At 35.6% G+C, this 72089-nt stretch overlaps 3 protein-coding genes and 1 long non-coding RNA gene across 13 annotated transcripts; 2 read left to right on the top strand and 2 right to left on the bottom strand.

The window, feature by feature from the left end:
* Nucleotides 1-20857: 20857 nt before the first annotated feature.
* LOC114173350 lies at nt 20858-49837 on the top strand. 2 transcript variants are annotated; one of them, XM_028057675.1, is made up of 8 exons: nt 20858-21045; nt 21159-21440; nt 22619-22762; nt 25016-25085; nt 36048-36304; nt 47907-48023; nt 48546-48597; nt 49252-49837. In XM_028057675.1, exons 3-8 carry the CDS (start codon nt 22676-22678, stop codon nt 49665-49667), a joined length of 999 nt encoding a protein of 332 aa, XP_027913476.1. In that variant the 5' UTR covers nt 20858-21045; nt 21159-21440; nt 22619-22675; the 3' UTR covers nt 49668-49837. The 2 variants fall into 2 exon arrangements, with proteins under 2 accessions (XP_027913476.1, XP_027913477.1); XM_028057676.1 differs by lacking the exon at nt 21159-21440.
* LOC114173351 lies at nt 25092-25716 on the top strand. Its single transcript, XR_003602495.1, has 2 exons — nt 25092-25345; nt 25436-25716. It is a non-coding gene; the product is annotated as an uncharacterized LOC114173351 (long non-coding RNA).
* A 1673-nt stretch (nt 49838-51510) lies between the features above and the next one.
* LOC114173061 (PKS-NRPS hybrid synthetase CHGG_01239-like) lies at nt 51511-58155 on the bottom strand. Of its 9 annotated transcripts, none has more exons than XM_028057270.1 (7): nt 57956-58155; nt 57766-57822; nt 54967-55070; nt 53709-54904; nt 52395-53553; nt 52110-52308; nt 51511-51956 (listed from the first exon to the last, which is right to left on the bottom strand). In XM_028057270.1, exons 3-6 carry the CDS (start codon nt 55027-55029, stop codon nt 52159-52161), a joined length of 2568 nt encoding a protein of 855 aa, XP_027913071.1. In that variant the 5' UTR covers nt 55030-55070; nt 57766-57822; nt 57956-58155; the 3' UTR covers nt 51511-51956; nt 52110-52158. The 9 variants fall into 9 exon arrangements, with proteins under 9 accessions (XP_027913071.1, XP_027913074.1, XP_027913079.1 ...); XM_028057273.1 differs by having other exon boundaries at nt 54967-55064; XM_028057278.1 differs by having other exon boundaries at nt 53709-53956; nt 54062-54904; nt 57766-58154.
* A 4519-nt stretch (nt 58156-62674) lies between these two features.
* Nucleotides 62675-64714, bottom strand: LOC114173079 (pentatricopeptide repeat-containing protein At5g56310). The gene has a single exon (XM_028057299.1). It carries the CDS (start codon nt 64674-64676, stop codon nt 63024-63026), a length of 1653 nt encoding a protein of 550 aa, XP_027913100.1. The 5' UTR covers nt 64677-64714; the 3' UTR covers nt 62675-63023.
* Nucleotides 64715-72089: the final 7375 nt, after the last annotated feature.

Genomic DNA, 72089 nt, shown 5'->3' with positions numbered 1-72089 from the left:
CTTTGCATTGCAATCATATTTAACTCTCATCCTTTCTTCCTCAGTCCATTGAGTCCATGGCTTATCAACCTGCACATTTTCAATCGTACGCTTAGGAGTATATGGTCCATTTATGATTGCATCCCATATCCCTTGATTTATTGACTCAATAAAGATTTTCATCCTAATTTTCCAAAATGGTAATTAATGCCACTAAACATAGGGGGGTTTATGAATTGAGGCACCTTTAGCAAAGGGTAACTTGTTTTCAGCCATTTCAAGTAGTTCAAAACAAATTTAGGACCTTACTTGAGAAAATTTCCAGTACCTAGCTCAAGATACCAATTGTTAGTTTTGAAATGGTTGAAATGCCAAGAAGGGGGTTGAATTGGCTAGTTAAAAATTTAGGCTATCTTTGAAAGCTAAAAACCACCTTTAATTGAATCAATTAGATCACCAAGTTAGGATGCAAACACTACTGAACTATATACTTTCAATCAGTCAAAAACAAAGTTAATCGATTGATTTTACTAAACAGATTCTGTTCTAGTATAATCAACCGATTGAAACAGAAAAACAAAAACAGTTGACTGAAAAATTGGGAAAAATGCAAAAATTCATATTTGAGTTTTAAACCAGAAACAGTGCACAAGAATAATCAAGACAGGTTCTAAATGATTATACAAACATGCTCAATGTTGCAGATATCATGAAAACATGCAAGAACATGAAAAAGATGATTAAAACACAAGTTCTTTAAACTTTAAAATGAATATGCAAGAGAGAAAGGTTAGAGAAGAGATGAGACCACGATATTTTTATATTGGTTCACTCAAACCTGAGCCACATCCAGTTTGTCAAGGCAACCTGAGCTTGACTTTGCACTATTTCAAAAGATTTACAAAGTATCCACATTTACACTTTCAAACTATGCAAAAATCACACAAAAGACTCTTGAATCACACAAGATCCATACCAACACAGCAAGAACCCTCTTGAAGACCTGGAAAACCACCAGGCACACACACAAAGCTTGAGAAAGATCAAACCTCAATGGTAGCACAATCCAGCCTACCACAAACCACTTTCTCCAAGCTTAAACCAAGTCAAAAGCTCCAATAATTGATCCAAGATCAATCTTAAACTGCTGTAAACTGTATGATCACGAAGAAGAGAGTTTCCACGAGTTTTCAGAACAATTTCGCGCTAAAAAATGATTAACAGACCTCTCTTTTGAAAATCACAGCTTTTATAGTCAAATTGTTATGAAATTCAATGGGTTGATTTCCAAATCAATCGGTTGATTTCACTTGACTTAATTGAAATCAATCGATTAAAAAATAAATCAACTGATTGAATTTGTTACAGTTTAAGACTACTGCAGCCAACCTTTTAATCTGTTGAAAAACCATTCAACATATTAAAAGACACATTTTAACTTGTTGAAAAACCATTCAACATGTAAGGCCCCCATTTTTATTTCTGCCCTAAAGTTAGTGGGCTGCCCTTGTAAGTGGGCCTAAGGCCGGCCCAACGTATAATGTCCTTAGGTCTGCCCTAATTCCACACTCACTTTCACTCTTTCAGAAATCAGTTGTCACCCTTCCACTCCGTGAGAGAGAGCTCTGCTAGGGTTTGGAGTCGTCACAACATTTGCAAGCTCGGCCTCGTTCTTCCGTCCCACCTCGCAAAACTGTCCCATGAGCTATTGATCTTCATTGTTCGAGTGTCAAAGCTGTAGCTAAACCAGGTACGGGAAGTTAGGGTTCCAGTTTTTGGATGTTGCTTTGGTCGTTCTTGAATTAGTTACTGATTTTATGAATGAATGCTTCGATTTGATGTGTGAGGATGCCTTGTATGCTTGGTTGGTTCGAAAAACATGGTTGTTGCAGGTGAAACAGTGGCAATACCTGTTAATCTCGCCCAGGCGAGACAATCAGGGATTCGCCCAAACTCCTTTTACGCGAGAGGTCGCCCAGGCGACCCGCTCAACGTTTTGAGCGAGCAGACAACTCGCCCAGGCGAGAGGGGTCTCGCCTAAGCGAGATCCCGCGTTGCTCATGCCCCTGATCTTGTGCCCTCGCCTAGGCGGAGGGGGAACTCGCCTGAGCGAGACTGTCTCGCCTGAGCGAGACCCCTCAGCCTGAGCGAGGTTCTGGGCGAGACAGTGCAATGTGGGATGTTTTTCTTGGTTTTGTATGGATAATGCTGGCTTGGTTTTGAGTATTTGTACTAAAGGCTTGGTATGTGTGAGTATGATAGAGTAATGCAAGTTGTGAATCGTGTATAAAGGGTGGACATGAGTTTTGCATGAGATTGAAATGAAAGGGTTGGTATGAAAGAGGCATGATAACGATATGAATTGGAAGTCCTTGGTACATGAATGGGTTATAACGAGATGAAATGTGTTGGGCCTGGAACATGAAAGGCGTTGGCTTAAAGGTTGGTACAATTAACATATACATGCGTAGTGAATATCAGTTTGGTTGTGCGGTTGTGTTTTGTATGTGTTAGTGCATAATTCCTTGGGGTCTCTAGGTGAGACTTTCAAGGGCGCGCTTCAGTGGTCGGGACGTAATTCCATGGCCCCTGTTAGTGGGTGTCCATGGTGGTGCCCCATCTGTATAACTAGGTAAGGATTCAAGGTAAGGACTGCATCCTGACACTCTAAGGGGCCAGTTAGTCTCACTTAGAGCGGACTGACTCCTGTGGTAGGAGTAGCAGGAGGCCTGAAACTCATTAAGGGCTAACCTTGTGGTGAGGGAGATTTGATTCATCGTAACACTTGTAACACATAGCTCGGAGATGAGCAGCTTAGGGTCGAGCAGGGTTATCCACCACAAGTGCAAGCATCCGCTGAATCCGACTAAGTTATACGAATCCAGATGAGTCGAGTCGAGTCGTAGTGTATTGAATGAGGAGTCATAACATGCTTGGTTGTACATGGATATGGGATGATGATAATGCATTTGACTGTATGATGAATATGTATTGGCTCTAGCTTACCCGTTTGTTTGTATGGTCGTATTGTATGTGGTTGTTCTTCTTGCGATGATCATCAATTCGATTGATGGGAGCAGATGGGCGAAGTTCTCGTGGTCAACAAGGGAATGGTGATTCCGCTGCTTAGCTATCTAGGCTGGAGTTTTCTTCATGTTTTCTTAGGGCTATGGCCCATGTATCTCTTTGTGCATTTCTACTCTACATTCTTTGTTAGACCTGTATTCAGCTTTCCTTTGGCATCGTGGTGTGCCCTAGTTTTGTAGGGGTTGTGTTGAGGACCCCAAGATTACGCTACAATATTATTATTGTGTGACGTTTTCCTTTAATTTCGCTTAATAATTAAATGGGACGTTACACAACAGATTAAAAAACATAACAAAGACCAAATACATCTAATTAATGCTACAAGATCTACAATATAAATTACAAACATCAAATACATTTTCTTAATGATGTAACCATGTGGAGAGCACATGTTCCAGCCTTGATCAACATGGATATCATCAAATCTTTTTTCCTTCATCAATGTAGGCTTCACTCGATTGTAATGGCTTCAAGATAGTTCAAAAGAGCTTCATTAAATCTTCATCAAATCTTGAAGAAGCATACCACCTTGGTTTCTCATGTCAACAACAACAACAACAGTCTATACTTCTATACTATTATATAACGAGATTCTCCATTTTGGTGAACACATTTATTTTTCATTTTTATCCTTTAAAAATTTACCTTTTAAATTAAAATTTTTACTTTATCAATTTTATAACCTGTTTTTAAAATTGATATTTTTTGTTTAACATTTTTATAATTTAACGATTTTTTAAAATTAAAATAAACATTTATAATAAAATTGTAAAATCATTTATATTTATTTGTATATTTACAATAAATAATATTTTTTTATTATCATAAAAGAAAAGTAAAAATTACACATGTATTTTTAATAATAATAATAATAGTAGTAATGATATACTTATATAAATCAATTTATTGTTCAAATATTTAAAATTATGAGACCATAATTGCTGTGAAATAAAATAAATTTATTTTAATTTCAATAAAATACATGAAATACTAAAACGTGACAATGTAGCTAAAATTCCTTTTATATATTTACATATTTTAAAATAGTAAAGAACTTAACTGACGTTGACCCGTGAAAATTTTCAAATAAAATCATATGATACTGATTTTATAATAATAAAAATAATAATAATAATAATAATAATATTATTATTATTATTATATTTAATATATATTTTAATTAAATATATTAGTTTAATATTGTTCTTGTTAAAAATTGTTGTCATTTGGTGGTTTTAAATAAAGAAAGGTTGTTTTCAATGTAGCTTTTTCCTTATCAGTAACAGGTGTTTCTCCTAATATTTTGAAGTACAATTATAAATACGTTAATAACTTGATTATTATTTATTTATTTCTAGGAATCATAATCATACATCACTATTTTATCACTATGCATATTTTTTATTCAAAAACCCTAATAATGTAACCCTAACAATCACTGAAATTCGTTGCAGGTGATTTCCTCTGATAATTTCGTCTTCATTCCCTTCCTCCTTGCATAGTGGTTCATCACAATTTATTTATTTTTAATCTAATTTTAGACATTTTCAAACAATATTCATGATTCGTCTACATTTGAAAAGATATTGTTTCTTTATTCTTTCTTCATTGCAGAAAGAAGATGAAGTTCACCAAGTTATCAGGTTCCTCTAAGAACCACGGTGATTTGTTGGATCCTCACATGGTACCCTTTAATTCCTTTCTCCACATCTTTTTGAATTCTGACTAATTTCTTATGTTTGTGCTTTTATTTTTGCATTTTGTTTTTTGAGATTTTGATATGATTATCCTGATACAATAGTTAGTATTTAAAATTGGCCTTTCGTTCTGGTTTTGAAAAGAAGTTTTTTTTTTTTTTCAAGGTTATGTTTATGACTTTTAAACTTCTTGTTTGCTCTAGGTTAAAGTTGAGACAATATCATAATCAAAATAGAAGTATATAATTGCATAAGTTCTTAACATATAAAATAAACATGACTTAATCAAATATAGGGCTCTTTTTTTTCCAACATGGGTTAGTTTCAGAAGTAAATTACAGAAAAGTGTTAGGGTGAAGTTATGTTGCCTCGACGTCTAAAGTAAAGTCATTAGATATATGACCAGTTTCTTTGTAATTTTCCAAAGGAAAAAGTTCCTTCCTTTTTTAAAGGAAAAAATTACTCTGATACCATTATTCTTAAATAATTACCATTTCACATCAACTTTTCTTAATAAAATTTTATTATTTAAATAAAATATTAATTTATATGAGTGTCAAATAGAAATATTGGTGTCAAACTACCATTTTCCTTTTTCAAAAGAAAAAGTTACTTTGACACCACTATTTCTAAATAATTACCATTTGACACATATTTTTTCTAATAAAATGTTATTATTTAAATAAAATATTAATTTATATGAGTATGAGATGAGAGTATTGGTGTCAAACTCCCACCTTTCTTTTTGAAAAGAAAAAATTACTTTGACACCATTATTTCCAAATAACTATCATTTGGCACAAATTTTTTTTAATAAAATATTAATTTACATAAAATATTAATTTTTATGAGTGTTAAAATGAGAGTATCGTGTCAAACTATCGCCTTCATTTTTCAAAAAAGCAAACATGACTTCAGTTTAATGACTTTTAACCGGAATAACTAAAGTCGTTATAGGAATGTGAACCGTTTCAATTAAAAATCGTAATACTGGAGTCGAATCGTCATGATACATGACGATCTTACCTTTTTGAAAATTTTCAATAACACCTTTTACATATCTAATGATTTCACTTCAGAAATCACTATAAATTACCATGAATCAACACCACTTCACCCATATTTATAATTTAACTGTCAACCAACCATTTTCAAAACTAATCCACATTTAAATAAAAAGCCTCAAATATAGAGTTTAATATGAAATTTTACATTTTAGAACTTTAAAATTCAACTATCATATGTCATTGCACGAAAAACTACATAAAAAAGAAAAAAAAACATTAAATATGAAACAAATCAGACTCGTGTAAAAAATATAACATAAACTCTGACAACAAATAGTGATACACAAACACTTTGACTAAGTTTACACTAGTTATATGGTTAAGTTTTAATAAAAATAATAATAAAAATATTTTTTAAAATTACTATTCAAAATCTATTTTACAGGTTAATTTTTTTTAGATTTTAAAACGTTGGATTTAGTTTATAAATTTTTTATTAATAAATTAAATTTCTTTTCATGGAAATTTTGGTTGAAATTTACTAGGACTATAAGGTTTAATAATAAGAATTTATTTTATTGAAGAAAGATCTGCATAGCTTTTACAGAAAAATTAAATGAAAAGCAACTTTTTAAGTTTTATTTAAAAAGAAAAAGAGAAGATTATTTTCAATTCAAAGTATAGGATTTCGGATTTAGAGTTTTAAAATTTTCACTTGTTTATTTTTATCTGATTATATATATTTTATCTAAATTAAATATTATGCTAATAAATCACTTGAAAAATCTATTATTTGATGATTTTATAAATATTCTATCTATTCAATAAATTAGTCGGAAAATGTATAAAGATCTTATTATACTTTAATTTAAATGATAAACAAATAATTTAAAAAAAAACAAATGTTAATAAAATTTAAAAATATTATATTATGATAAAATAAATATATAGGTGTATATTAATAGTTTATTATTGATATGGTTTAAGCTTTTGAAGAACCTAACATTGCTTTCTTACCGAAATTTTGTTTGTTTTCAGCTGCGAAACAATTTATGCAAACGAAAACATGGCGAGATTCCGTTTGTTGATTTTGGAGACCTTTTAATGGCTTCTGTTCTCATAACCAGTAAAGATATATTTTATGATCGTTTTAGGTTTACACTTATTGTTTGCTCCTACATACACCATCGCATTGATTTTGTTGATTTGCCAACTCCTGCAATTCTTAAGGTCAGACTCCAGCTTATTAATGTCACATGCATTTACTCATTTTCCGTTCTCTCAGTTTTCAGGAAGGAATACAAGTGTCTAGTAATTTCTTTTTGGAAAATTATAAAGTTTTGTTCACAATGACAATACACATCTCATAATATTTCAATAGGTAAAAAAAAGTTTCAAATGACTTGAAAAGAGAAAAAAATGTTTTGTATATATTAAAAAATAAATTTTATCAAATTTTATTAAAAAAATTTGTCAAAATATCATAATCCTTTTTTTATAAAGTTGAATCTCTTTCGTACTTTTTCTCTAGTAAATATATTTTAAAATACAAATATTATTTTATTTATGTTGTCATTCATCAAATAATTTCAATATAGCATGAACTCGTATGAATCAGACATTAAGATCAATTTTTGCCTCTGATATCTTCTTCTTTTGATATACATAATTGTTTCATTTTTACTTAACATTCGCTTTAGACTCACACGTATTCTCACCATGTGAACATATTTGAGGTTCAAACAGTTTTTGTTGGCAGGAATGATAACGATGTTTCAGAATGGGATATTCATTTTAGTAATTTATGTAGTTCATGATTGTTTGCAGCCTGTTGAACTTTGGAGTGGTAAGCAGCTATTTAACATTCTACTGCGAGCACAAGCGAATGTGGGAGCCTGTGTTGATCTTACTGTTGAGGAGGAAACATACACAAAGCTTGATGACAAGAAAAGAGAAGTGAAAACACTGTGTCCGAATGATGCCTTTGTTTACTTTCGTAACAGTGAGTTGATATCTGGTCAAATTGGAAAGGCTACTTTGGGTTAGTTACTGTAAAATTAACTTCCTTCTATTTCCTTTAATATTACTACATGTTTTTGTTTTTTATAACTGCACATAAACTTAGATTCTCAATTGTATATGTTTGGATAAAATTAATACTGAGGTGCAGGAAATAAGGAAGGACTGTTCTCTGTGATACTGAGAGACTGTAAAGAAGATGCAACTGCATCCTGCAAGAATCGTTTGGCTAGATTCAGGTAAAGTGTTTGCTTTATTGGTAGACGAAATATTTGAATTCAAAACCATATTTTTTATTGATTAGTATTTTGCATTTGGATGGTTGGATTTAGGAGCTTCACAAAACATGATGATTTTCAACAACAAAAGATGCTGACTGAAAAGACACATGAAATACGTTCAGACATTTATAGGAAATACGAAGAGCTTGTCTGTGTTGGCCATCAAAGCCTTTCTGATTTCCCTAAAAGTCCAAAACACTCTGATGTATGTTCTGTTCTTAATAACACGTTCAACTCCATCTTCGATCATTGTTGTTACCTTAAGTTGTTTTCTTGTTGATTTAGATTAGCTTTCCTATTTTCTTGGTTTGCTTTTTTTATCATGATCCCGTGATTCATTCATGATTTAATTTACATTTGTTCACTATTAGTGTAATTGAGACCAGCGATTCATGTTTCATATATATCACTTTGTAACATGTCACAACAGATGGGCAAAAGCATCAAGTAACTTTTTTTCAAAATTATTGAAATGAGCATTTTTGAAAAAAAAAAATTATAGAAATGAAAGTTCATGTGAATTATGTACAATTTTATTTTATTTTTAAGTTGATAGTTCTTTATATTCCAAACTAAAATCATGTCAAGATGACACTCAATTTTAGTCATGGCTGATATGAATTTAATTTAAAATGTTCTTAATTAAAATTGTATTATCTTGACAAAAGTTTTACTTTAAAAATGCTTTATTTCGAAATTGTGTCATTCTAACACGATTTGATTTTTCATGGTAAAAATCGTACTACATTGACATGACTCATTGATTTTTGTAACTTCTTTAAAATTGTTCATCTCAGATAATTTTTTTAAAAAAATTGCACCTGAATAGTGCTTTTGCCCGGTATAACATTTAAAATCACTCCTGTATGCATACAACTCTATAATTACAGCAAAGTTGTTCAACCATTTGTTGCAGAAAATGGCTCTAAAGATCATTATGTTGCTTAGTTTTAGAATATGGAAGGTGCTTTAGGCTATGAAGGTGTTAGAACATACTGGTTAGTGCTACATTGGTATAATTGATAGAAGTATTAGGTCATTACGTGAAAATATCAATCTTGTTGAATATCTTAACATTGAATATTGTTGTGCTGATCTTGGTGCAGGCTAAAGGTTTTGTTGTTAACCCCTTTTACCGTGGATTGTCGGTTACTGAGTTTTTCTTCCATTCAATGAGAGCGCGAGAAGAGCTTCTTGATAATATATATAGCAGAAAGGTTCTTATTTTGAATTTGAATAAATTATGCATCATATATTATTCTTAATTTAACAAATTAATTCAATTATATGAACTATTAAGACCAGGTAATATCTCTAGAGTAATTGATGGCATATGAATCAAGGCTACTATTACTTGTTTGTCACTTGGATATGAAACTCAAAAGAAACACTTCACCAAGTCTTCACTAATTTATTTTCATACAAAAGTCATCTAAAATATTTTCTCAACAATAAAATAAAAGTTTCTTAATAAAACATAATATAAGTTTTACATACGGTTTATTAAGAAAAATGTTTTACCTGATTCTCATGCGAAAAAAAATAGGTTTATAATTTATGTTTAAATCAAAATACAATTTTCTTAAATAGTTTAAAAGAATATATATATATATATATATATATATATTTAACCTTTTTTTATTATTTTTTTCTTCTAACTGTGTCTTTTGCAGGTTGAAAAACTGAGGAGAGATGATGGCATGGATCAAGCAGGCTTGGAAGAAAGAAATGGAAAACCACTCAATCACTTTCTATTTTTATGCTTACATTAATTTGTTCTAAACTACTTTATGTTACTAATTTGTGTAAGCACAATGTCTTTTCTCAATTCAACAAGTGATTGCCACTCTAACTATATGCTCAAAATGTTTATGAAATTTTTCTAATTACAAACAATTAACCATTGAAAATATATTTTTAAAACAATAAATTTCATTTAATTATAAAAATGATGAAATTAAATAATGAAAAGACAATGAAAACAAGGTAACAATGAATACTTTCGCGACAATTTTAAATCATCACTAAATGGTTTATACACAACCACGTCTTTAAAACTGCACTATACTAACCTTATAAATTTTATTTAATATGAAATATTTAAAAGTAAAATAAAATAACACGTAGTGATAGTTCAAATAGCAGCCTTAATAGTAAATTGCAATTAATTTTAAAGCTTCAATTTTGTTTTAGAATACAATATAGCATTTCAATAGTTTACTTATGTAATACTAGTATACTATATATATATTAACTTAATATTGGCAAAATAATTATATTCAAATTATATTAATCATTAATATATTTTATTGAAAAATCGTTTAATAGGAAAACAAGTTTAATGCTAGAAGAATGTGAGAAAACATTCTATTAAACCTAAACAAAGTGGAAACTTAAATATCACACAAATTTTGGTAGGGGAAACCCCTTGAGGAGAGAGTGTTCTCCTATTTCTTATTGTTTTCATTTTATTCAATAAAAAACATTGTTTTCTTTCTTATTTCAATTCATGATTTCTAACATAGTTCCAATCAGAAACGTGTTCCTTTGTCATAGACAAAGAAAGAAGCCTAATATATATTAGGCAAATGTTTAGTCTACCACTACCTAATTTGGCTACATGCAGAGAGAGGCATATTCTATTTAACAACAGAGTTGGCGTAGATGTAGAACGGATATATTGTATTTAAAAGAGATGTAGAGAGTCAACTTCTTCATACATTATAAACATAAGTGTGCATAATCAAGATACCAACAGAAATTGGTTCAAACTAGAAAATGTTTTTCACCTGCATAGAAGAAGTCCACCATTGTTACGAACCAAACAAAACTATGATATAAGAGATAGAGAAAAAATGAGGGCAGTGTGAATGGTATGTTATTTGCAATGAAAAGGATCTACCATTGGAAAAAAACCTCCCATTATCCGGAGCATAGCTCCTATAACAGAAAAGCATAACAATTTCCGCATGCCCTCACCCCTTTGGCGCCCAAGCTAAATAACAGAAAATACTCTCTCACATCTAATAATCTCCCCCACTAACTCACGCCACCTCAGCTTCCCACGTTTTGCTTCTTTCTCTTGTGCTCATAAACCTTCCACACCTTAGGTGTCATGGACCCCTCATGGGCCAATGACTCTTTCAGCCCATACCCATGTTGGGCTCCATCAATGTCACTCCCTTCAACAACAGGCTTGTCCTCAAGCCTGATATTCAAAAATTGACTCCTAATCACAATTTCATCCTCCCATGTGGAATCTTCTACAGATTTTCCATCCCAGTGTATCAACCATTGATTTACTCTTTCTCCTTGTTTCATGATGTTGCAGGAAGCTAGAATAGTAAGCAGCTCAATTATTTCGACTCCTTCCCTCTCTAGATCTCTTGGCAATTTTGTTTGAGACTTATAGTCTCCAATAACTTTTTTAAGAAGTGAAACATGGAACATTGGATGTATCTTCGAGGTAGCAGGAAGTTTTAAGCGATAAGCCACCATTCATATACGTTCTAGCACTTCAAAAGGTCCATAATATCGAGCCGACAACTTTGGGCTGATGCGAGCTAATACTGAATGCTGCCTGTGTGGTTTCAACTTCAAGAAAACACATTCTTCAACTTGGGAACAACGTCCCTGCCTATGCCATCACCTACGATTAACATCGTTGCCGTCAACGTGAAAAAAAGAAGTAAAAAGTTGTTTTTGATAAAAACTTCGCAAATCCTCGTTGCATATCATTGTGCCTCCCAGACCAAAGGTACTTTTCTTTTCCGCTGTGCCTCCGAAGTCCACCATCCCTTCGTCCTCTGTACCTGCGAAGTTCTCCGTCCCCTTTGAAAGTCCACCACCACGATGAAGTCCACTGTTCTTGGATAATATTTCACTTAGCTAGCTCAAAACTATTTGATGTGTTTTATTTCTATGCTATTTAAATTTTGATTAAGTATTGAATGTTGTTGTTTGTACTCTAAACTATCAAACAATATTTGGTTAAAGAAATGTAGTATGTGTCTGGCATTGTTGTTGTGATGCAGACCTTTTTATTCACTTAAGCCACATTCAATGATAAAATCATACTGCATATGATATTTCTGCACACACTGACTGAATAATCTGGTGACCCCTGATGTATTATGTGGTGACTTGTCCATAACATTTTGCACAAAAATATCAATTGGGGTTTGGTATATGAGTAGTAAAGTTCTTCCCCACTTACAATGACAAGAATGACTCTTAAAGCATGTGTGCAAGGTGTGTTGAACCTAATTAATATTGGTGTCACATAATTGGTCCACAAAATCCACCACATATAAATTAAGTCTGCACGAAATATATGGTGACCACACAATTCATAAGTGGTGACCTTCCCTGAACGTTTTGCACAACTTATTCACCCCTGCTATGTTGTAAGGATGTCCACAACTAAAACCTTGAGGCTGTTAGGGAATACCTCGATGACAATTATAATAGGTATATATACTCCTAAAACAAAAAAGGTGGGGAATAATTAGCCCACAAGTGCTTGAGCACACACATCATAACATTGACTGAATAATCTGGTAACCCCTGATGTATTATGTGGTGACCTGCCATAACATTTTGCACAAAAATATCAATTGGGGTCTGGTATATGAGTAGTAAAGTTCTTCCCCACTTACAGTGACAAGAATGACCATAAAAGCATGTGTGCAAGGTATGTTGAACCTAATTAATATTGGTGTCACATAATTGGTCCACAAAATCCACCACACATAAATTAAGTCTGCAAGAAATATATGGTGACCACACAATTCATAAGTGGTGACTTTCCTTGAACGTTTTGCACAACTTATTCACCCCTGTTATGTTGTAAAGATCCACAACTAAAACCTTGAGGCTGTTAGGGAATACCTCAATGACAATTATAATAGGTAAATATACTCCTGAAACAAAAAAGGTGGGGAATAATTAGCCCACAAGTGCTTGAGCACAAACATCATAACACTGACTGAATAATCTAGTGACCCCTGATGTATTATGTGGTGACCTGCCATATCATTTTGTACAAAAATATCAATTGGGGTCTGTTGTTTGGGTAGTCACCTTCTTCCCCACTTTGGAGGCACGATAGAGAAGAAATTTGCCTTTGGTCTGGGAGGCACGGTGATATGCGACGAGGATCTGCAAAGTTTTTTTCAAAAATAACTTTTTGCTTCTTTTTTCACGTTGACGGCAACAATGTTTATTGTAGGTGACGCGGCAAGTTGGAAAATGGTAAGTTAACTTCAAATTTTCCTTCAATCACGTCCCAGCCCATTTTCCTAAAGTTAAAATAAACTAAATACTATTTTCCACGTAAGGTAGTCAAAAAGTAGTGAAAATGGGTAGTCAATATTAGAGCTGTCAAAATGGGTTGGAACCTGCGAGCCAACTAGGGATGGCAACGGGGCGGGGCGGGTACGGGTATCATGATCCCATCCCCATCCCCATAATAAAAATTCATCCCCATCCCCATCCCCAAACCCAACGGGTATACAACTTTTGACCCATCCCCATCCCCACCGGGTAACGGGTATTTTCTTATACCCATACCCATACCCATTTTTTTATTGTTCCATATATCAATTAAATATTTTTTATAAAAAAAATTTAAAAATCACACCAATGGAATCATGATACTATCAAAATATTCAATATTAAAATAACATACTCTTTTTGATTTTCATGATGTCAAATATTAAGAAAAATATTATAATAGTATAAATCTCAAATTAAAGTATCAAATAACAACTAAATAAAATTCAAATAATTATATAAAAGCTAAAAAATTACACATTACTAAAATTTTATAATAACCAAAATATTTATTAATTTTACAAATGATTAGTGGTTTCATTTGCATTCGATCCACCTACACATAGAAAAAAAATGAAAAATTAGATATGATATAATAATTGAAATTGAAAATTTTAATTACTAGAATATAATGTACCTTCTTCATCAGATTCATTTTCACTCATGAGAACATCTTTTCCTTTTAATTTTTTAACACCTACAAACACCAAATGTAGAATATTAGATGAGAATTCACAAAAAATACTAACAAAAAATATTAATAAATTTGAGTAACTTACCTAGATGGTTTGAGTTCCATATCCAACTTCTTGTACACATCAAAGCCTCTATAGTAATATGATGAAGTCGACTACGGTGAGAAGTTAATATCTGACCACCAGTACTAAAAGCAGATTCAGAAGCTACAGTTGTTATTGGAATAGCTAAAACATCCCTTGCAATTGCTTGAAGGGTTGGAAACTTTAACCCATTTGTTTTCCACCATGATAGGATATCAAATTCTTGTGTAACCGGCAAATTATCTTCTTCCAAGTAATAATGCAACTCTGTTTTCATAACTGTAGTTCTAGATTTTTTCTTTTTTGCCATAAACTCTAAAAATTCATTCGCATCATTATCAACATCCTTTCCCAACTCCAATGATGTAGCTCTATAAGAAGAAATTTCATTCTTTTTTGATTGATATTCCAAAACCAAATCATAGCACATTTGACGAATCCTACTAAGTTTCATATCAAAATCATTACCATACAATTTATAAAAATAGTATTCTAACATGTCCATCTTGTACCTTGGATCTAAAACTGAAGCAATTGCCAATATATCATGAATAACACTCCAGTAACTTTCAAATTTCTTTAACATTTGTATTGCCATATTTTGAATGGTTATCTCAGGAGATTTAACCCAATCATTTATTGCAATCTTGATCTCACAAATCTTTGGGAAAAAGATGTTGGCAGTTGGGTATTTGGAGCCAGAAATGATTTATGTGATGTCATTAAATAATTTTAGCCTTCGACAAACATCCTTTGCAAATTCCCACTGCATATCAGTTGGCAAAGAAGTGTATTGAGCTTCACGTTGCTTTAACCTAAAAAACACATCCTTATAACATATGGCAATATCAAGCATCTTGTAAGTAGAATTCCATCTAGTTGGGCAATCCAAACTTAACTTTTTAGTGAAAGAAATTCGCAATTGTCTAGCTGTTTCCTCAAATTTTTCCATTCTTTTAGGAGTTGCTGTCCAATATGCTACACTTTCTCGAATTTTTTCCACCCCTTCTTTTAGGACGGCTAACCCTTCTTTCACAATCAAATTAAGGATATGTGCTGAACAACGCATATGAAGCAAAGACCCTTTCTTAATGAGTGTGTCCAACTTCAACTTATCCTTAATTTTTTCAATCATGCTATCATTTGTGCTGCAGTTGTCTAAAGTGATAGTAGACAATTTTGTATCAATATTCCAATCGAACAAACAATCAACTAATACATTGCAAAGTCGATCAGCTGTGTGAGGTGCGGGAACATAAATGAACCTATAAATTAAGCAATATTTTGTAAGACATATAATCTTTCTAGAGGTGCATAAAAAAAATTACTGGAAAATTTATAAATTAAAAAAGGTGTACCTCAAAATTATATTTTGCAATGTCCAATTGTCATCAATATAGTGAGCTGTGATAGACATATACCCTTTCTTTTGATTGCTTGCAGTCCACATATCCGATGTAATTGCTATTCTTCCTTTATTTGTATCTATCAACTTCATAACAACTTGTTTTTCATGTTCATAGATGCCGAGTATCTCTTTCTTTATCGTATTTCGTGAAGGAAGTTGAAATAATGGTTGAATTGTTGTCACGAATCTAATAAAACCAATATGGTCCACTATTGAATGTGGATATTCATGCAATATAATCATTGTTGCAAGTTCCCTCTTGGCATTTTCTTCATTATAAGCTCCACAAGCCAATTCCTTTTTGCCACTTGAAATCTTAGAAAAAAGTGTTTTTTGTCCCCCTTTTCCTTTTGCTAAAGCCTTCTTTTGAATACATATGTTTGTATGATGGTGCAAGTGCTTTGTTCCATTCTTTGTTTCTCCACCAAGCAGTTTCTTGCAATAGTTACATTTAGCTTTGTATTTTCCATCAACTTTTATCTTTTCAAAGTGTTCCCACACAACACTTTTCAATTTCCCTTTCTCAGGCTCTACTTGTGTTGTTGAATGTATTTCATCATGAACTTCTGAAGGTGTTTGCGTAGATGGATTCAATGGAGATTGACTGTCATTATTGGAACTTTGAAAGGGAGTTGGTTGTTGTGAACACTGTGGTGGACTTGGTACCTGCAAATCTTGATCTCCTGTGCTCATTTTCTCTAGAAACTAACATACGTAACAAAAAAAATCAAACAAAGTAAAAAGGTTAATTTCTTTTTTAACAAAATATAAAAGGAAAACCAATAATCAAGTTTAAAAATATTTCAAATATTTTTTATACTATTAAAAATTTATATTATACCACTTAAACGAAATAGCACAAATAACAAAATTAAATTAATAATAATTCAAATTTAAACATAGATTCTTCATCTTTTGATCTTGAATTAAATTAAGGATTTATGCAATTGAGCACTTAAAATTGAGAATTAAACATTATCATGAAACAAAAAATAAATAATAAATAAAATTATCATAAAGGAGTAAAGATAATTAAATGTGTGACCCAAATTTGAGAATATCCATTTGAACATAACATAACGGAAAAAAATGTATAATTAAGATTATGATAAAAGGAAAAGTACCTTGAAGATCTGCTTAAACCTTAAAGAACAAGCCAAACAATTAAAAGAGAGTAAAAAAGTGTATAACCAAAGTAACAAAAAGAAGAGCTACAAAATAAGAGTCAAACATTTTCATGAAAATAAATAAATAAATAAAGATAATCAAATGTGTAACCTAAAAATTATTTCATAGAATGAAATTGAGGAACACCTATTTGAACATAACCATGTACAGAGAGTAAAAATTATGTAATAAGAAGAAGAAAAATTACCTTCAAAATTAAATCTTGAAAAACAAACCAGACAATTGAGAGAGTAAACAAAGTGTATAACAAAAAACAAAGAGAATGAGATATGTTATATATATATATATATATATATATATATATTATATTATATTATATTATATTATATTATATTATATATTATATTACTATGTATATATATATATATTATATCTGTGGATATTTTATGTTTATATATATATAATTATTTATATATATTATATTATATTATATATTATATTATTATTATTATTATATATATTATATGTGTGGATATCTTATGTTTATATATATATATATATATATATATATATATATATATATATATATATTTTATAGATATATATTTATTTTAAGTATATATTATATTATATTAAATAATAATATAAATATAATAATATATATTATATTATTATGTATATATATTATATGTATATGTGTAGATATTTTATGCATATATATATATATATATATATATATATATATTTCTTTTAAATTTTTATAAATTTGTCATGTTATAAATTTGTTTATAAAAGATCTCACTAGTTAAATGATTAATTTGTTTTATACGTATATATTATATATATTATATTATATTATTATGTATATATATTATATGTATATTATATTATATTATATTATATTATATTATATTATATTACATGTATATGTGTAAATATATATATATATATATATATATATATATATATATATATTTATATATATAAAAGTATATTTTATTTATATATATATATACTATATTATATTATATTATATTATATTATATTATATTATATTTTATATGTAAATATATTATTTATTTATATATATTTTTTAGATTATTTAATAAATTATAAATAGTTTAGTAATTTAAGCGGGGACGGGTATTTGGGCGGGTATATATATATCCCCATCCCCATCCCCATCCCCAGTTGAAAATTTCGGGTATTACCCATACCCATACCCATACCCAGTCAAAGCGGGGATTCCCCGTCAAAACGAGGACGGGTTCGGGTGATACCCACGGGCACGGGTTTATTTGCCATCTCTAGAGCCAACCCAGTTCACCACGGGTTCGGACCGGGTTGGGTTGAAATTTTTTTACAAATTTTAATACGGGTTGATTTTTGACCCGATTCATTTAGAACTCGGCTCATTCGGGTTGAATCCGTGGTAAGTCGGGTTGGCTCACCAACCCGCAGATAAAAAGGTCACACAAGTGTTTTTATTTATTTTTTATTAAGTTGGGCTTTACATTTGGGTCATGTTAAGTTGTTTTTTTTTATCCAATACATAAATAATTTGTATTTTTTTATTTTGGTTTGTATTTGGATTGTATTAAAGTTTATTTAGATTTTAATTAAAATTACAATTTAGTTTTGACGGAAAAAAGATAAAAAAATATATATATTTTTTAATTAAGTGAACCCGTAAGTCAACTCATTTAACTCGTCAACCCGTGGTGGACCGGGCCAGATTCGAATTTTTTGGACTCGCTAAAAAGTAAACCGAGTTGAGTTGGTTTACTAAATCATCAACTAGGGATGGCAACGAGGCGGGGCGGGTACGGGTATCATGATCTCATCCCCATCCTCATAATAAAAATTCATCCCCATCCCCATCCCCATCCCCAAACCCAACGGGTATACAACTTTTGACCCATCCCCATCCCCACCGGGTAACGGGTATTTTCTTATACCCATACCCATACCCATTTTTTTATTGTTCCATATATCAATTAAATATTTTTTATAAAAAAAATTTAAAAATCACACCAACGGAATCATGATACTATCAAAATATTCAATATTAAAATAACATACTCTTTTTGATTTTCATGATGTCAAATATTAAGAAAAATATTATAATAGTATAAATCTCAAATTAAAGTATCAAATAACAACTAAATAAAATTCAAATAATTATATAAAAGCTAAAAAATTACACATTACTAAAATTTTATAATAACCAAAATATTTATTAATTTTACAAATGATCAGTGGTTTCATTTGCATTCGATCCACCTACACATAGAAAAAAATGAAAAATTAGATATGATATAATAATTGAAATTGAAAATTTTAATTACTAGAATATAATGTACCTTCTTCATCAGATTCATTTTCACTCATGAGAACATCTTTTCCTTTTAATTTTTTAACACCTACAAACACCAAATGTAGAATATTAGATGAGAATTCACAAAAAATACTAACAAAAAATATTAATAAATTTGAGTAACTTACCTAGATGGTTTGAGTTCCATATCCAACTTCTTGTACACATCAAAGCCTCTATAGTAATATGATGAAGTCGACTACGGTGAGAAGTTAATATCTGACCACCAGTACTAAAAGCAGATTCAGAAGCTACAGTTGTTATTGGAATAGCTAAAACATCCCTTGCAATTGCTTGAAGGGTTGGAAACTTTAACCCATTTGTTTTCCACCATGATAGGATATCAAATTCTTGTGTAACCGGCAAATTATCTTCTTCCAAGTAATAATCCAACTCTGTTTTCATAACTGTAGTTCTAGATTTTTTCTTTTTTGCCATAAACTCTAAAAATTCATTCGCATCATTATCAACATCCTTTCCCAACTCCAATGATGTAGCTCTATAAGAAGAAGTTTCATTCTTTTTTGATTGATATTCCAAAACCAAATCATAGCACATTTGACGAATCCTACTAAGTTTCAGATCAAAATCATTACCATACAATTTATAAAAATAATATTCTAACATGTCCATCTTGTACCTTGGATCTAAAACTGAAGCAATTGCCAATATGTTATATAACAAAAAACAAAGAGAATGAGAAATATGTTATATATATATATATATATATATATTATATTATATTATATTATATATTATATTACTATGTATATATATATTATATGTGTGGATATCTTATGTTTATATATATATATAATTATTTATATATATTATATTATATTATATATTATATTATTATTATTATGTATATATATTATATGTGTGGATATTTTATGTTTATATATATATATATATATATATATATATATATATATATTTATTTTTTATAGATATATATTTATTTTAAGTATATATTATATTATATTATATAATAATATAAATATAATAATATATATTATATTATTATGTATATATATTATATGTATATGTGTAGATATTTTATGCTTTTATATATATATATATATATATATATATATATATATATATTTCTTTTAAATTTTTATAAATTTGTAATGTTATAAATTTGTTTATAAAAGATCTCACTAGTTAAATGATTAATTTGTTTTATACGTATATATTATATATATTATATTATATTATTATGTATATATATTATATGTATATTATATTATATTATATTACATGTATATGTGTAAATATATATATATATATATATATATATATATATATATATAAAAGTATATTTTATTTATATGTATATATATTATATTATATTATATTATATCATATTATATTATATTTTATGTGTAAATATATTATTTATTTATATATATTTTTTAGATTATTTAATAAATTATAAATAGTTTAGTAATTTAAGCGGGGACGGGTATTTGGGCGGGTATATATATATCTCCATCCCCAGTTGAAAATTTCGGGTATTACCCATACCCATACCCATACCCAGTCAAAGCGGGGATTCCCCGTCAAAACGGGGACGGGTTCGGGTGATACCCACGGGCACGAGTTTATTTGCCATCTCTATCATCAACCCGTAGTGGATCAAGCCGGATCGGACCAAATTACCCGTTTTGACAGTCAGTATACCATTTTCCAAAATAAATCTACTAAAAATATATTTGAAACATATTTTTGTTTCAAATAGGCATTTTGGAGGTTCAAAATGAAACGGGGTGTTATCCCAAACCTTCCATTCTCTCACTAAAGTCTTCGTCGCTTCTTCTCATAGTGCACCGGTTGTTGTGACCAGGTTCAATGATTGTTAGGGTTAGACTTTCTGCCACTCACACGTTCCACACACTCACCGATCTCACTGGTCCACTTACTCCGGAGACTCACAGTCACCGCAGGTACGCTTTCACACTCAAACTGAAAGATTCAATTACATTTTTAATTACCTCCAGAAAAAGAGATGGGATATATATACCTACCCTTTTACAATCACGTTCTGTTTTTGTAACAGCTAGAACAAAAAAACCTGACTCTGGACCCTGTAAAAGAGTTATAACAGAGATCTTGAGATCCTTTTCTCACTCTTCAAATTCCAAAACTGAGTGTAATTGAAACTTTGAAGTGTATAAATTTCTTGTTTTGTGAGAACAACAAATTACTTTTCCGCTCAACGAATAATACGGGGTTTACGGACAAACAATTCGTCGGTGCGTCTACCTTCTTCCGTGAGTTTTTCGTTGCTACTGCATGGTGTACATGTGTTCTATACTGTGCAATTCCATCTGAGAATCTGGTATGTGGTTCTTTCTTTATGCTATTTTACCGGTTGCTAGCTAGTTGTTTATCAACCTTATTCGTCTACCTTCATTAATTTCCTACATAGCGTTCACGGTAGAGGTTTCTCAGACCGTTTAATCTTCCCTAATCAGTGCCAAAGATTCCCAGTCAAAACTGATTTCTGGTCCATTTTACAGTTTTTTCCTCCTCTCTCCTATCCTCGAACATAGTAGTTTTCATGTTTTCGTTCTTCTAACTGATATGAAAGGAATGCATTCTCACATGGGTAAGATTAACTCACTAGGGTACGCGCGTGTGTATATATATATATATATATAAACATGGGTAGATAGATATAGATATTATTCTCTGAATGACTTTAAAGATACTCCCCTTTTATTTTTTTCGTTTAAGATTAGTAACTTAATGAGTTACTAATGATTAGGGCAAGGAGTACTTAGAATTACACTTGGAGTAACTTGACCTCTCTGTGTAGTTTTTTAATTGCTTCAAAATGTATAACCTTGTTACCGGCTTGTGATATGTAAAGTATGTGTACCTCTAATGTCGTTCCTAACTAAGTAAACCATATATGATCAGTTATCATCCCTGCGTTCATCGTCAAGTTTGATTACTTTACTTTATGAACTCTTTTTGAAGAAAATGTAAATTAAAGTGGATATGAATTCTCTTTTTTCATACCTTTATCCATGAGTTGATATAGTAGACAGTAGATTCTGCATTCTCTGAGGCTGCCATTTCTTTTAATGCTTGTTTGTCTTGATCCTTTTGTAGCTTAATTAGGGTATGTGGTATTGTTGTTTCAAGGTGTGGAGATGGTGCTACTTGGGGAATTTAGGATCTTTATCCTTTGCCCATCATCTCAACATTGTTGTGTTCTCAAAGAATATGAAAAGCTACTTTCATCACTGATCAGGATTTAGTTTTTGAAGTCATTGTTATCTTCCTTTTATGAGTACTTTCTTTTTGTTTCCTTGTACTATATATGATAAAGTTGCATTTTAATGTGTAAAGTATTATATTTCACATATAGTTTTATCATATAATTTTTATTACTTTGTTGTCCTGTATGTCTATGCACTATTTTATCAAGAGCTCAATCTACTTAGTTACTTAAGTTGAAAAGCTGAAAAATGATTGTTTAACAATTGTATTATATTATAATCTTTTCAGCCTTATTATATCAAGATTTTTGTTTTAAAGAAGCAAAAAGTGGAAGTACCTACAGTGATGCCTGATCTTCCATTCCAAGTTGGGGATTTGGCTGAGTCAAAGTCCTTTCAAAGTGGTTTTCGTGGTGCATGGTTTCGTTGCAAGGTATGAAAATTTTTCCTTCTCTATTTTTTGTGGTGTCAATGTGACAAGCATAGGAACTAAAATAAGAAAGAGACTCTAAGATTGGAATTGGCTTCTTATTAGACAATTTTATCAAATGTGCATTTTACTAAAAACACAACCAAGGTTCTGTGAAATTTGTGGTTCTTTGAATCATTATTTTTAGTATTCAATGAGTTTTTGGCATGTCCAAAATTTAGCTGTCTTGAAATTGGCAGCTCTAAAATTTTTTCTGTGTTTTTGATATCCAACATTTAGCCAATGGACTATGATACTTTGACAATTTTTTTTTTTTTACAAAGTTTGACAGTTTACTTTTTAACACACACCAAACCTTTTTCTTCTCTTTCCAATTCACATCAAACCTTTCTTTCATCCATTGAGCTGCCATGTGTACATAGTCAAAAGTTTGTCAATCAAACTTTGTTAAAACATAATTTTCCTTAACCAATATGCTAATTTGGCCTTGACAATATGTTACTTTTGAATTAATGGTGTTAGCATGCTAATTTTGAGAGTATCACATACTAACATACCTGCAAATATCTGACTAGGATGATTACATGTCAACATCATTAATTTAAGAGTAATAAGGTTACTCTTAAGACCGCATTATTAAATGTTGGGTTTCAAGAAAATTGAGGTTTTTGTGGAGGTACCAATTTTAATATAGACCAATTTGGAGGTATCAAACACTTATTTAACTCGTACTTTTAAACAACAATATTGTGGTAATGTATTATGTTATTCTCATGGCGGCTGGTTTTGCTGTTTTGGTTATGACAGTGATAGAAACATATATGTCTTGAAAAATACTATACAATGTCTGTGCGGATAAACTTCTCTATAGATGCTTATAACAAATAAAAGTTAAAAGAAAAATAAATAAGTTTTTCCAGAACTAAAATTAGTACATATGTATGTTAATTTATAGAAACTTTCTCTTACTAGCTTATCCAAAGCTGATCTTAACTTATTTATAAGCTAATTTTAGCTTGTAGAAAAAATCAATTTATTTTTCTGTGATATTTTCTTCAGCTATAGGTGCTTTTGGAGCGGTTTATTCCTAACACGACACTCTGACTGTTCAAACTTAAGAGACTATTCCCTTTCATTAAATGTTCTTTAGACATGGTTACTCCAAGTTTTCTCACATCTTTTTCAAACACTAACTTATGATTTGAATGAGACCCCTTTGGTTAAACACTTCTAACAAATTTGGTGATACCAATTGTTAAATACCAACTTAGAATCAATGAAACAGGGATTACTGGAATGACTGTATATTATTATTATTATGAAGTACGAAAATTGTTAAAGGAAAAACATTGACTCTCACGAGTGCCCAAGACACCTCAGCCCAAATCCTTTCCAAAACCCCTTCCCCTATACAGCTCTCCCCCTCTCTTTATTCCCTCACCTTCCCTCTAACAGATCCTCTATTCTCTGTCATTCCGCCAGCTCAGCTAAACCGTTAGCACCCTCACCTCACATGTTCATGCTTGTGGACCCCCAAATGATGGGTTTCCACTTTCTTCTTTCATACACTTTAGTAATTTGTTCCCTGGTCTCTCCTTCTCTTGGGCCTGGTTTCTATCAGACAATGTCTGCTATGAACAACAGTTTTGGTTTTCTGAGGTAACCTGTCTGTTTTGTATTCAATTCAATTGGAAAAAATTTAGCTGATCAAGTAACCGAATTGTATATTATTGTTGTTACTTGGCTCTCCAATTTGACTTTTTTTACCTCTTGTGCTTAGTGCATTAGCTCATTAAAGAAATTAAATTCATTAATCTATACTAATATAAATTATTAAAAAACTTAGTTTCTGTTAGCATTAAAATACTTGTATATCCTCCCTTTAAATATGTATAGGTTTTGCCTTAGTTGAATACTAATTAGAATAACTATTAACGCAAGTCTGCAACTTTTTTTATCTGATTAATGCTGGATTATTTGAGGTGAAATTTTGTTTTCATGATTTCTATTGAAACCCCTTCCCATTCCATTGTCCTTTTATTAAAAAAAACTCGTGTTTCTGAGAATAATTTCATGCAGGCTTCTTTGCCCATCTGGTAAATCTGCCTGTATATGCATTGGTTGGTCACATATCTGTACTGTTGCTACTGTTTAGTAAAGGACTAGAATGCTCAACCAGTGTCTATCATTTTATTGAGTATTAAATTTTTCTATCTGGTATTATTTTGGCCTGAAATTATTTTATGATTCTTTCAGATTAGAGATATCCGCACGAAAAATGCTGTCATATCCCATCTATTGGAGTATTTTGACTACACTGACCAAAGTATGTTCTTGCTCTGTTTTAAAATTTCAACTAGAAATCCATTAGCTTATTTATTGAACGAAGTAGAATGAATGTTCTAATGCAATTTGGTTTGGTTTTAACATTTCATTTTCTTGATTAAGTGTAATATAGTTGGGTGGGTTAAATGCAATATTTTACATTCCTTCTTTGATGTGAAAGTGCCAAGTTGAAGTTTATATGAACTGTCACAAGTTTGACAACTAGAGAGAAGGGCTAGGGTAGTCCAAGCTGCTTTGATGGTGAAATCCCTTTGCTACCAGTCAATGTTTTCTTTGATACTGCCATCTGGATTTTCTTTGGTTGACTCATTTACATTCTATTGTATATAGGCTTGAAGAGGAACCAAGGAACTTGTATTGTAGCGCTTAAATGTGATGAAAAATCCATGAGTTAATGCTCAGCCAGTGTATTTGTATATATATAAAGGGATGAGTACAAATATGTTTGAAAGTGGAAGGTTACAACCGATGTTCCTTAACCTAAAGCTAGGTTCTCCCAAAAACAACTTTATGTAAGCTTTATGTAACAGCTTTATGTAAACTGTAACGAACATAATTTTAATACTCACACTCAAGCTAGAGCTTATAAATGGTATGCACTAAGCTTGAAATGAATAAACTGAATCCTAGGCCCTCTCATGGCAAGGATTAGTCAAGCTGTAAAGTATTGTAGTGATCATAATCTTAATACTCACACTCAAGATGGAGCATATAAATTGTATCCATCAAGCTTGAAATGTATAAACTGAATTCTAGGGCCTTCTCAAGGAGTTAGAGAGAATGTTTGCAAGGTGGTCGTTATAGCTAATAAAATCTAGTACATAGTTCCTTTGAAAGTAACTCTCTTGGATTCTTTCATGAAACACAAGATTAGATGCAATATTGCATGATTGTCACAATACAAGTTCATTTGCTCAACTTCACAAAAATTCAATTCTTGAAGGAGTTTAGTCCATACAAGTTCACAAGTGGACAAATCCATAAATCTATATTTAGCTTCCATATCGGATCAGGCAATAACACTATGTTTCTTGCCTTCCGAGAGATAATATTTCCTCCAATGTATCTTGTGAGGGATCCAAGATTGTTAAAATCGAGTAAAATCAAGATTATGGTTAGGATTGTGAAAAGTTTACAAAATTGTAAATCGTGGGATCGTAACACGAATTGTAGATTTTACTTCCTACAAAAACATGATATAAATATGAAAATGACAAATTATTAAAATAAAATCATTCAAATTAAAGCAAAAAACCAAAGGGATCTTCATTAGCTCTATTTCCTTCTTGAAGCAAATCATTAAGAACGTTCGCCTCCTCTTTAGGTGGAATAGCATGAACATCATCTTTTTCCCCACCACCTTGGGCTTAACCTTCAACCAAGTGTTCATCATCTGTATATGAATTAGGAGATCATTTAAACTTTTGAACTATATTTTCAAAGTCTCTTCCTTCAACATATCTCATAATCCACTCATCATCGGACGAAATATCATCAAGTTCAAAATCCTCAAATAGAAACATGACTATTGCTTTCCAATTAGCTGTTTTTGCATTAATTGCTATTTCATTTATTTTATTGATTAGTGTACCTGTCGTATTTGCTTCTCCTGAAGGTTGGTCAAATAACAAAAATTTTCTATTTTTCAGTACATCATTATGGATTGGATTAGTGTTTCTAGTGGGTATTGTTAATTCTCTCATTTCTTGAAGTTCTTTTTATTCTAGATTAAAAATGAAATGACCCCTCCCTCAGAATTCTTTCGGATTGTCAGCCATTCTTCTACCCTCCTCTTTCTCAGCCAATTTAGAATTAACCATGACACAAACAACATCATTCATAGTTTCTTGTTTCAAACAATTTCTTCTCTTTGTGTGGTTCTAATAAATATAAATACAAACATATAAACAATTACTAATTCAGTATAATTGTAATTTCATAATTTCTATGTTCTTACAATCTCAAATGCACTCTCGATCCATTACCTCATAGATGAAACACATGATTGATTTATCATTAGAATCTACAATTTTAAACACTTACATTATAAGAAAAACACCTTTCAAACATATGACAATACTCAAAATTCTCTATTCAAAACCACCATTTTAACTAAATTTCCATCCGTTGTACTTGCAAAATGAGTATTCTTTCATTCATCACTAGTAAACATTTTAATCAAACAGACCCAGCATCTTACCAATTTTATTATTTTTTGAAATAGCATATGCATCAACATATTTTAGAAAAAGAATTCCCTTTGGAACTCTTAACTAAGAAGTTCAATATAGTCCTTCTCCTATTGTCAATCCACCCATTAATCATTATTGTTATTGTGCAGTCTATCTTTCCATGCAGTCCTATGAACCTCCAAAGCATTTTTTGTTATCTTAACTTCTTCCTTCAAGCACTTTACTCTAATCTCATGGCATGAAGGTGGGTTAAATCTTGGGCCATAATTTGAAATTGAATCAATCATTTTCCTAAATGCTTTGTGGTGAGAATAAAAAAATAGGGTTTGAGATTAATCTCCCCTGTGTGTAAACCACACACAGGGTAATTTATTTATAGTAGAGGTACAATTAAAAAGATTAATTGAAAAAATAGAGTAAATAGAAGATATTGTTTGATATTGTGATTAACAATATCTTAATAATATCAAACAATATCTAAACAATATCTAACACTCCCTTTCAAGCTGGAGCACACAAATCGTATGTGCCAAGCTTATTACAAATATGATCGATTATAGGCCCTCGTAAAGACTTAGTAAAAATATCTGCTAACTGATCACTTGAGTTAACAAACTCAGTTTTGATGTCTTCAGCATGATCTTTTTTCGAATGAAATGACAATCAACCTCAATGTGTTTGGTCCTCTTATGAAAGACAAGATTAAAGCTAATATGAAGAGCAACCTGATTGTCACACACAAGTGTCATTTGAGTAACATCTCCAAATTTTAACTTTCTAAGCAATTGCTTGAGCCAAACAAGTTCACAAGCAGCTGAGGCCATAGTTCTATATTTTGCTTCTGCACTAGATCTTGCTACAACACTCTGTTTCTTACTTTTTCACGAGATCAAGTTACCACCAATGGAGACACTATACCCATATGTAGATCTTCTATTAGGAGATTCTGCCTAATCGACATCTGAACAACAAACAACTCTTGTATGGTTAGAACCATATAACAATCCTTTTCTAGGAGATCTTTTAATATACTTCAAGATACGAATGACTACATTCCAATGATCTTCACATGGGAAATTAAGAATTTGGCTTACCACATTGACTACACAGGAAATGGCAGCACGAGTAACAATAAGATAATTCAATTTCCCAACCAATCTTCTATACTACTCAGGATCAGATATAGGCTTCCCCTTATTTGGTAGAAGTTTAGTATTGGGATCCATGAGCGTATCAACAGACTTTGAACTCACCAACCTAGTTTCCTCCAGAATATCCATGGCATACTTCCTCTAAGATATAACAATACCATTATTGGACTGTGCCACCTCAATACCCAAAAAATTATTGAGTTTGCCAAGATCTTTGGTCTGAAAATGGTGACAGAGATGTTGTTTCAACTAAGAGATGCCATGGTTGTTACTCCCTGTAAGAATGATGTCATCAACATATACTATCAAGTAAACACATCCAACACTCGAGTGTTAATAAAAGATAGAATGATCTGCTTCACACCGAGTCATACCAAATTGTTGAACAACATTGCTAAACTTTTCAAACCAAGCCCTAGGAGATTGTTTTAGGCCATATAGGGATTTACAAAGATGACATATCATCCCAGAAGACTCTCCCTGAGCAACAAACCCAAGAGGTTGCTCCATATAGATTTCTTCTTGCAAATCACCATTGAGCAGTGTTATTGATATCGAATATCGGAAAATATCGGCAACCCAAAAAACCTTTATAAAGTTATATCGGAATCTATAACGGGTTATGGCGGAAATATTGGGGTAAAAAAAAATATAATAACACCACATAACTTTTAATGAAAAAGTAAAGATATTATGTCTATAAACTTCTCATTTCATAACTTTTCTCCAATAATTGCAAATTTGCATTTAAATTTGATTCATTTATCGGAAATATTTCCAACAAATGTCACTTATGTGAAATGTTCTAGAAGTATCATGATCATCTGCCATTGCTGGAAAATAGGTATATTATTTGTAAAATAGTTATAGTGAAAGTAGAGAAATAGAAAAAAAAATGAAAAAAAATATTGGCAGTGGCCACCGCCGGTGGTGGCGGCCGGTGGTGGGAACTGACGGCGGCTGACGGTGACAGCAGCTGGGGGTGGTGGCTGCATGGGAAGGAAAAATGTGTTTTGGACTTTTGGGTCAAAGAAAAGTAAGGAAATTTTAGGGTAAATAAATTTTACTGCTATGTGGCTGCAGTAAGTAAGTGAAATAATAAAATAGGGTAAAAATGAGAGTAAATTGTAAGAAATCAGAAGAGGTTTGTATTTTAATGGGTCAGGCCCAATTTATTAAACACCAGAAGAAGGATAAGTTAGGGTTTCAACTTATCTTCTTCCTCCTCCCACATTGTTGCCGCCGTCATTCTTCTGCCACCATTGTTCACCATTGTTCACCATTCTTCCTTTTTGTTCGGTAATGGTTTTTGCTTTTGGGACCGAATTTTTCGCCACAACCGTTGCGCCACCGCCACCCGCCATGCCAAAAGCGGCCGCCATGGGCCGCCATGAAAAAACCGATTCGCCTCCGCCTTGTTGTGACGGAAGGTTGGGAAATCGTTACCGGTTTCCGCCATGGCGCCGCTATGGCCGAAATTTAATAACACTGTCATTGAGGAAAGCATTTTTAACATCCAATTGATAAAGAGGCCATTGTTGAAGAGCAGTCATGGTGATAAATAAACGAACAGAAGCCATCTTTGCCACGGGAAAAAAAGGTAATCTCCATAATCCAATCCAAAAATTTGAGTATAACCTTTGGCCACAAGACGAGCTTTGAGGCGATCATTAGTACCATCAGGTCCAACTTTGGTAGCAAACACCCACCTGCAACCAACAATAGATTTCCCAGATGGTAACATGACTAGTTCCCAAGTTCCACTATTATGAAGAGCACTTAGTTCATCTGTCATGGCCTGACGTCGACCAAGATGGGTTAAAGCTTCACGGACAATTTTTGGAATGGTCACAGAAGAAAGAGAGGAAAGACATGTGTAAAAAGGTAACGACAATCGATGATAACTCAAAGCAAGATAATGGGGAGAGGGATTACGGGTAGAACGCATACCTTTTCGGAGGGCAATGGGAAGGTAAGACTCAGTTGTCAGAGCCGGAGGAGACATAATAGTTGGCACTTTAGTGGAGTCACATGGTGGTGGTTGTGATCGGTTTCGCCACTATAAACCTGAAGGGGTGGTGGAGAAGAAGTTGACTGTGAAGCAAGAATCGATGGTGGAGGAGACACAGTAAGAGGGTCACAAAAATAGGAACATGAAAGGTACTAGGAGTGTTGACAGGATTGGATGGAGACAAAGGTGAAGATTGACTCTTAAAATAAACGGAGAACTCATCAAAGGTGACATCTACAGACACAAAATAACAGTTAAGAAAAGGAGAAAAACATTTGTATCCTTTTTGTGATCTTGTAAACCCTAAGAAAACACACTTATGTGATCTAGGAGAAAGCTTGTCAAGACCAAGGCTGAAATTATTAATAAAACATGTAGACCCGAAAACTCTTAGAGGTAAGGGATGAAGAGTTCATGAGAGAATAAAATGGAATGAGGTATGTTATTCTTTAAAACTGAAGAAGGCATGCGATTAATGAGATAACAGGCAGTAAGAATAATATCATCTAAAAAATGTTCAGGAACCTTTATGAATTAAAAGAGTGCGAGTTGTTTCAATAAGATGTCTATTTCTACGTTCAACTACACCATTTTGTTGAGGGGTGTAAGCACAAGAAGTTTGATGCAGAATACCGTGAAAAGCCATAAATTGTTTAAAAGAATGAAAAAGATATTCACGGCCATTATCACTACGCAAAACTCTAATAGAAACACCTTACTAAGTTTTAATTTCGTTAAAAAAAGATTGAAAGGTATGAAATAATTCCGAATGATTTTTCATTAAAAATAACCAAGTACATCTGGAATAATCATCAATGGAAGTAACAAAGTTTTGAAAACCTAAAATAGACTTAACGCGGCTAAGACCTCAAATGTCAAAGTGAACCAATACAAAAGGGGACGAAACATCACGTGTGACATTATGAGGAAAGGAAGTACGACTATGCTTGCCTAATTGACACAACTCACACACCAAACAAGACAACTTGGACAAGGCAGGGACAAGCTGCTGTAACTTGGCAAGGCTTGGATGACCTAACTGAGCATGAAGAAGAGAGGGAGACTCCATAACTGCACCAACGTATGTAGAGGGACGAAGATGATAAAGACCATGAGACTCACATCCTGTGCCAATCACCTGTTTCGAACTTCGGTCCTGTAAACGTACATAATTGTTGGTAAAAGAAACAACACAATCAAGAGAACGAGTTAGACGACTGATGGACAACAAGTTAAAAGGAGACTCAGGGACATAAAGAACATTATCAATCGTTAAATAAGGGAAAAGTTTAACCGTGCCAACACCATGAGATGAGACTCTAGAACCATCAGCTAGTGTAACAGAAGGTAAAGGATTAGGAGAGGATAAAGAAGAGAACAAAGATTTGTTACTAGTAATATGATCAGTGGCTCTTGAATAAAAAACCCAAGGACTAGGAGAAAAAGATCAAGTCAGACCAACAGATGCAATGGAACTAGAAGACTCTTGATCCTTATACTATTTGAGAAATTTGTTGAACATAGCAGGTGTATCGATGAAATAGAAGGAGGAACCCCAGTAGACAAAGGTGGGGAGAGATTGGTTTGAACAACTGCTGCAGATCGAGGAGGACGACCATGTAATGCATAACACTTGTTAATCTTGTGACTGAGCATGCCATAATGTTCACACTTAGGATGCCCTTTTCCCTGTTTGTGAGGGCGAGTCCGGTCATCACGGTGAGATGCCAATGCAGAAAAATCATCAACAGAAGCAAGTGTATCAGTGTTGGGTTGTTTCGGTACACGCAAAATATTAGAGCAGGTCGAAGTCAAGGTAGGGACAACCAAGGAACCCAAAATTTGATCACTAATATGTGAATATTTATCAACAAGTTCGTGTAATGTTCCGAGCATGAAGAACTTTGAGCGTTGCTCGATCTCCATGGCAGGGACAGGGAAGGAGGCATTAACTCATTAATCTCATGAAAAAGAGCATGAATTTTGTCAATATAATCAATCATAGATGCTTGATGTTTAGAGGAAATAAGATCTGCAAATTTAGAACAGACACCATAGAGACGTTGAGTATCATTGGTGTATAATAACTTGGCATGTTCTCACATTTGAGCACATGTTTTGTAGAAATGAAAAAGTTGCTTTAACGAAGGATCAAGAGTACCCTTGAGAACCACACATAATTGAGTATCAATGGTTTCCCAACGGTCATCCTCAACAAGAGTGAGAGTAGGTGATTTCGAGCAAGATAATCAAGATACCTCTGACTCTTAAGTCATAATTGGACGTCTAATGACCATGTGGCATAATTAGGGTCAGTTAACTTGTCATCAGATAAGTGTACATTAACATAGTTAGTGTAGATGGATGGGTCAGACACACCAGAAGAGATTTCAGAACTGGAAGAGGCAGCGGAAGTCGCCATGGGGGAAGAGAAGAGAGGAAAAAAAAACCCTAAAATACTAAAGAGGTCTGATTGAATCAACAAGAATAGATCCAGAAAGAGCAAGACGAGACGATTCCGGTGCAGTTGATCGCTGTTGGAGACAATCGGTGCGTGAGGGAGCATCGCTGCTCCGATGGCGACGATTCTGGCAGCGTTGAGGTTGCTTGGTTGGGATGATCAGAATCGTGTGGTCGCCGGTCGGAACTGACGCTCCGGTGGCGGAGGCGACGATGGCGATGACGGCGGCAACAACTCTTGCAGCGACAGGGGCGATGAAAATAATACCTTAAGCTCTAATACCATGTTTAGAATAAAGAAAATAGGGTTTAAGATTAATCTTCCTTGTGTATAATTAAAAAGAGTAACTGGAAAAATAGAGTAAAAAGAAGATATTGTTTGATATTGTGATTAACAATATCTTAATAATATCAAACAGTCTAACACTTTGTTTCTTGACACATTAAACAATATGGCATTTTCATTGAAAAACTTTGCTACAAGTACTTTCTATTTGATCCTTCTTGAATAGTTGATTAATTGTGGTCTGCATGGTTATCAAACTCGCAACTTAACTTGCAAACTTGTATGAGTTTACGATTTTGGTTCCCTTTCATGAGTTGACTCATTCACAAACTCGTTTTTCACTAGACTCGGAGTTGACTCACTCAGACTTGGTTGACTCGGACTAGACTCGCAAGTTGGAGATCGAGTCACCAAGTGTACATTAGGCACAAAGATAACGAGAAAACATTTCTTTTCTTACTTCATTATACACATTTGTTTAAGGAATTACGTAAACCCTTTCTATTATAGTCTTTTGGCAAAATTTGCATTGAATTTTAGTTTGGATTGCCATTAATACACATTCCATGCTTCCAAGCGAATTTTGTTCTACAACCCAGAGCATTTTTTACAACTTTTTTAAAGTGAACATTTTTTGTGAGTTGTCAACATCATCACTAGAGGTAGGGTTAGAAGGCTTAGATGCCATTATAATGTTAACAGTGCTTTTGCATTTTGTTTTCTAAAATGAAAGGGATAAAAAAGAAAACTGTTTCATGAGTCTGAGAGTACGAGTGGTTTCAGGCAAACAAGGAGAGACGGAAACAAAACTGTGTAGGTGCCTTGAGTGTGTGAGTGTGAATGTTATCCAGCGATTAAGGAGAAGTAGGCAAAAGTGTGCCAATGCTCTAGTCTATGAGTGTCGCTATGAACACTTGGGTTTGCGACTACGAATTTTGTATTTTGTAAGAAGAGATGCATGTTAGGCGAACCAGTGCCATTTTTGAAGTTCTAAATTTTATATTCAATTGGATTGGGTGGGTGAAGAGATGATTTGCACGTAACTAATCCAAGTTATACTGGGAGAAGAGATACCTGTAAGTTATAGATGCCTTAATTGGGTTTTATTTTAATTGAAACCCATTCAATCAAAAAGGTGAAGGGTGTTATAGAAAACCCTTAATTTCTAATTGGGTTTGGATTTTTGTTTTAATTAAAACCACCATTCACCAAGAAAGTGAACATGTGCTGTGGCTGCAAAAAAACGGTGAAATTTCAATTTGGTGGTGTTGCGGTTAACAACACACATAACCAGGGTTTTTAATTGCATTAACTTTTAATTAGGTTTAGGTTTTATTTGACCTGAATCCATTCACCCAAGTAGGTGAACAAGTTGTGCAACGGAGAATTTATAAAAAATGGCGATCCACATGATTTTACAATTTTTTTCGACAATCCTGGTGATTTTGCTTTGCCAATTATGCGTCAGATTTAAATCGGAAATACTATGTAAATCGCAGGATCTTCAGCTGTGTATATTGTTAGAATAAATATTAAATCTTGGTAGAAAGTAGTTGTGTAGAGAACTACTACCTATGAGTTGTACCTAGTCTTTTCCCTAGGTTCTAGTTTAGCCTTTTTGATCTTCCATCTTCTCATTGTATAAGATTTTTGTCATTATAGATATGATATCTGATGATAGGTGTTTTAAGTCCTCAAAAAATATTTTTTCTCTACCTATGAGTTGTACCTAGTCTTTTACCTAGGTTCTAGTTTAGCCTTTTTGATCTTCCATCTTCTCATTGTATAAGATTTTTGTCATTATAGATATGATATCTGATGATAGGTGTTTTAAGTCCTCAAAAAATATTTTTTCTCTACTATTAATCTTAAGTTGGTATTAGAGTGAGTTAATCCTGTTCTATTTGTCTCGGATTGAAGAAGCGCTAGACACCATCATGGTTGAACCTGATGACCTTTAGAAGGTTTGGTGATGATACAACTTCATAGAACACACATCAGAAGATTCACGAACATAAGAGGATAGCACGTAATAACACAAAGATTCATTCATATATATTATCTAGTGGTTTTAGACAAGAGTAGACTGTCCAACTTTCAACATTGGATTGACATTTCCTTCAGCTTGATCATCTTCTTCATTGGGAGCCTTGAGAAGGATTTGAGGATTTAGAATAAATTTCTAATGTTGTTGACTTCATATGGTTCAAATTGCTCTTCCTTTTGAAAGATTTTCTTCTCATGCAATATAATGGAACACGGTTGAGTAAATGTGGTGGTAGGTGCAAAAGAAAATATTTGATACTAGAATGGATTTCTTTTAGAAGCTAAAGAGAGTATGTTTAGAAAACAAAATCTCTATAATACATTGTCAACATTTGCATGAATAACAATTGAAGGAAAGTTGGACAAGAGAGAAAACTGAGTGATTTGAAGAAATAAATATGATAAATGGCTTTTATTTTATTTGTGTTTATATCATAATAAATCCATAATGAAATGAGGTTGCATGATAACTGTGCTAGGGCTATCAATTGAATCAATTTTATTGTAGCAAACTTTGAACACAAGAATTATTTCACGAATTAATTGAATAGTTAAATTGTTGTCTATTGTCTATTATTAACGGTATCCTTCTATATTGTTTTAATTGTTAGTTGCCATGTTTTTCTATCCAAATTGATAAATATGTTAATTACACAAGTGTTTCTAACAAATTCAGGAGAGCTCTAATCCTTGGAGTTTGTAAGTAAACCCCCATACTCACATTGATAACTACTATTAAAGTTGGAAGTGGTAATAATTCATTTGAAGTTACAATTATTGCATTACTTGTTTGTAGAGCCAAGTTGGATCAAGTTGTATCAAAAGCCTCTAAGTAATATTGGCAAGTCAAAGGGCTTGAACAAGGAATTGATGTTGCGACCTTCATTCCCTACTTTCTCTCGGGAAAGTGGAAAGCCTGATGTGAATGGCAGGTCAGAAGTGACTGTTATTGTTAACAACACATGGAAAGTTGGGGATTTGGTAGATTGGTATACCGATGGTTGCTATTGGTCTGGAAGTGTGACTAAATTATTGGGGAATGATAAAGTGCAGGTAATACTATTTGTCTTCAAGTTGTGTTGTATTATTCAATATCTTATTTGTATTTTTTTCGAGGTATAACTGCAAGAGTAGAAATTATTTGTCACTATTTCCGAGTTTTGCCCTATTTATGCAATAGATTTTACACTTTAGATTTTCTCCTCAATTACGTCTCCTTTTATTCTAGTTTACGTTGAGGCCTAACTTAACTTCGAAAGCCAACTCATATAGAGAGGGTTGACCCCTACTTATGTACATTATTTTAGTCGTACCGCTAGTTAATAATGGATCTTAACATACTCTTTCATGCTAAGTGGGCATCTCATAAAGTTTGCATGATCGGATTTTGGAGACTCATTAATAGCCTTATAATAGATGCTTGGTTGGCTCAACAACAATTATTATTCCATATTAGATTTATAGGTTGCCAATTGCAAGAAAGGAAAATAAGGAATACATGGAAGAAATCTAAAAAGATCCTTATTAAAAGTTTTCCTATTTACAAATATCTAATAAGATCTTTTACACTCACTCTTTTTAGCATATATTATCATGAGCCAAGCTTGTTGTAAAAGTAGTCGACTCAAGAATTGTGAGATATTTTGTCAAATGTTTGCTAGTTGATAAGTGGAACTAACAAAGTCGGTGTTCTCCTAAAAGCATATTTTCTCTAACAAACAATAATATATCTCTAGGTGTTTGGTTTGTGCATGGAAGATTAGATTAGATGCAATGTGTATGGTGTTTGGTGTCAAATCAATTTAGCCTCATAAGTATCTCTAAATTGTAATTGTTGAAGTTACCTATGGCATGTCATCTCAAATGCAATTGCTACCATAAAATAGTATTTGACTTCAACACTAGATCTAGCAATTGTATTTTGTACTTCTCCATAAGATCAAATTTCCTTCAAGTAGAACAAAATAACCATAACTAGACCTGCTATCTGATAATGGTGATCCTACCCAATCAACATCAGTAATAAATGATCTTGGTATCGCCTTTGTACTCATATATATGATTTGGAGCATTCTTTATGTATCAAAGAATATACATGGCAACATCCCAACATCTATCACAAAGAGCATTTATGAATTGAATTACCATACTAATTGCAAATGTGATATCTAGTCTAGTGATTGAGATAATTCAATCTTTTGACAAGTCTTTGACGCCATCCTAGTAGTGTTATCAAATTTCGGCCACGGTGGTGCCATGGCAGAAACCGGTAATGGTTTCCCAACCTACTGCCACAAGGCTATGGCGAAATGGGTTTTTCGAGGTGACCCATGGCGACCACTTTTTGCATGGCGGCTGGCGATGGTAGAATAGTAATGGTAGAATAGTAATGGCAGATGTTAGAATTATTACCTATTGTATCATTAACCCTATGTGTAGGGTGTTGAGTGTGGGAAACTATCTACTGCCGTTGCATGTAATCATGCCTAGTATCTTAGAGTAGTCTTTTCATATGTACTTGCTTCATTATAAATAGAAGAGGAGAGTTGGTACAGTTGTCCACTACTCATATATTTTAAAGTCTCAGTCACCGCTGTCCGCGGTCGATCGACGTTAGTCACCGCCGCTGTCCGCGGCTGTCCAAGTTCGTTTAACCTCGTTTCTGAACTACCCAACACTGTCAAACAACATTTCAACACTGTCCGCCACTGTCTGCAGTCCTCCGCCGCTGTCCGCCACTGTCCGCCGCCGTCCGCCACCGTCCACCGCCGTCCGCCGCCGTCCACCGACGCAGTTCCGTCAGGAAACCACCGGATCTGAACCGCCTCTCCGCGCGATAGCCAACCCCGCCAGTGTCGCAGGCAGCGCCGTCGCCACGCGCCTCCACGCGCGTCGACTCTGTTCGCTGCAGCCAGGCGCCTGCCGCCCACGCGCCGCCTTCCAGTCACCAGTTCGTCGTCACGCCACCTCAGTCGCCGTCGCCGGAGCCTCCTCTACCCGTTTTGACCCTTAAATCTCTATTCCGGTGAAGTCCAATAGCACCTCTTGTGGAAATCGACACCTTCAAATTCGAAAATCGTCACTGTTTCACTGTTTTCCGAGATCCTTTCTGTTTTTGTTTATTCTCTTGATCATATCATGGCCACTGGAGGTACTGGGAGTGCTATTTCATTCTCCGGAAGCCCCTGCATCACGTCCGAGAAACTAAATGGCCAAAATTACTTATCTTGGTCCGCTGCCGTCGAGATGTGGTTTCTCGGTCAAGGACACCACGAACACCTTGAGAAAGATGGCAGCCACGTACCTTCTGAAAAAGCTGAACAGTGGAAACAAGCAGATTTCCAACTATGTGCTCTATTGTGGCAGTCGGTGGAACCACGACTTTTGATGTCTCTACGGGCCTTCAAAACTTGCCACTCGTTTTGGAAGCGAACTCAGAATATCTATGCAAATGATATTCAACGCCTCTATGATTCGGCGAACAAGTTGGCATCTATGAAAATGACTAACCATGATATGATGTCATTCATGAATGACGCTCAAGCTGCTGTGGAAGAACTTCGAATGTTCTTGGAAGTCGACTCTCTAGATGAAATGAAGAAAAAGCTTGACAAGTACTATATGGTAATGATCCTCCGCGCTATACACCCAGACTTTAATCATATCCGAGATCAGCTTTTGACCTCTCATGAGGTTCCTTCCATGGAAACTTTGATCTCCCGCATGATACGTGTTCCAACTCTTCAAACTACAGAAACTCTTGTTGTAATGGAACCATCTGTCATGGTCGCCACCCGAGGAAGAGGAGGTCGTGGAACTAGAGGAGGTGGACGTGGAGGTCGTGGGCGTCCTCAGTGTACGTATTGTAAAAGGATGGGTCATACCCAAGAAAACTGTTACACTTTACATGGATTTCCTGCCAAAACAGCCAATGTCTCCCAGGCAGAGACTACTGACTCCAAGTTCACTGAGGACGAATATCAAGAGTACCAACGCCTCAAATCCAACAGCTTGGCACAGTCATCTCAAGCTCCAAGTACATCAACTGTTTGCATCTCTCAATCCATGGAAGGTCACAATTCATGGGTAATTGACTCTGGTGCTTCTGATCACATTTCTGGTCATACCTCCTTGTTCTCAACCATTTCATTCCAAGAAAAATCTCATTTTATAACCCTCGCAAATGGTTCTAAAACATCCTCAAAGGGAGTCGGTCAAGCCATCTTATCTCCGTCCTTAAATCTAAAATCTGTCCTTTTTGTCCCCAATTGTCCTTTCAATTTAATTTCCTTAAGTCAGTTAACCAAAACATTGAATTGCTCTGTAACCTTCGATAACAAATCTTTTGTTATACAGGAGCGTGGCTCGGGGAGACAGATTGAAGAAGGATATGAAGCGGGCGGAGTATACCATTTTGGATCTCGTCCACGTGTGTCATGTGTTGCAGCTCCCAATCCTAAAATGTTACATGATCGGCTTGGTCACCCTCACCTGTCCAAGTTAAAGAAAATGTTTCCTGAACGTAGTCGTCTCCAGACTTTAGAATGTGAGTCATGTCAACTAGGAAAACATGTTAGATCTACCTTTCCTAAAAGGTCTCAATCAAAGTGTACTTCTAGTTTTTCTGTCATCCATTCCGATATTTGGGGACCTAGTCGTGTCTCATCTTTTGGCTTTAGGTATTTTGTTACTTTCATTGATGAATATTCGAGATGTACTTGGGTTTATCTTATGAGAGATCGTTCTGAATTATTATCCCTCTTCACATCCTTTTTGAATGAAATCAAGAATCAATTTGGTCAAGTAATTAAAATCTTAAGAAGTGACAATGCCAAAGAGTATTTTTCGTCTGCTCTTTCTAATGTTTTGAGTTCCCATGGTATCCTGCACCAGTCTACTTGTCCTCATATGCCACAACAAAATGGTATAGCAGAAAGAAAAAATAGACACTTAGTTGAAACTGCTCGTACCCTTTTGCTTAGTGCCAATGTTCCTGTCCATCACTGGGGAGATGCCATCTTAACTGCAGGTTTTCTTATTAATCGGATGCCATCTAACTCTCTCAATCATAAGGTCCCTTTCTCCATTCTGTTTCCAGAAAATCCTCTCTTTCACACTTCTCCTAGAGTTTTTGGTTGTGTATGTTTTGTTCATGACATGTCTCCCGGGTTAGACAAGCTCTCTGCTCGCTCTCTCAAATGTGTTTTCTTGGTCTATTCACGACTTCAAAAAGGGTATCGATGTTACTCTCCTGAAACCAAGAAATATTACATGTCTGCCAATGTTACATTTTTTGAACAGACCCCTTACTTCTCTCCATCTGTTCAAGATGTCCATGTCATACAGCAGGTTCTTCCTATTCCCGTGGTTGAGTACAATATTTCCAATGTCCCTGTCCCTCCGAGTCTCGACCAAAGTCCTCCTGAGCCATCATCTCCACCTATTGATTCTCTCCAACACAGGACGCCGACGAATAGTCCAGTTGTTCAAGAACATGGTGAATCCCCTACTTCAGATTCTTCTCCCTCGTCTCTTGATCCCACGACTCCTGGTGAAGGTGATTCAGGTTGGCCCATTGCTCTCAGAAAAGGTACTCGTTCCTCTCGAAATCCACATCCCATTTATAATTTTCTTAGCTATCACCGATTATCGCATTCCTATTGTTCACTTTTATCCTCAGTGTCTTCTGTTGTTATTCCCAAAAATGTGAATGAAGCACTTGATCATTCTGGATGGCGACAAGCCATGATTGCAGAGATGCGGGCTCTTGAAAGCAATCATACTTGGGAGCTCGTGCCCCTCCCTTCGGGTAAGAAAGCTGTTGGTTGTCGATGGGTGTATGCAATTAAAGTTGGCCCCGATGGTTAGGTTGATCGACTCAAAGCCCGATTGGTTGCAAAAGGGTACACTCAGGTTTATGGCCTTGACTATTGTGATACCTTCTCTCCCGTGGCCAAGATGACTACTATTCGCCTCTTCTTTGCCATGCCAGCAATTCGTCACTGGCCGCTTCATCAATTGGATATCAAAAATGCCTTCCTTCATGGTGATCTTGAGGAGGAAGTTTACATGGAGCAACCTCCTGGGTTTGTTGCTCAGGGGGAGTTTGGTATGGTATGCAAATTACATCGATCTTTATATGGCCTCAAACAATCACCACGAGCTTGGTTTGGAAAATTCAGCTCCATTGTTCAGAAATTTGGGTTATTAAGACGCAGTGAGGCAGATCACTCAGTCTTTTATAAACACACCTCTCCTGGGAAATGTGTCTACCTAATAGTATATGTTGATGATATTTTATTACAGGAAATGATACTACTGGAATATCTCAACTGAAGGAGCACTTGTGTAAACATTTTCAAACCAAGGATCTCGGAAGCCTCAAATACTTCTTGGGCATTGAAGTAGCTCAGTCAAAAGATGGAGTTGTAATCTCTCAAAGGAAATAGGCTCTTGATATATTACAAGAAACATGTATGATTGACTGCAGACCAGTAGAGAGTCCTATGAACCCAAATCAGAAGTTAACAATAGAAGAAGGCAAATTATTCTCCGATCCAGAGAGATATAGGAGGCTCGTTGGAAAGTTAATTTATCTCACTATTACGAGGCCTGATCTATCTTTCGCAGTTGGAATTGTTAGCCAATTTATGCAGACTCCATGTCTTGGACATTGGAATGCCATCATCCGTATTTTAAGGTACCTCAAGAAGGCTCCAGGACAAGGTTTGCTATATGAAGATAAAGGAAATGTTCAAATCTCTGGGTACTGTGATGCTGATTGGGCAGGCTCTCCTATTGACAGACGCTCTACTACGGGATATTGTGTCCTCCTTGGTGGAAATGTTATCTCTTGGAAAAGTAAGAAGCAAAATGTAGTGGCTCGATCCACCGCTGAAGCTGAATATCGGGCAATGGCGTCTCTCACGTGTGAACTCATATGGGTAAAGCAATTTCTTCGAGAGCTTAACTTCTATGAAATTCAGACCATGAAGATGTACTGTGACAACTAGGCTGCTCTCCACATTGCATCAAATCCAGTGTTTCATGAGAGAACTAAACACATAGAAATTGACTGCCACTTTGTTTGAGAAAAATTGATGACCAAGGAAATTTGTACTGAGTTCGTTGGGTCAAATGACCAACTTGCAGATGTGTTGACCAAGTCATTAAGGGGACCTCGGATTGAGTTCATTTGTTCCAAGCTTGGTTCATACAATTTGTATGCTCCAGCTTGAGGGGGAGTGTTAGAATTATTACCTATTGTATCATTAACCCTATGTGTAGGGTGTTGAGTGTGGGAAACTATCTACTGCCGTATCTACTGTTGCATGTAATCATGCCTAGTATCTTAGAGTAGTCTTTTCATATGTACTTGCTTCATTATAAATAGAAGAGGAGGAGAGTGGTACAGTTGTCCACTACTTATATATTTTAAAGTCTCAGTCTCAAGTGCAGAAAAAGCAAGGTGGAGAAAGAAGACCAAGAACTTGAACAAAAGAGACCAAGAGAAGAAATGGCAAACTGCGGCTGGGAGATAAAAAGAGCAACAAAGTGGAAGAGAAGAGATAAAAAGAGCAACAAAGTGGAAGAGAAGTGACGTGGAAGGTTCTGACACATAGATCCGTAAAAGTTCCATTAGGGAACCAATCTAGGTAGTCAATAGTTGTTGTAGCAATAATATAGTACAATAGCAATTTCATTGTGTTGTGTTTTGAAATTGTGGTTGTTGCAACCATTGTAGTGTTGGAGCAGAGTGGCCCAATCACAGTCCTTGAAGTGATTTAAGGTTTAATCTTTGAAAGTTAGAGGAAACCCACTAAATTCCATCAGTATTTAGTTATTAGTGTTGGAGATCCTAGGTTGACTGCTGAAATTATAGTATGAGTGGATGCAAACCTTATTTTGCAAGTTAATTGATTTTGTGAGGTTATGTTAGGCAAAATTATTGTCCGCTTTACTTATATGGTATTAGAGGCTATGCTAGCACATGTCGTTGGACTTATCTGGCCACCTACTATTAGTTTTTAATAGGACCATCCATAAATATCTATTCCCATGCTTAACTGTTCAATTCTCTCCATGAGGGAGTATGTTGGAAATCCCATATTGATCTGTTTATTGTAAAGAAAGTGGATTTTAAATCTAACTTAATCATGCAAAGCTGACTTGTATGGTGAGATTTGCACCCTCTTTATAGTGTAATGTGGCCTTATCTCTAGTTGATGTGGGTTCTTCAACACACCCAATCATGTTAAGGATGGAGTTGACTCAAACTAATGCAATGAAGCTACAAGGATGGGTTAGGGGGAGAAGAGTCCTAATCTTGATAGGTAGTGGAACCAACTGCAATTTTGTTTCCACAAATCTAGCGTCTGAGTTAGGCTTGCAGGTGGAGGGCACACCACCATACTGTGTTAAATTGGGAGATGGCTGTAAGAAGAAAACGAGTTGGTTTTTTAATGGGATAGAAGTGCAACGGGAAGGATATAAAGTGAGGGAAACATTCTTCCTCTTCGAACTGGGAGGGGTAGATTTAATCCTAGGAGTGACGTGGTTGGCATCCTTAGGAGAAGTAAAGGTCAACAGATTTAACCATGAGTTTTATGGTAGAGGGTCAGCAGATTCAAGTAAAAGGGGATCCTACTCACAAAAGAAATGGTCACACCTCAGGCTTTGCTGAAAGAAATAGAGATAGAATTAGTGTCATTGGTGTGGGAACTAGGAGTAACAAAGGGTGATAATGGCGAGAGATTAGAAAGTGAGTTGACTCCTAAACAGCAACTTGAGCTAAAGGGAGTGGTGGAGGAGTATAAGGGAATTTTCCAGGAGATGGTAGAGCTGCCACCACGATGAGAGATGGATCACAAAATAACCATTAAGGCTGGGGAAAATCCAGTTAATGTGAGGCCATACAGGTACCCTCACTTACGGAAATTAGAGATAGAAAGTAAGTTTCTAAGATGCTCAAAACGGGTATAATCATGCCTAGTAACAACTCGTATTCGAGCCCAATGATCTTAGTTAGAAAGAAGGATGGGAGTTGGAAATTTTACTTAGATTACCGAGCTCTAAACAAGGCCACAAATTCGGATAAATTCTTTATACTAGTTATTGAGGAGTTATTGGATGAATTACACAGAGCCAAATTTTTTTCAAAGGTGGATCTCAAAGCGAGCTATCATCAAATCCGAATGAATGAGGCTGATATTCCGAAGACTACATTTCGCACTCACCATGGGCATTACGAATTTTTGGTTATGCCTTTTAGGCTAACCAATTCCGTAGCATCATTCCAATGTGCCATGAACACCATTTTACAAGCGTTCTTGAGGAAGTGTGTGTTGCTGTTCTTTGATGGGAAATGCATTAACAGCAAATCATGGGAGAAGCATATAACCCATTTCAAACAAGTGCTGGGAATGCTACAGCAGCAACAATTTTTTGCAAATAGAAAGAAATGTGAATTTGGGAAGCAAGAAGTGAGGTATTTATGCCATGTTATTTCATACGAAGGGGCTGAGATGGATTCCGAGAAGCTAGCAGCCATATATCAGTGGCCCACACCTAAGACAATCAAGGCTTTAAGGGGTTGCGTTATTGTAGGCGCTTTATACAGGATTATGGGAAAATAGCCAAGCCCTTAACCAACTTGCTGAAAAAGGGGAAAGTTTGAGTGGAATAAGCAGAGTATGGAGGAACTACAAAGATTGAAACAAGTCATGACTACTGCACCAGTTCTGGTACTGCCAGATTTCAGCCAGCCTTTTACCATTGAATGTGATGCGTCAAGTAATGGGATTGGGGCAGTGTTATCCCAGAATAAAAGGCCAATCACGTTTTACATCAAGGCCTTGTCGGATACATCTCTTGCAAAGTCCATTTATGAGAAGGAGTTGATGGCTTTGGTGTTGGCTATCCAACATTGGAGGCCTTATTTGTTTGGAGAGAGGTTCACGGTTTATATATATCAAAGGAGCTTAAGGTATCTCCTAGAACAAAGGATAACGACTTAGAATCAGCAAAATTGGTTAGCCAAGTTATTGGAGTACAAGTTTGATATTGTCTATAACACGGGTGCTTCAAATAGAGTGGCAGATGCACTCTCCAAGAGGCTACAAAATGTGACAGGACAAGGAGATGTGTGTGTTGTCCAAACCTTTCTGACAGGACTTTCAATCTATCACAGAGGAGGTTAAGGGGAATATTGTTTTACAGAAAATTATAGAAGATCTGATGGCCAACCCTTGAGTCACATGGCCAATACATCCTGGAGCATGGTCTCCTGCATCACAAAGGCAGACCAGTGATATCAGCCACCTCTCCCTAGATTCCTAAGCTGCTGACAGAACACCACACAACTCCTACAAGGGGACATTCAGGAGTTTTTCAAACATACAGGAGAATTGGCAAATCACTCTATTGGATTGGCATGAAGAAGATGGTAGCGGAGTTTGTAGCAAATTGTTTGTTTTGCCAATAACATAACTATTTGTCCTCTTCACCCCAAGGGATGTCACAACCTCTACCCATACCTAACAAGGTGTGGGAAGATGTCACTTTAGACCTCATAGTCAATCTCCCCAAATCCCATGGATATGATACTATCTTGGTAGTAGTGGATAGGTTGAGCAAATACAGCCATTTTATACCAATCAAACACCCTTATACAGCCCAAACCGTAGCTGAAATTTTTGTAAAAGGTTGTTAAATTGCATGGAATCCTAGCCCCCATTGTCAGCGGTAGAGATCCTACCTTCTTGAGCCTATATTGGAAAGAGTTATTTTGGCTACAGGGTACTAAGTTCAACATGAGCACAACTTACCATTCTGAGTCAGATGGCCAAACAGAGGTTTTAAATAGAACCCTAGAAATATATCTAAGATGTTTCAATTCTGAGCAACCTAAAACGTGGTCTTTGTTCATTCCATGGGCAGAGTATTGGTATAATACTAGCTTCCAAGGAGCAGCCAAGAGTTGATGACTAGGATGAAGCCCTTAAACAACTCAATTTTCATTTCTAATCAACATAGGAAGCCATCACCAATTAAGGTTGGGGACTGGGTGTTTTTGAAGATTCGGCCTCATAGACAAGTCTCAATGCCCTCAAGGCTTCATCCTAAACTATCAGCCCGATATCATGGACCTTTTCTGGTGCTGCGACAAGTTGGACCAGTGACCTTTTGTCTGCAATTGCCTGAGATTGCACGGATCCACCATGCCTTCCATGTGTCGCAGTTGAAACAAGCAGTACGGGCATAACAGGTGCAAAAGGAGTTGCCAGGGGAGCTTTACGGAAGATCTTCAGTTTGTCTCCCTAACAAGGTGTTAGAGAAGGAGTATTCGGCAGTCAGACCCAAGGGAGCCAATGCACCAAGTTCTGATTCAATGGAAGGATGGAGGGCCTGAGACAACAACATGGGAGGATATCGCCACCATTAAATATCAATTCCCAGACTTCAACCTTGAGAACAAGGTTGTTTTGCTAGGGGAGGGATCCATAGTGTCCTGTGAGGAGGGGAACATTACCCCCAGATCGTGTACTGTTTTTGGGCTGTTTTCGAATCAATAAAAAGAGTACCCAAATGGTGTGAGTGTGAGTTACGAAATCAGGCTTTAATCAAATAACCTATCATGTACATTACAAGTAGAAAAAAAAAACACCATTAAAAGTGACCTACATCTGTATAAAACAAAAGTAACCTATACAAGTCAACTGTAGTCAACTATAGTATACTAACAGATTCTAGTAGATATGTGTTGATCTCCAACAGATTCTGATTGATATGTGTAGATGTCTATCATACCCAGATTTAGAGGTAGAGCAAAGAACAATTTTTTCCACAACTCTTAAAATTTCTAGAGTTTATCATTCGAAACAACAACGAAATAGATTTACATGTAAATCGTAGGATTGATGCTAGATGGATGAAATGGAGTAGGGTTTTGAGTGCTAAGTGACAAAAGGATATCATTCAAGCGTTGGGTAATATTTTACTGTACTACTAAGACCTCTGGTGTTTGTGAACTGGTTGTTAGGTGGGAAAAACCCAACGAAAGAACAAATTCAGTGCATGATTGATTGAAATATTTTGTATGCTAAGCAGCCATGCTACGGAAGATGAATTTGTTGAAAAGAAAAAGTTGAAGTGGCACCTATGCTTAGGAAGTTTGTTGGTAGGAACATGCCTTAGTAGATTGGCTTGTGTGGAGAAGATTTATGATAAAGCTAGTATGTAGAGTAGATCAAATGAAGGTTGTTCATGGATTTAGAGACCAAGAAATTTATAGGTGGAACCATTAAAATGGATTTAGAGACCAATAATTTATGTATATATATATAGTATTTTCGACTGAACATTGACTTTGTTCGATCCATTTTGCCTAGTTTAAAATACTTTATTTAAGGCCGTTCAATCTATTATCTCAATTTTTCCGTCATCTATTTTGGTTCATTTAGTAGTTGCTGTTATCATTTTGCTGCCAATTTTGGCAATGTCACACACAAGGTGAGCATCTTTGTGCCTTGTTTAACGCCTTTTTCTTCTTTAATGAACTTTTCCTTTGTATCATGTTTATTGAACAATACTTGTTTGGATGTACTTTAGTATTATGTGAGCATCTTAAATTCACACATAGTATGTGTCTTTCTAGATTAACTTGCTACCTCCCCCACTGGGTGAAGGGTTATCTTATGAAGCATTAAGCAAGGATTTGCGCCCAACTTTGGATTGGTGTCCTGAAAAAGGTTGGTCTGTGCCTATACCTGTGGTATGTACTCTTAATCCTACACTTTGACTTCTCTTTGTATTTATAAATTAATAAATTAATTTCTCAAATGGATAATTTTCTCTGGTTAGATTTTGTTTATGCCACTTCTACTGATAATCCAACAATTTGACTTGTCCTTGTACATATTAAAATTTATGCAAAAACTAAATACATTCGTAAATTATATGATATTTTTTGCTTATAGTGGAAAATGTCATTTTTTAGTCTCCAAATTCTTTTTGATGCATTGTTGATTGCATTTTTGTATTGTAAATTCAAACATATTGCGGAAATATAGATTATATTTTCCTGAATCATACTTGATACAATAAGAGTTATAAATAGGATCTTCTAGAATATAGTTTCTAAGAATTCTATTAGTAGTGTTGTTGACTGCACCTCCTAGGAGTCTATATAATATTGTATTATGCTCATCATTTATTTAGATGAGAAATACAAACTTTATGTTAGTATTCTCTTTATTCTATCAGCGAATAATTAACTTCCTTGCCAAAATTGCAGGGTGATGAATGCAGGCAGCCTTGTGCTCGTATAATCAATCCAGCAAATTCAGGTAGCACTATCAAAGATATACTTTTTTTGATTCTTTGCATTTGAATGAAAACTAAGCTTTCTGAATTGAAAATTAATTTGGATAGCCTTTCCTCCCTTCTCTGGCTGTTTGTTAAATGGTGTAGTGTCCTCATTTATACATGCTTCTTAAAGTAATCGTTATTGGTCTATTTTGTTTTGGATTCAGAAATTCAAACTATTTTGTTAAAGACCTGTTTTGTCCTTCTGTTGTACCTTATAAAACTAAAGCAAATTAGGAAAGGAATACATGTATACCAAGCTCCTCACTAGCAGAGATACCTCTCCGTTAAGACAAAATGGAAAATAACTATGGAGTTCAGGCACAAATCTGAATATTACTTGCCCCAATCCCTTCCGTTCCTTGCCTTGCTCAACCTTTGCCTGGTTTTTGTTTCTTTATTTCCCCAATTCTGATATCATTCCAGACTTCACTTCTCCGGTAAGCATGTGACAGTTATCAATGTTACAGCCTCCATTGTCTCTTTGGAACCTTCTCTACAATTGTCATGTTCCCGTTTACAACTTGGTCTTCTGGTTTCATTATTATTGTTGTCCATTTTAGATTGTTCTATAACTACTAACATTGCGGTATAACCTTTTTGTTATTTCCTGGGGTTTCGTGGGCATGCTACAGATGTAACGGATGAGATTGGTCGGCATACAGTAAGGTTGCATTCTTCATCTTTAAATTTGAAAGACTATCCGGATAGATCCATAGCAAGGAGAAATCAAAGCAACAGTGCTAGAAATGGTATGGAGATTGACGAGTCTGATAATGTTTCAAGTTTACACATCATGGATTCGTCAGTTGAGAATTTGGAAATACCTAGCATCAATGGTATATATAATGAGTATCCCGCAAAGAGAAGCGACAGAAGTCTCTGTCTTAATTCCATGTCTTCCAATACTATAGAAGCTGCAATCATAGACTTGGAAGAACTTGTCAACAGGATTAAATGGTTAAGGCATGTGTTGAATTTGAGGGTGCCTTTATCAGATACTAAACAGTCTTCTTGGGAGTTTTCGAAACATCATGCATCATGCAAATGATGGTTCTGTATTCAATGTTTGACCTCAGCATAGATTTCTTTTTTCTCAAATATATTTTTCGTGCTATATATAGTGCTTTTGGACAGCTTATGTTGGTTCGTCTATTTTTTGAATTTAGCGCATTGTACCTTGTGCCTTTCATGGTATGCAATTGTTTCCTGCGTCTCTAATAGAGACTCTATATTATCTTCTCGTACCTTATGATCGGAATGATAAAATTGATATCTTAAAATCTATATTTTCTAACAAATGCAATTCAAAAGGTATTTAAAAACTTAGATTACTCATTATATGTATTATATATAATTTGGATTGTGTAATTTAAAGTTGATTTTAAAATATTTGGATAGACCATTTTAGAATATTTTATCACAATTTATCACTTCTGATAAATTTTAGAATAATATTATCATTTTAGAATATTATCTTCTCGTACCTTATGATAGATAATATAGGAATGATAAAATTGATATCTTAAGATCTATATTTTCTAAAATAATGCAATTCAATAGGTATTTAAAAACTTAGATTACTACTCAAATTTAAATTTGCTTTTAAACTATTTGGATAGATCATTTTAGAATATTTTATCACAATTTATCACTTAATATAATTTAAATTCATATTGTGCATATAGGGTCTATTAGAACGTCTCGTGACTGGCAATATCATTGGACGATTTATAAATTTCTCAGCTGTAACAAAACACACGTTAGAATAGTTAGATAATAGACTCTTATTCAAACTAGTCATAGTATTTGTTATCATAAAACTCATAATTGGTCTGCTGTATTAGACCGTCTAGAAGGGCTTAGGACCACCATACTTTAATATGAATTAAAACTTAAAAGTGATCCAATATCTAGGTGATAAAACTAAGGGTGTGTTTGGATGAGACAATTCAAGAGGGTGATTCATTTATTTGAAGAATTTGAAATTCTTTGTAATGAAATGCTTTGTTTGGATAGAGAAATTAAAAAGCATTTAAAATGTATGCATTTTTTTGAAGTATTTCAATTAGCTAAATTAGAAGAAATTCAAATACCCTAAAAAAAGGTGGAATTTGAAATTCTTCTCACTCAACCTCATAACCATGACAAGTTGAGCTAGCCATACGATCCAGACGGATCATACCAACTTGACAACGGGTCAAGCAGGCCCAACAATCTAGACGGGTCGGGCAAGCCCAATGACCTAGACGGATCGGGTAACCTGATGTCACATACGGGTCGGGCAGGCTTGACAACTCAAACAGGTCGGTCAAGCTTGACAACCCACACCGTTCGGACGAGCCTAACGACTAAGATGTGTCGAGCTGGCCCAACGACCCAGACAAACCAGGTTGGGTTGAATCCGATGACACAAACGGGCCCGACAACCCAGATGGGTTTAGTTGATTTGATGACCTAGTGGGGCCAAGTCGGGCCAATGACCCAAACAGGCCAAGTTAGGCTAGGTCGTGTCAGGCCAGGTTGATGAACTTGACAGGCATGACCGACAGGTATAGGCCGTCAAGCTTGTCTGGATTATCGGATCGACCCAGTCTGTCTAGGTTTTCCGGTCGGCCTGGCCTGTCTGCGTCGTCGGTCAGACCAATTTGGTTGGGTAGTCGGGTGGGTTAGCTCGGTCCATCTGAGTCGTCGAACCCGTTCCCAAATTCAATTGTTTTTTCCAAACAAGAAATTGAAATGTAAAGTATTTTAATTTCTTTATCCAAACAAGTTATTTAGAAAATGAAGAAAATTTAATTGCAAGCAATTCAAATGCAAAACATTTCAATTTCTTAGCATTGTTGAAATGCTCCATCCAAACACAAGGTAAGAGTATTTCTATCTGCAGATCATTTCTCTAGCTCTACGAGCAGTAACGAATAATGTTTTGCGAAGTGTGTTGCCACCTGAAGTATATGTAATTAGCTAAAATAAAGTGCTAGATACAATCTCAAGCACATTATCATTGTAGAATCATCATAGAAAAATTGATAACTTTAAATAGTGTATTCCATTGCCCTTTGTACAAAAAAAATAAAAGGCTTTCAAAGTTGTTTCCAAGTTATAAAAATTGGCTTGCTTTTCATCTATTCTGTACTTCTGCAGATTGGACGGCACTCGATGCTGTGGCATTCAATACATGCTTTGTATTATGAACAAGTCTAGGATATCCTCAGAAATCTAAGGGCTTTCTTCTATACTGAAACTCTTCCTTAATATGCCCAAACATATGTACCAAAACCCTTACATTTCTTAAGATATCCTACCAACGCCTCTTTTGTAATAATTAGTCTGTGATCTGCACAACAGGAACAAAATGTTTCCATGTGATGTCACTCTTACGCATGAAACAATTAATTTGTATAGTCAGTACAGATAACAAATTAATGAGTTATGGTCGGGGAAAAGTAAATTAAAAGACATTTCATGTCGCAGGGAAACGAAACCTAACCTGGAGGTTACTAGTGGCGAATTTGACGTTAATTAGTCCCCAAAAACATTTACATAATCATTTTTTTTTGTGGAAACAATGACCTAAAATGTTCCATACGATTAACATATGAAGTTTCCCAAGAACGAGATTCAGCACTGCAGTATCTCGACCACTGCAAAGCAGTGGGAGGTATTGCAGACCCAGCCTTCAAAGCAACCTATATATGTTAGTCAATATAAAACAAAGTCAGCAACTTAAATTAAATTAATGATTTAATTTCAAATAAAATTAATCACATCAAACCTGTACAAAGTGACAATCATGCACCAACCCAATGGCAATAAGGCGGTGCCTTGACTGAGATAGTGGTGGCCGTCCTCTAAGTGGGAAAAATGTCATGGACTCCTTCAACGATAAAGCAACTAGAACCACGTTGTATCTTGAGGCAATTACATAACCCATATCTGGTATGGTCATCCACTTTTTAATAGACGTCTCCTTGTCAACATACAAAGATTGCCTCAGTTCAGCCACTCGGTCATTGCTACCGAAGAGTTTAGCGTACATATCTTGCCACTGTTGAAGCTCTCTAATCAAATCCTGACGAACTAAAGCCCATGATTCCTCACCCATACCAAGTTGAGCTGCAACAGCCCGATAACCACAATTTGAATCTGCTTTCACATCAATAATTTCTTCAATAAACGGATGGATCTGAATTGGAAATTGGTCCATCATTGACAGAACCCTTCTTCGTTTAGACTCATGGACCAGTTGATGAGATGAAGGGCAAGATGAAGTGCCACTATGCACAGGACGCATTGCGTCAACATGCTCCCGATGTGAAAGATCAGAATGAATTGATCTGTCTCTTTTTGACCCTGGAGCACCCTTTATTCTTACCACTGTGGGAGTTGGACACTTTGAAATTGTATCAGGAAATGCTAGTTCATACAACTTAGCCTTTAGAATAATTTTCCCAGCACAATCAAGTTCCTGAAATCTCTTGAGCAAAGCATCCAATTCAGGTTGCAACGATAACTCAGACTCCTTGTCATTCATTCCTCGGTCAAAGTTTAACTTCTTCCAATGAACATGAATTGCCTCCAAGGGAATAGGATGACACATTGTACTGTACCTAGCAAGTTCACATGCACAAGGAAGACCATGTGTAGTTCTAACTATGCAACAACATTTAGAACTATCAGTACCAACAGCCTTAACTCGGTCATACTCGTCAGTAATATGACTCAATGCACTCCTTGATACAAGTCCTTGCAGATTGATGTATAATGAAGTATTATTATGCATATGATCAACTACATTTATGCTTTTCTCAAACGACCACTTAATCTCTGCGAGTTGCAAAGTAATCATGTCATTCATAGCATCCCAATAACTACACATATCTTCCTTGCTATCTTGAAGCAAATTCTTTAACTTACAATTTGTTGCCTCAACCCTGTCAGGTAAAACACTAATAATATTTAACATAATAAGTAGATTAATAATTATAATAGTCTTGACAAAACAAAGATACTAAGAACTAAATTAATAATTAGTATACCTTTAATGTATTTTTCATGATGAATTATTAAAATAGAAGTTTAGGCATACCTAATGGTTGTTGTGTTACCCAAATGCATCACCTGATTTGTCCATGAAGCGACAAACTTTTCCTTGTACGGAATCAGCCACATATTTTTCACATATTCACCAAAATTAGGAAAAGCTGAGCAAACTTTTTCAAATAATGCCAGACGTTGCATGTATTCACTCTCGTTAGAAGAATTCACAACAACATCCCATGCATCCATCACCAAGTCTTGTTTCTCCTTTGGATGGACTATTGACAAGCATTTGGTCTTCACGTTGTTGTTGATATGAAACCGACATAACAAATTAGAAGAGCTCGGAAAGACAACTTGCACTGCATTCATCAAAGAAATGTCTCTGTTAGTCACAATCACCTGAGGTATGTCTTCGTCTTTAACAATCAGGCCTCTTAACTTTTGTAGTGCCCAAGTGAAGTTGTCAGCTCGCTCAGACTCCACAAAAGCAAAAGCCACAGAGAATGTTAACTCTGTAGAAGTAACGCCAACAATCTCAAGCAGTGGCAATGGATACCTAGTGGTTGTATAAATACTATCAATTATCAGGACAGTGTTGAAAGCACCCAGAAGTTTAATGGCATCTGGATGTGTCCAGAACATATCTCTGATAACATTGGAATCATCCACCTTTCTATACCAGTACACGTACTGCTCACGTTCCAATAACTTCAGAAGGTATTGCATTTCTAAACCTTTTTGAGAGGATCGATAAGCCTGTCGAGCATTGTAAATCTGCTTGATAGTAGTGACATTATCCATGTTATAATCTTTCAATGTCAATAGTATATCTTTTGGCTTCATCATGTTCTTTGTCATATCATCAACCAAAGACTTCTCTTCAGCACTCAACCGACCTGCATATGGATGACCCACTAATGTTTCCTCTAATTCATGATTGTGACAACCACACATTACCTTAACAATCCATCCTTCGGCCTTTTTCAAAGCTTTTCCTCTTAACCTGAAGGGACACTCGCATTTTCTAGTACCATTTACCTTTCGGGATAACGCATTCTTGTATGGTCCTCTATATTTTCCACTTCTATCGCAACCCAAAATTACAAATGTCTTCCTTTGATTACGTCTTGTAGTTCTTGTAGATTTTGTAGATGTCTCTGATCTCAAAATAATAAGGACAAATCCATTCTCTTTTGCAACATCTCGAGCCCAATTTAACATTACATCTCGAGAAGGAAAAACCTGCAAATAGAAATAATTTAACAAGGCAATAACTTAACAAAAATAATTTAATGTTCAGTTACCTCTGTAGTGTTAAATGCATCACTACAATCAACAGACATATTTGTTGCTCCAACAATTTGCATATTCACCTACTTAGACATCTTATCAACACGGTCTTCTACCTCTGGCGACAAATAAAAGTAAAAATTAAAGATAAAACTGTAACATCTTAAAAAGCTATAGCAAAAGTTGTCAAAGAAATTTATATTTGAAAATATTAACATAAAGAGAACATGCCGATTTAGGGTCTATTTAGAAACTAGCCCACCCCATGCAGCTCATTATAAAAAAAGTGCAATAAAAAGGGGAAGAGAGAAAGAATTTGATTCCCACCTATATTAAAAAGAATAAGCAGATGACACTTAACAAAACAAATTAATTTGTCCTACAATAGAATGTGAAATAAAAATTGTGTCTTGAGAAAGCACTGTCCACTATGTAAAATTGATAAATTTGTCACTATAGAGAAGTTTAAAAATGTGGAATTGAACTAGCAATCAAAAAATTTATAGCAAGCTTCCTATGATTAATAATGCTATCATAAAATATATGGAATCTGCCTGCATGCCAAATTTAACAAGATTGGAAATGTCAGTTACGAAATGCACCAATCAACAGAGGAAGAAACACAACCAGTTGACAGAGAATGACATGACAGCTGAAAAAAGGTGACAAAGGAACATCACAACATATCAAAGGCAGATAACATTTAAGAAAGAAGGCTTACTTTATGTTAATATCAATAACACAATTACATCCACATCTTTATATAATATCAAACCAGATTGCCAAAATTTACAGCTAGTTAATGTGAGACTTAGCACTTTAGACATTTAAACATAAATATAATAAGTCGGCAACAACACATTCACAAAATATAACAACTCGATTTCCCCATTCCCAATCTTCCACTTTGAGAAGCTAAACATAATGGATGGAATTTAATAGAGGTGACACTTCAACACACATCACGCAGAGAAACCTTTAAAGTGAGGCAATTCACAGTCTGCGGAGTCCACCTCCAATACAGAAACTATGTTAGGCAACCTATTTAAGAAGCAATTTAATTTGCTCCAAAAAGGTTTCCACCATCATTAGTATAGAATTCAGCTTTATAGAGTACAACCTATGATCAGAAAAAAATAATCATACTAACAAAGCTACAAGAAGGAAAAGAGATAAATGATTGATCACAACCATCAAATTTCTAATAGAGGTCGTATAATTTGCAATTAAGAGTGTTTTCCACAACTACATTTCCCTCCTGTAAGACTAAAATAAAGAAAAAGACATCAAGCATACTAGATTGAGTTGAAATAAGTTATTTCTCTCCCGCTTCCTTTTCTCTTTTCAATAGTTATAGAGAAAAAAGAAATAAAGATGTCCAGGTCTGTGTGTAGTCTATTCTGTTAATATGTACTTGTATGACTTTATAGTTTATACTTCAATTATTACTCAATCTGTTTTCCAATTAAGTGGAACAACATGGTTATGGCAGGGTGAGCCCGGATTAACATGTATCTCATTGATAATGGTGTCATGTACAGCTGGCCAGATATCACTACCAGTTAACAGTAATTAACTAAAGCTAGTAACGTTAATTACATATACTGGATCAGAGGGGCAAAACAGAACAGCCATTGGCAGCAAACAACTCACCTGGAGTTGTTGCCCTCTTTTGTTATGTTGACCTTAAGTGATTCAGCTCTCCTCTCTCCTACATTTCACCCTCTATATTCCTACAGCCAGTATCATTTTTTGTTCCAATTGTTTCAATTGTAGCTTCATATATATATATATATATATATATATATATATATATATATATATATATATATATTCTATTGTTATACCCACCCCAGGTTGTGTGGCATCTTAATTATGAAATCCCTCTCGTTTCACTCTATTTCAGCAGAGCCCCATTTTAGTGTGGTTTGGTTCCATCATTATTTTAATGTTAGTTCAACCAAACATGTTTTGGATCATACACTCTTTCCCTTTTGTTTCTCTCTAGTACTTACCATTAACACATCACCTCTAACCTCGCAACAAAAGTTCATAAACAAAGCCCCAAAAACAAGGCCACAAGTGTCCTGTTATAACTCTCCCAACAACAAATTATGTTATTGACATGCATAAGTATAATCATATTATATTTGTCCACATGACAAAATCTAATCTAATTTTTACATCATACTTTTGAACCTTTTCCTTGGCCACTTCTTTCTCCTTTCCAACTTTTCTCAACATCATAAAATACAATTTTCAGTGCTTTAGAACACCCAAAAAACATCTAAATTATTAATTTCAAGTTTATTATTGGGTATAGAAAACACCATGTATCAGTGCCTTTTATAATTGATGTCATCACTTAATTACTTGGCGTCCAGATTATAGACCCTCCATGCTTTCAGACAAATTAAAACTGACCCTACTAATGTCTAATTTATAAAACTAGTTGGTCAACACATCAAAGGGAAGTGAAGCATGTGTTGTTTTAGTATAAGTATGTTGCCAGCAGAAAGTGGACTAGGCTAAACAACAGTGATAATTACAATCTCGAGCTCAGAAACCATTTTAAGGTGTTCATTGCAGATAGATACGCCAAAAGAAATGCAACCAATTGCTCGCAGTCAGTCTGAAAACAACAGTCACAGCCAACACGGAAACGAATAACCACACCTTGACCAATATGCGGGTCACAATCTGGGAACTCATTTTCTCAGGTCCAAGATGTAGCAATCGATTATCAAACTATCACTGGCAACTCACAATTAATCAATTAAGAAGTTTCATTGAGATGAAAAGATGATAAGTACCTGCGAAAGGCGAAGAAGGCGGAGATTGGCATCCAGGCTGTATGTTTGCGATGAACCCTATCAATAGAAAGAAAATGTTATTTGGCTTTGACATAGACGTGCATTGCGGGAAACCCTGGTCTTGCTTGGATTTAGGAAAAAGTGAAACAAGAAGCGAATTGGACATAGAGAAAACAGAGGGAGAAGGAACCCCGTCGTTGACTTAGTTTCTGAGATCTGGAAGAATATCGGGATTGTATAGATTGAAGGCCACAAGTTACTCCACTGTGTATGCTACCTTTGATGCCTTGATGCCTCTCTTTCCCTTCCCGTCTCTTTCATACGCTTTGCAACACAAACCCTACTTCTTGATACAACCAAACCCTCCTCCCTTTGTTAGAGGAGATTAACATATGAATCATTATCCTGATTAAAAAAAGCAAGTTTTCATGTATGTATTCTTTCTCTTTTTTTCATTATGTTTGTGAAATTCTTAATTTCTGCTTATTATTATTATTTCTCATAATTTTTTTCATTTAACTTTTAATTATTTCTCATTTTTTATTTTATTTTAAAATGTTGAATGTTGCAGTTAACTAATTAAATATGTTTGGCTTAAAAATTTAGAAAATAAAACTATAAACAGTAAAATATAGGATGAATATGTGTTTTTTTTTTTTGATTTGAAAGTTTTCCTCAAATTATAAACTTTTAATTAGGGGTGGCAATGCGGGTTAGCTCGCCCTGTTTAGGCCCGACCCGCATTTGGTCTGCACAATGCGGACCGGCCCACCTCATCCCGCATTTTAAATGCGGACTGAAATGTTTGGCCTACCCCGCATAATTGTTGACTCATCGGCTGTGACAAACGCAATCAATGTCGCTCACTCTTTCCATGGACACCATGCTCCGCCGAGCACCCCTTTCAAGAATAGGAACACAGTTCAACCTGGCATCCAGTATGCACGACTATCTAAAAAGATAGTATTGGGTTTGCACATCTGCAGCTACCCACTCATACCCGGTCTTTGTCGACAAGCTGCTCTTGGCTATCTCCTCCGTCGGATCCTCTCTCGTTTCAACAGTCACCTCCATTGGAATCTTGATAACGTTGTTTTTTACCTTTTATTGATGTTAAGTTTTGTGAATAAAATCAACTCCTACCTAACTTTTATCTTATTTAATCCTCTAGTTTATGTTGTTTTTGCATTGTTTCGTATTTTAGTTGTTTTATGTTTTTTTACTTCTAATCTCTATTATGAGTGTGTGAAATAAAACAATAGGAAGCAATTCTGGTGGAGGAAAACAAGTTGAAACTCAAGGAAACATGATTGGACATGAAAGATTGACTTTTACACAAATACCCATGTCGAGGGGCACCGAGATCAAGTCCAGCATTGCAAACATCGAGAAAGGACTCACCTATATGTATATACTGCCTTGGACCAACCTTGGAAGGCCAAAAAATGACCATTGGGCGCCAGGGTCACTCGCTGGGCGAGCTGGTAGCTCGCTGGGCGAAAATGACAGACCAAAACTGCAGTATTTGAGTCGCTGGGCGAAAATATGGCTTGCCCAACGAGTTGCATGTCCGAGAACGTCGATTTTAGGCCTCACTGGGCTAATGTGAAGCTGTTGGGCGAGAATATCGACCCCACTACGCGAATATGGTTATTTAATCATGTTTCTACGAGAGTATTAGGGGATTCCTCATTTTTCACGAATAGAAACACCTTGGGTGCTTGGGAGAGACTCTTTGAGGCTATTAGGGGTGTTGGGAAACTCTCCCTTCTTCTTGGGTTTCCTTCTTCATCCATGGAGGTTTTACCCCTTTTGGGTTGGAGAGGATGATAGGCTACAAAATTGAAGGCGGAGATGCGAATGGGAGGCGCAATTGAACCATGGAGAAATATTCAAGAACCTTGGGAGAGGGATTGTTTCTACTTTATGGTTCCAATTTCTTCCCTATTCTTCAATTTTGTAAAACCCTAGGTTCTCCACCATGGAGAGCAATTTCTATTTGTTGAGATTAGATGTAAAACATTGAATTCTTGTGTAAAATTGTGTTGTTAATTTATATGCTTTTCCAATTCATGTTAGTATTTGATTTCCTTGCTTAATGCTTGATGTGGATTGTTCCCATGCTTGATTTGTGATTCTTAAGGTGTTGGGAAACATCTTTAGAATCTAGATTTGAAATTAAATACCTAATGGATGCTTGTATCTAGGAATAGAACTTGGTTCATTAGTAATCTTAGATTCTTGAAACTAATGCATGATTTCACTTGTTGAGGATTAAAGGAATTGAAACTTGATGAGTAATCATAGGCTCAAAGGCTCTAGGAATAGGATTTGAGTATTCTTGTGAATTGATTTTAACATGAATATGGAATTGAGATTTAGAATGCATGAGAATGAAATGGTTGAAGTCTAATCTTGACAAATTGTAAATACACTATGTTAATTTCTTGTTGCACACCAACTGTTTCATAAAATACAAAAAGAGTTTCCATATTGTTTGTGTAAACTTTGTATCTAATTGAGTCGTGAATTGCCAGAGTTATCATGTGTTGCACAAGTCCCTTGGGAGAGAACGATAACATACTTATTACTTGCTATGTGCGACCGGTGCACTTGCCGTGTTGGTTTTTCACTAACAAGTTTTTGAATCTCCCCCTCACCGGCCAGTTGGCCACTACCCTCATCCCCTGACCTTCCACTCCCACTACCCGAATCAGATGACGACACACTATCACTATCGCTAGACATACCTTTAGAGTATTTTTAGGATGGCGACATAAACAAGAATATATCGGACAAATTACAAAAGCAATCGAGTTACTTTTCTCAGACTTTAGCAAATGAAGCAGAATAAACAAATCCCATTCTCAACGTCTATTTATAAGAACATCCACGCATCCATAAAGTTTTCTTGTCTAAACAATGTGAATGTGAAACATCACAACAAATGTGAAGCGTCACGAATATAAATTGGTTGCCCCCCTCTAGTGAGACCCTTGACAACTAGCGTCTCTTCACCTACTCCCATCACTTCTGAGACATCTTAGCGACGTTCTTACTTCTCAAAACTAGGGGACTACCATACCCCCTAAGAGTACCAAGAAAGAAGCATTTTTTTCTTGCAAAAATTATTAGAACAAACATGCAACCTTCAACATGACTTATCTATGCCGGTATGGTTAACCATCCGTTTCAAGCTAACAACATGCAACCTCCAACATGACTTATCTTGCCAAAGATTGGCGGACGGATGTATTTGTTGACAAAAAGAAGAAGATGAACATCTTCCTCTAATAAGGAATTTTGATGATGATGATGACTTATGAAGAAGTATGGAAGACTTGATGATGATGCATGGAAAATGTTGAAGACTTAAAAGAATGCTTCGATTCAAGAGATTAATTGAAGACTTAAGAGTTTAGTTGTTTAAAGTCTTGTAATATGTGTACATTATTTAAGATAGTTAAAATAGTAGGTCAAGAGTCAAAAGGCAGAACCCAAACAACAAAACACTGAGAGAAAATTCTTATTTTTACAAAACGCACTGTGATAATCGATTATCACTTATGATAATCGATTATCATAAGTTTTCTTTTAAATTTTTCAGAAACTGCTATGAAATAATCGATTATTTCAGAGGATAATCGATTATCAGTACGAAACAATGTTTTTCAGAAACTGTTATGGAATAATCGATTATCACTTATGATAATCGATTATCTATGGCAGTTGTGACTTAACCTTTCATATTCTTAACCTAATTTCTAAATAGGCCTCTATAAATAGAGTGGTTGGCTTCCATTGTAAAAAAACAGAAGTTAGAGAAGTCTGAGTACTTGAGAACTCTTTGTGGGAAGGCTTTGAAAAACCTAGTGTGGGTAGAGCGATAACTTTCATCAAGTGGGATCTTGAGGGATTGAGTGCTGCTGCTGTTGCTAGGAGAAGCCGATCATCCTTTGTGGGATTCAAAGGAGGTGTTCATTCCTTGTGTGATTCAAGGAAGGTGTTTTCATCCCTTGTGGATTTCAAGGGAGGTGTCTTCATCTCTTGTGTGATTCAAGAGAGGTGTTTTCTAAACCCTAATCTTTCTTATCATTGATTGTAAGTTTGGTTTATTTTAGTGATTTAGTTAATCTCGTTTTTGAAAGATTAACAACTGGACGTAGGGTCTTTTGATCCGAACCAGTATAAATACTTTGTGCAATTTTCTCTTCTCTACTCTCTTTATTTTATTGTGTTTATTAAAATAAAGGAAAGATTTTTAATTGATCTTTGATACAAAAAGGGAAAATATTAAAAGCACAATTTTTATTAAGAACCCAATTCACCCTCCTCTTAGTTTTTGTCTGCACGCTCAAACATTCCGCTGCGCGATACCAACAGTATTGAACCTATAGCACCAATGCTGGTATGGTTAACCACCTGTTTCAAGCTGACAGCATGTAACCTTCGACGTGACTTATCCCGCCAAATGCTGGGGGACTGGTGTACTATACCTAGGCAAACCTAGCTAACTACTCGGTTTGAACCGCCCACATCTAGCCCTATTATAAAAAGAATAGACAGATGGCTAACTTAACAAGACAACACACATAACGGCTTAGGCTGCCTACTCTGAAAAATAGTGCATAAGGAAGAGCCGCTAACCCTAAACTTAAGAAATTACAGCGAGGTCTCCAGTATCAACTCACTAACATGGGACTTGGGCTTGGCCTAGACCCATTTAAAACCCTGAACATTAGCCCAAAATAATAAAGAAGGCACAACACATAAGAAAAGAATAACATAATTAATGACTCTATAAATACACGTGAACCCCAACAATTGAAGGTACGCTTTCATTAATTCACTAATCTGATATTTGACTTTTTAAGAGTCTTTGCTGACTTGATCTATGGAGTCCCTTCTGCAAGTAACCCCTTAAGGGTTCAAACCGCCAACCACCAACATTAGGAGAAAGCACATCCAAACCAAGGAGTGATCGGTCCGAAAAGTTAGCGATTAGGGTAAGATGTAATTTGTGTTCCCTGATATTTTGTTATTGTTTCCGCAGGGACATAATCCATTAAAATTTCACTCTAAAATTGAATTTAAACAAAAGACTTCAAAATTATTTTTTCTACACAGCCTATACACGATCAAAACCAAAAAAGATAACTCACAATATCAAATACAAATATTACAACTCAAACTACAATTTCACCATCCACCTATACTCAAAGTTAGAAGCATCAAATCACAAGGCTTTAAACTCTTCATCAATATACTTCTATGGATTGTTCCCATTTCACATCAATAATCTTGAGTTGCCCGTTTATGCTTTGCAGGACATGACAAATGTCAACAAATTTGATGTTTAATCTGTCTCCGGCGATGAATTCATATACTGTATTGTTCACTTCAACAAAACTGACACCTGCCACCTTTTCCATACCCGTATCCCGCATAACCTTCCTCACCGTACCAGCTTCCTTCCACCTCCCAAGCGCAGCATAAGTATTGGATAGGAGAGAATAATTCCCACAATTCTGGGGCTCCATCACACTTAGATGACGCAAAGCTTCCGCTGCCAGCGCAGTATCGCCGTATCTATTCGAAGCAGCAAGAAGGGATCCCCATACAGCTGCATTGGCTTCAGACGGCATCAACCTAACTAGCTCCTTTGCTTCTTCAAGATAGCCACCACGGCCAAGCAAATCAACCATGCACCCGTAGTGCTCTATCTTTGGTTCAATTCCATATTTGGATCTCATACACGTGAAATAATAGCGGCCCAGTTCAACCAATCCAGCATGGCTACAAGCAGAAAGGACGGTGATAAAGGTCACTTCATTTGGCCTGACTCCAGCCTTCTCCATGCAAGAAAATAGCTCGAGTGCCTCCTTTCCCAGACCATGTAAAGCAAGTCCAGCAATCATGGTTGTCCAGGTTATAATCGTTTTACGCTCCATACTCTCAAACAGTTGGCGTGCTTTACTTATGTCACCCGATTTGGCATACATGTCTATGAGAGAGTTATAAAGAGATACAATCTTAGGCAGTTTATGCTTTAAAATGTAGTTGTGAATCCACATTCCCAACTGGAGAGCACCCAAGTCAGCACACGCAGAGAGCACAGCCAAAATGCAAATTTTATCCGGCTGCACATCGTGGAGCAGCATAGTGCGGAAAAGCGTGATAGCCTGCTGAGGACTGTGAGCGTGCGTATATCCCGAAATAAGAGTAGTCCATGAAACAACATCCCTATACTTCTCAGGCATAGATTCAAACAGGTTGCGGGCATTGAATAGATCACCCAGTTTGGCATAACCTGCGAGCATAGCGTTCCAGAGAGAAACGTGTTTGAAAGCGGCGGCATCATCAAATAGCTTGCGGGCAGAGGAAACGTTAGCGCAGGAGGAATACATATGAATGAGGGAGGTGAGGACAGTGGGATGGGTGGCGAAGCCGGAAAGAATGGCTTGAGAATGAATCTGGCGGCCGAGACGGAGGGAAGGTGAAGAAGCAACGGCCTTGAGAGCAAAAGGGAAAGAGTAAGAGTCGGGTCGCAAGCCGTGGAAGCGAATGGCCTTGAAGAGAGAAATGGCAAGAGTGGGATTGTGTGAAGATAGAGTGGAGATGAGGTTGTTGTAGAGGAAGATGGTGGGTGGGTGGTTGTAGATGAAAATGGAATAGGCGAAGGAGGGAAAGCCAAGAGAAGCTGAGGCGTGTATAAATCGGGAGAGTAGAATGTGGTCTTTGTCGAGAGCTCTGGTAAGCATGAAGGCATGAGTTTGGTGAAGATGGTTCAGATTGGAGCAACGACAAAGCAGCTGCTCTGCATCTGCATGCTCTGATCTTGGAAGCAATGAGAAGAACCGTTGCAGACATGGCCTAACATCACGCACCTTCCCATTCAATGCCAAATTCATAGATGCCACTGTTGTTGTTCAGGTTCACCTCTCTCATTGTTTCCATCAAAACAAAATTCATATTACATTGTAATTATTTACCATATGCAAATTTTAAATATTTAAAAAATAAATTAGAAAGTTGGAATTTTCAAACATTATTAATTACTTTTGAACTGTTTCCTGGATAATTAGAAAAAAAAAATTGTTTAGAAAATTTGTAGGAGTAAGATAGACAATGTAACCGGGAAATTTTATTTTAACTGTGCATATTTTGACATTTGATATATGTATAATTAAGATAGAAAATAATATTAAATATTATTAAAATAAAATATTAAAATATTTAGTTTAAGTATTGCAAAATGGAATTATTTCAAATTTAAATACATGTTAAAAGTAGTTCAAAAAAGTAATTATATTAATAGGACTAATGATCAATTGAATAAGTAATAACAATATAAATAATTTTGATAAAAATAAAAATATGTTTAAAATTAAAAAAGAAGAAGAAGGCTAAGTTAAGTTTATTAATTTTATTTTTTTGTAGTGATTATTAATATAAAATTAAAATTCAAATGACTGTGATTTTTTAAGTTTTTTACAAAGATTAAGGAATTCTATTTCATTACTCCTTCGAAGATTTTCTGGAAAATATTTATCAAAAAAATTTGGTTTAAAGAATTTTCAAATAAGTTGTCTCTCTTCATCTTATAATTGTTGTTTGATAAATCTTTACTATTTGTTAGCTTCTCCAATAAACATAAATGTATGTGACTCTATTTGTATTAACATATATAGTGGTTTTGTTGTTATATATATGTTATTCATGATCATTATCATGATTAAAATTTTTATTATTTTTGTGCGGACTTGACATACGATAATAAACAATGGAGTCTAAAATTTGATTTACGATTATAAACAATGTGATGAATCAAGTCCAAGCCAACTTCAAGGTCCAAGCTCTAGTACAGGCCCAAGCCCATCAAAAAGCCCAATCACGGGAAGTATGATGAAGAAGATTTAACATGGCCTAGATCCACAGAAGCCCAATAGGCTTAATGGGCTTCATATGCTTTTTTTCATTGGCCAAAGAGATGTGAAGATACTTCAAGAGGAGCAGTAGTATATATTTACTTTGGGCAAATGTTAGACAATTGTTTTCCAATAAAGGGCCAACGTACAATTTTCTTTAGCTTCCAAATTGGGCAACATCTAAGCCCATTTGAAAGTTTGGCCGAGAAGGTTCCTTGAACATGTATCCTATGCATAGGCTTGCTCATTTGCATCTCATTTCAAGGTGCGTTTCATTTAGGAGGACTCTTTACTATAAGAGCCTTCATGCCTTGTAAAACTAACTCTTGAATTCTAGTGGTAAAGAACCTATGTTGAGATAACTCCATGCCTTTACCTAAGATAGAGTCATGGCTAGCTAGGCTTCTCCCTAAGCTCCTCTAGCCACCTTCCCCTATGATTTTAAGCCATTCCATGCCTTCCACCTTGTGCTATTCATTCTCATTGCTACAAGGACCTCCAAATCTTGTTTCCACTCTCTTTTCGACTGATTTATGCTACAACCATGGACTTCATTCACTCCTCCACCTCTAATGGAGCTCATCACAATGGAACCTAGGATTTGACCTACAATTATAAAACTCAATCTCACTTTATCAAACATATGAATTCATATTCAATTTTTGATGATTTACTATGAAAATCAAAAGTTTCTTAAGAAATTTGTAGGCAACGAGTATTTCTCATTAAAAAATATTGATATAATTATAATTAGTTTTCTCAAAAATATTAATCACTTGTCAAACCACATGAAACGATATATACTCACTACTTAACCCTAACGATGTTAAGTAGGTATCAGATAGTCTCAAATTTGACTGTTTGACCTATAAATCTCTTAGTTCATTTTGAACTATCTAAATATTTATCTACTTAGTAAATACTTTCTTAGGCTCCTTAATGATTCTTGGCTTTTATTTCACGGTGTATTAAACTTACACTTCCCAGACATAGACACTATTAACATGGTGACAATTAAGATAAATTAAGATTCATATTTATTTCAACAAATAATCTATGCACACCATCCAAAAAAATAACAAAAATAATATTAAAGCATATAAGTAATTTATTTTATTCAAGTTCATTTTATTAAAATTTTTAATATATATATATATAATATGAAGATATAAAATAATATTTATATTATTCCTGCGGAGAACAAATAAGAGATGTCAGACACAAACGTTACCTTACCTCAATCCGCAATCTCCTCAGTAGGCTTCCTTCCGGCTGGCAGATGTTATCTGTTAGTGTCTCGGCTTGGACCGGTTTGGACTCGAGAGGGGTTACCTGCGGAGAAGACTCTGACGCTCAAGTCAGTAAAGAACTCTCACAAAGTCAAATCTCGTGATTAAGGGATTAATGAATGCGTACCTTTAATTGCTGGGGTCCATGCATATTTAGAGATTATTAATTATGTCTAGCCACGTCATGGGTTGGGCCCCTGTTTGGGTTGTAGGTGGGCCTGGGCCTGGGTCAGGCCCTTTGGTTCGATCGTTGTGGGCCCTAGGGGCTTTGCTGGTAATGCTCTGAGTCTGTCAAGTTCTCGCTTAATTTTCTTAAGTTAGCGGCTTAGGCCAGTTACTCCTATTCGCTCAGCATATATGGTGATTATTTGCGTCATTGGGGGTTATGTAGACAAATTTTACGGTTATAGTCAGGCTAAACCGCCTAGGTGTAGTACACCAGTCCCCTAGCCTTTGTCGGTGTATCTATAATGGCAAAGGATGAAAAGTGTTGGTGTGTTTTGTTAGGCCGGCTAGGTGTAGTACACCAGTCCCCCAGCCTTTAAGTGTGATGAATAATGTTAAGGCTTGGAATTTAAATAGGTTTGTGACAAGTGAAGGGGTGGCAAATGTCAGAGGTCTAGTCAAATGGGTATTGCGCCATCATTTTAAGGTTGGTGACCCTTGGTGTGCGTTATGACGCTTCATATGGCTTATGACTTTTGGCGGGAAAATGTTGTAGCGTTTGGGATTCATGTTTATAAATGAGGATGTTGTTGAAAGTGTGCTCACGTTGCTTCATTTGTAAGAAATCTGAGATCAGTTATTTGTGTGCATTAGAGTTGTCCGATATCTTCCTTATTTCCACCGTCATCCTAAAAAAGAATAGGTATGTTTAGTAGTAGTGATAGGTTTCCTTGTCAAGTTTGAGTAGTGTGCGGTCAGGGGGGAGTGGAAGTAGTCAGTCAGGTAGTAGTTATAGGGAGTAGCTGAGAAATGTAGGGAGGATCCCTATGGAGAGAACAGTTGAAGTTAGGAAGGATCCGCTAGAGGAGTTGGCGGAGAGTAGTTGGCCAGCGAAGGCGAGGTACGAGTGGGTTGCAGTGGATGTGCGAACACAATACTCAATATTCCGGTGGTCGCGATTGCTGAAGTCGTGGCTGAACTGTACTCCTATCTTTGAGATCCGTGTAATCGACGCACATTCGCCACTTGCCATTAGCTTTTTTGACCAAGACTACGTTGGAGAGCCAGATGGTGTAGTGGGCTTCTTCGATGAACCCTATGTTGAGCAACTTGTCGGCTTCGGTCTTGGCCGCTAGTCGATGTTCTTCACCAAGCTTTCGTTTCTTTTGGGAGACATATCTGGCCTCCTTGTAAATGGAGAGTTTGTGGGCTGCGACTTGAGAGTTAACATCGGGTAAGTCAACGACAGACCAGGCAAAGAGGTCAGTGTTGCTGATGAGGGTAGGTGTAAGGATCTCGCGTTGTTCGTGTTGTAAACCAGTGCCTAGTTTGATGGTGCGTCCATTAAGGAGTTCCAGTGGTATAGTTTCATCGACCGGCTCGAGGCAGGCATCCCAGCCTACTCTGGGGTCCAAATCGTCTCCAAATAAGGCTATGTCAGAGCCAGGTGGACGTTCAATATGGTTGGTTTGAAGGATGGGAAGTTGTGGGCGTAGGCTGGCCATGTAGCATTCTCGTGTTCACCGTTGGTCGCCGTGGATGGTAAGGATGTCTCCGGATGGGGATGGAAATTTCATGGCTAGATGAGGTGTTGATACAACTGTACCGAGAGTGTTGAGGGATGGTCTACAGAGAAGGACATTGTATGATGTAGACGCGTCTACGACAAGGAAACGAATAGGGATTGTCTTGGTTTTAGCGCCATCGCGAAAGACAATATGAAGGTCGATGTAGCCGCGGGTGGAGACCTTCTCCCCTGAGAAGCCATATGTGGGTTCATCGTAGGGAACCATGGCAGTGGTGGGGAGTTGGAGTTTCTGATATGTCGCCCAATAGAGGATGTCGACTGAACTGCCTTGGTCGATGAGAACTTTCTTGACAACATAGTTTTCCAATTCAATTGTGATGACCATAGGGTCATCCTGCTGGTGATCAAGGCCATGGAAGTCATCGTCTGTGAAGGTTATGGGAGGCATGCAGCGTTTGTGGTGGGAATGGGTTATGTGGTTGATGGATTAGAGGTGGCAGAGATGTTTCTTTCTGGCTGATGAGGTGGATCCTCCACTAGTGAAGCCACCAGAGATGGTGTTAATGGTGTCACGTAGTGGGGGGTCGGTCGGGGCAATATCAGTGCGAGCATGTTGGGGACCATGGCTAGTGGGTTGGCTAGGATGTTTGTCGTGGCGAGAATCGCGGAGAGGACGTCGATGGTCGGATCGTGGAGGGTGGTCATCTCTGCAGATGAAGTGGTAGAAATGGCCAACACGAACCAATTCTTCAATCTTGTCTTGGAGTGCTTTGCATTCTTCTCTGGTGTGGCCATTGTTTCGGTGCTAGCGGCAATATTTAGTCATGTCGACGTTGGGGGGAGTGGGTGTCTTGCGTGATGGTGGGATGAGGTCGACCTCAAGAGCTTCATCAAGGAGATGGGATCGAGGAACATTTAGGGGTGCGTATCTGGTGAAGTGAGGTTGTCGGGGTTCCTTGGGTCTAGGATCAGGTCGTGAAGGTTGTTTAGGGGGGGTTGTCGCGGAGGGTGTGTAGTTGTTGCAGAATTTTGTGTGGAGAGTTTGCATCTCTTCATGCAGATGTAGTCCGCGGCACGAAGCTTTAATTCATGCATGGAGGCGGGTGGGTGTAGGTAGACGTTGTTGGCGAAGGGGCTGGGTTTAAGAGTGAGTGCCATACACTGAAGTATCATTTCCTGGTTGAGGTGTGGTGTGCGGAGGGTAGCCTTACTGAAGCGGTCGATGAAAGCCCGAAGTGTCTCGTTTTGTTCCTTTCTAACGCTAAGAAGAGAGATGGTTGTGGTTTGATGTGGGCGGCTGCCGGCAAAGTGAGTAGTGAACATGTGGGAGAGGGTGTCAAAGTAGTCGATGGAGTATGGTGGTAGGGTGGTAAACCATTCGAGGGTGGGGCCTTTGAGGGTGGTAGGGAAGGCCTTGCAGAAAACGGCATCGTGAGAAGTGTAGAGGGCGACATGGATGATATAGACTTTGAGGTGCTCGTCTGGATCAGTCTCGCCTGTATAACGGTCCAGTGTGAAAGGTTTCCACTGGGCAGGGAGATGGGTGTTGGCGATGAAATCAGTAAAAGGGTGACGACGTTTGGGTTGTGTGGATGGTAGCGAGTGATGGGGGATGGGATGGTGGACGAGGGTGGGAAAGGTTGATGTAAAGTTGTGAGGTGGGATATGGGTGGTGGGGAGGGTGGGAGGGATGTTGTAAGGTGGGATGTGGGTGGTGGGGAGGGTGGCAGCGGGGGTAGGTGCCGCAGTGTTTCCTGGGAGGGTGGGATGGAAGTGTGTATGATGGGTTGAGAGGATGGGAGTTTGTTGAGTGGTGGTGAAGGTGTGCGAGGTAGGATTGTACTCGCTTTCTTCTTTAGTAGGCTGGAAAGCTGGGGACTTTGCGACGTCATATGTTTCCTTAGCCTTTCCCTTTTGAGTGGGATCGACCTCGATCTTTCTCCTCAGACGTGAGTTTTCCTGTCGTAGTGCCTTCATTTCATCAGCACTACGCTTTTTCAAATCAGCTAGTTCTTGTTGCATTTTGGCTTGGCCTTCCAGGATAGCGACCAAGTCTGAGGTGGTAGTAATAGGTGCTACAGGACCTGCTTCAGCTTGCTTGTTAACTCCTGCTCTACTGCAAGTAGAGACCATTTTTGAGAGAATGTGGGTTGATCCGTAAAGTATTACTTTGTGCCCTACGGTGGGCGCCAATTGTTCCTGCGGAGAACAAATAAGAGATGTCACACACAAACGTTACCTTACCTCAATCCGCAATCTCCTCAGTAGGCTTCCTTCCGGCTGGAATATGCTATCTATTGATGTCTCAGCTTGGACCGGTTTGGACTCGAGAGGGGTTACCTGCGAAGAAGACTCTGACACTCAAGTCAGCAAAGAACTCTCACAAAGTCAAATATCGTGATTAATGGATTAATGAATGCGTACCTTTAATTGTTAGGGGTCCATGCATATTTATAGATTATTAATTATGTCTAGCCACGTCATGGGATGGGCCCCTGTTTGGGCCGTAGGTGGGCCTGGGCCTAGGTCAGGCCCTTTGGTTCGATCATTGTGGGCCCTAGGGGCTTTGCTGGTAATGCTCTGAGTCTGTCAAGTTCTCGTTTAATTTTCTTAAGTTAGCAGCTTAGGCCGGTTACTCCTATTCGCTCAGCATATATGGTGATTATTTGCGTCCTTGGGGGTTATGTAGACGGATTTTACGGCTATAGTCAGGCTAAGCCGCCTAGGTGTAGTACATATATATTATTAAAATAAAATAAAATAAACAATATTATATGAAAATATTTATTTTAGTATTGGAAAATGAAATTCTTACATATTTAAATACATATTAAGAGTAGTTTAAAAAAGTAAATAAAAATGTATTAAAAGACACTGATAACATGATGAAAATAATTTTATATTTTTCTCAACTAATAATTTATGTACACAATTCCAAAAAAATAAAAAAAATTTAAATAAGTGATGAAAATTTAAATTTACTTCTATTAATTTTTTTATCATTATATTATATTATATTATATGTATTTCTTTGAATCATAAAAAATATAGAAAATAAACTAATCTAAAATAAAATAAGATAAGAATTAAAAATAAGAAAACAATAAATAAAACTAGTGTGTAACAAAAAATAAATTAAATAACATAAAAATAATTGTAGATAAAGTAAATAATAAAAGTATAAAAAATAAAGGAAAGAGAACAAAACATAAAATAAATGAAATGTTAATAAAATACAAATAAGAAAGGATTAATATAAAAATAGTTTTTATTATCCTTTTCCAAATAATTTTAATTAAACTTTTTTTACCATTTTAGAATTTTTAGAAATTTTTTATTTTCTTTTTGTGAACTTTTAGTATGATATTTTAATGGATTTAAGTATAATTTCTAATACTTATGTTTGAAATAAAG

This window comes from Vigna unguiculata, chromosome 2 (assembly GCF_004118075.2).
Source record: "Vigna unguiculata cultivar IT97K-499-35 chromosome 2, ASM411807v1, whole genome shotgun sequence".
In the NCBI taxonomy this organism is placed as follows: domain Eukaryota; kingdom Viridiplantae; phylum Streptophyta; class Magnoliopsida; order Fabales; family Fabaceae; genus Vigna; species Vigna unguiculata.
Note: the sequence above shows the minus strand (reverse complement) of the source record. Positions and strands in the feature narration are given on the sequence as shown.

What these genes read in the sequence shown, in the direction of transcription:
- LOC114173350 (XM_028057676.1), top strand. Translation starts at nt 22,676, where the DNA reads ATGCCTGATCTTCCATTCCAAGTTGGGGATTTGGCTGAGTCAAAGTCC. An exon ending in GTGCATGGTTTCGTTGCAAG is followed by an intron (nt 22,763 to 25,015) that starts GTATGAAAATTT and finishes TGATTCTTTCAG; the next exon opens with ATTAGAGATATCCGCACGAA. An exon ending in GGTCTGTGCCTATACCTGTG is followed by an intron (nt 48,024 to 48,545) that starts GTATGTACTCTT and finishes CCAAAATTGCAG; the next exon opens with GGTGATGAATGCAGGCAGCC.
- LOC114173061 (XM_028057270.1), bottom strand. Translation starts at nt 55,029, where the DNA reads ATGCAAATTGTTGGAGCAACAAATATGTCTGTTGATTGTAGTGATGCA. An exon ending in GGTAACACAACAACCATTAG is followed by an intron (nt 53,554 to 53,708) that starts GTATGCCTAAAC and finishes TTTACCTGACAG; the next exon opens with GGTTGAGGCAACAAATTGTA. An exon ending in ATGATTGTCACTTTGTACAG is followed by an intron (nt 52,309 to 52,394) that starts GTTTGATGTGAT and finishes TAACATATATAG; the next exon opens with GTTGCTTTGAAGGCTGGGTC.
- LOC114173079 (XM_028057299.1), bottom strand. Translation starts at nt 64,676, where the DNA reads ATGAATTTGGCATTGAATGGGAAGGTGCGTGATGTTAGGCCATGTCTG.